The sequence below is a fragment of the Bidens hawaiensis genome, unplaced genomic scaffold (genome assembly GCF_021521415.1).
Source record: "Bidens hawaiensis isolate Kalapana, Puna unplaced genomic scaffold, B.hawaiensis_p1.1 tig00022910_1, whole genome shotgun sequence".
NCBI classification, from domain to species: Eukaryota; Viridiplantae; Streptophyta; class Magnoliopsida; order Asterales; family Asteraceae; genus Bidens; species Bidens hawaiensis.
Window position 1 is genome coordinate 112,801 of NW_027493586.1, and position 72,089 is coordinate 184,889.

Consider the following 72,089-nt stretch of genomic DNA (forward strand, 5'->3'; position numbering starts at 1 on the left):
GCCAATGCGATCGGGCTCCAGCCACTACGACGGTCGTATGATCATACTATAATGAGATTATGTTGGACCTCTCCGAAAGCGGTTCAAGTAAGCAAATAGCAAGTAACAGGCAGTCATTCAATTGATACATAACACAAAGATCACAGTTTGCGTTTGAGAAAGAATAAGATAAATAATTTGATAAATGGTACGCAAGTGTCCCAAAATATTTGAAAAAAAGTAAAATAGGGGAGTGATTACTCTCCTGATTAGTAGAACAAAACACAAGTGAGGATGTGAGAATGACGAACCCTTCGAAAATTGTAAGGCCCCGCTCCCGGTAGCCCTACTTTAGCGTCGGATTTACTCATAAACACAGTTCTACAAATCAGAGTTAATTAAAACTTTCGCGGAATATAAAACTTTAACCATTTATTACAAACATTTAATCTTTTCTTTAAAACCATAACATATATTTAACACATCGTTTCTTCCATCTTCAGATTCCAGCCGTTCAATCCATGCCATGTGCCATCCTCATGCCGGCTCTTTAGTTCGCTCACCTGCGTGCATACTAAAAGTCAGCTACGCTGAGTGAGTTCTAGTTAATCAAGCAACTTACCATACAACCACTTCATACAATATGTATGTATCCGAAGACACATAATCCACTGTCTAACCTGTCCACCTTACCACTTAACCACTTAACTGCCCCTAACCACTTAGCCACTTGTTTACGGAAACACATAGAGGCTTGCCCTCTCACGTGTTCACGTTATGCCACTTAATAACAGGGGCACGTATATGCTTTCCCTATCACGCACTCACGTTATGCCACTTAATAACGAAGGCACGTATAGGCTTTCCCTATCACGCACTCACGTTATGCCACTTAATAACGAAGGCACGTATAGGCTTTCCCTATCACGCACTCACGTTATGCCACTAACACCCTTACTAGACTCTTGCCACTTCTAACACACTCTACCTCTACCTGCCTATATCACACTTCATATCAGTTCATTATTTACGTAATAAGCAAGTCACATCATAGCATTCATACACACTAACAACCACTTGGAATTTACTATCCTTGGCGATACGTGCAATATCCGAAGATCGTTCACGTACCGACAAGCATTATAAAATAGCTACCTCGTATAACATCTATAGCATACACTTACCACTTAAGGTAAGTGTATTCACACTTCACATCGAGTATGCACACAGCCCCGAAAACATAACAAGGAAATGGGGCTATAAACTCACCTGAATGCGGTTCCTTTCTCCGTTTATCGTGGTTCCTCTCTTTAACTGTGCTCTGCTAACTGTATATAGGTTACACGTATCAATACCCGTCCTATCGTATCAGATTATTTCAACTTAGTGCTAAGTTAAACTCAGGTGAATTTAAGCTTAGGTGAAGTTAACCTCAGGTGAAGTTAACCTCAGGCGAAGTTAACCTTAGGTGAAGTTATCAACAGGTGAAGTTAAACTTAGCGAAGTTAACCTTAGGCGAAGTTAACCTCAGGCGAAGTTAACCTTAGGTGAAGTTATCAACAGGTGAAGTTAACCTTAGGTGAAGTTATCAACAGGTGGCGGCGGTTTTGATTTTAACTTCATTAATACCCATGTTCAACCCGTAACCCTTAATGATGATGTTAATCAGTCTCGTGAACATCCCCATGGCCATTTTTAAACAAGGTTCGGCCCAAAAACGCGTAAAGGTTGGACCTTTAAGTTAAAACGTTCAATACTAGTTTAAGGTCCTCTTTTAATCGAGCCGTACATGATTATGGTTTCATTAGTTTCGTTTTGGTATCAAGTTTACAGCTTTTCGTTCTATTTACACCCTATCTAATCTTGTTCTAAGTTTCATGATTAAACGTTATTAAAAACATAAACTTTAAAGGCGAACGCTTACCTCGATGCGTTCGTCGGTCTCGGTTAGCTTGCTTAAGGGTTCTAGATCTTGTGTCTATCTTGAATCGCGTGTGCTTGCTCGGATCACACCTCTCTTTCTCTCGGCCGAAGGTTTATGGTGTAGGTGTGTGTGTTTTTTGAGTGTGTAGAGATTTGGGTGAAAGAAAATGAGGATTTAGGGTTTTAGGGTGGGTATTTATATTACTAAGGCCCATGGATTCTAAGCCCATCCCACTATCTTGATCCATTTTAATTACCCAAGTCCGTAATTCTTTTCTTTATTTAGTATTATTATTATTCCACTAACTCATTTAATTCACCTAACGAAAATATTATATTAAATATTAATCTAGAAATTTCGGGATGTTACAAAAATTACCGTCAATTATTCCTAATAATATAATATTATGAATTAATTAACAATGAGATAACGTGTATAATGGATTTAGGATTTCGATGTGATTTAAGTTATGTTTGTGGTTTATAATACGGACTGAACGATTGCTTACTATTGTTTTTATTATTGCAAACCAATATTATTGTTATCCTTTGTTTAGAAGAATTATTACAAAATGCCATCGATCTTATACTTGATAAAATAACTAATTAAGCAATTTAAATAAATAAATAATTTTTTAAATATATAAACATGTTTTAAGATATAGTAATAAAAGTAAATAAATAATTTATAATAATAATGTCTAAATAAAAATACACTTTGAACCATCAATGAAACTTTAAAGATAAGGTTTTATTTAACGTTTTTAATATGTTTATCATATTATCGTTTAAAAATTAATTTAATATATATATATAAATGTGTGTATATATATATACGGAAACTTGAAATGAGATTAATATGCAAGAACCAAAAACTTAAAGGTGTCGGTTTAATAAAATACTTTTTTTAATAATTAATATTGATTTTAAAGTCCTTAAACAAATTACAACAATAAAATAATAAAAATCTAAAAAATCGGGATGGTCAGGTTCGAACCAGCGACCATCCGATCTCAACCCACGCACCAAACCAACTGAGCTACCAAGCTAATTGAGTTTTAAACAGAAACTAATTATTATATGCAAGTGCAACCAAAAACCCCTAAATTGATATAAACCCTAGAATCTTCAACTGGTTAAATCCGTTTATCAGTTGTTAAATTAATGTTAGGGTTTTTGATCCTTAATAGACGACGACTATAAAACACTAAACAATTACCTTAATCATCGAAGTATGGATGATGAACGGCGAACATGAAGTGACGGCCAAAGACGAACAGATTACGATACAACGGACTGATTAGAATGTAATTGAGGTTAGGGTTAAGGATCGCTGGCTTGATTCGCAGCTGTGAATATGCTTAATTGTATTTTAACAACTGTTAATCATATATTCCTATTATGATACATGACAGGCTGTTTAATAGCAAAATCATATTAACCAGATCGAGTTTTCCAAATTAAGAACGTCGGTGGAGTTGTTATAACGCGTAGGAACGATCCCCAATAATCAATTCCAAGTTTAGGACGTTAATTGTGGTATAAGCTTGATAAACGGGTTGCGAGTTAGGGTTAGGATACGGATACGGGTATTGGGTTAATGGGTTATGGGTATGGGTTATAATACAAGTTTAGTTATATTTGCAGGTTAGTCCCTGAAATTATTGGATGGATACATAAGCGGATTAAACTAGAGTTTAGGGTTAGTTTTGAATATATTTCAAAGATATAACGGATTAATCTAATAAATGTAATAACATTAAAATAATAACTCGATAAACGCGATTTTTAATTGATTAAATTATCCGAGAAATCAAAATGGGTCGGGTTACAGATGCAGTCTTATTTGGAATTTCCGAGTTGTTACATTTGGCTTGTTACGACGTTCCAGCACCAACAAGCTCGGGTTTTCACTTTCGGATCTTGGCTCGGGGTATATGATGATGTTTGTGTTTGCTTTTCAAGGTGTAGTATATGATGTAGAGATAAAAATGGAAATGATTAGGGTTTAAGGGGGTATTTATACTCCCTTAAGCCCATGGACCTAAGGCTCATCTTTTCCTTTTTGGTCCATACTTATTCTCCTTTAATTATCCTACTTAACCTTTCATATTTACTATTTTATCAATTCCCTACTGATTCAGGTAAACTTTTCCTACATAAATAAATAATATATAAAATATTATTCTTGGAAATTTCGGGATGTTACAAGTCTACCCCCTTATAAAAGGTTTCGTCCCCGAAACCTACTTTGCTATCCTAGCAGGGTTACTCCCTACTCTTACCCCTTCATAGAACGCCATACTTCCTCACTTACCACTTTACCTCTTGTCTTAATAATCAAGGAGTTGATCATGGGTCTTAGCTTTCTTTGGCAGCTTCCCATGAAGTTCCCAATGATGGTTTCATTACACAAGAAATGGCACATTACTTTAATCATTATCATCTACCTTTGGCTCGATAGGTCGATACCATTAATAAATCAAAAGTCATTCATACGAAATCACAGGAAAACTCAAGTCATTCATAAAAACATAAAAAGAAATCATTCAAGCTTACCAAGCAAACATAGGTTCAAACTGTAACATAAAACACCCCTTAACAACACTAACATAAAACACTAACATAAAACAACTTTGACAAGCCACGTATTCTCTTGCAACCTTCTTAGTGCCTGATAAACCATCCTTTTACGTGTCTCCTTTTCTTTCCTCCACCGCTACGGCTTCTCCACAATCTCTAACTATGTGACCTGATTTACCACACTTGTAACATTTCTGGTCCTCGGTGCATCCATAAGAGATGTGTCCTTTCTTCCCGCATCGGTAGCACTGGTTTGGACCAGCCTTGCATTCTCCCAGGTGCATCTTCCCGCACACTTTGCATGTTTCATTGCCTGCAATCTTTTGTGTCTTCTTCCCCGCACACTCTACGACATATGCAGATCGTTTGGTTCCTTTCCCTTCTTCCTTATCTTCCACTTCCACATCATCCGCCGCTAGATCATCATAAACCATCTCTGCTAACTCGACTGCAGACTCAAAGGTAGCAGGTTTGTTAGCCTTGACTAACGTGCGGACCTTCTGGGAAGCCCCTTGACATAGCACTTGACCAGCTTCGCTTCAGTGTTCACCATATCCAGCACCAACCTAGACATTCGGTTGATTTCAGTGGTGTACTCGCGGTGTGTCATCTTGTCCGCCTTCAGATTCAGAAACTTCATATCGGCCCTCTCAACCTCAGCATCAACACATAACTTTTTCATCACTAACTCCTTCAAATCATCCCACCTCATCGCCTTAATCTCATCCCGGGTCTTCCTCTGCTCCACACTTTCCCACCAGTACATTGCCTCATCGCCGAATGATTGGGTAGCATAACCCACAGCTTGGTCGGTACGATACTCAGTAATCCGGATAATTTTATCCACTGCGGTTATCCATTGGAGAGTAGCGATTGTGTCTTCTAAACCAGTTAGATTCGGCAGGTCGCAACCTTTAAATGACTTGTAGTTGCACCCACCTCGGCCCCTCCTCCTATCATCAACCTTCACTGACTTAACCACACTCGAGGCCTCCCTCTCTCCTTCATCATCTTTCTTACCATCTCCTCCCGCCATTTTAGCAGTTCTTTCACAGCCTCCAGCAGACCTCTCCGGAGTCAAGTTCTTCATAGCAGTGGCTACCGCTTGAACAATAGCCGCTTGAATTGCAGGGTCAAGTTGAAACTCTTCGTTGTTGTTTGGGTTTCACCCAGCTGCGCTTCCTTCATCTCCGGTGTTAGAAGCTGTATTTATCGAAGGCCGTCGGACACGACGAGGCCTTCCACGACGTCCAGTGCGGCCTCCTGCTCCAACAACTGCCCTAGATCCATCCATTGTATTCTGGAACGGAAAACACAAAAGTCATCACTCAAGAAACTATTTAGTACAAGATTCGTAAGGTAAGTAGTTAATGGTAGTGGCCAAGTGTAATTAACTATTTGCATTACTCCTCAGGTTCTACATACTTCCCTTTATGATTTCACTTGTGCTACTTTCTACTTTTAAACAGTTAATCAATCAAACAATCAATTAATCATATCCCTAACATGCACATATCCTAGCTTTAGCAATTAAACTAACGTCTTTACACGTTATTTAACTATATACTTTACCTTTACTGAGCTTGCTTGAGTGACACATGGCTATTTTGAACTGACATCTTCTTTCTTTTCTTACTTAAATCCCATTCTCTGTTCGAGTCTAAGCATGTAGGATGCTTAAATCTCTCGAACTTTGCTCTAATACCAACTTGTAAGGCTCCGTTACCGGTGCCTCACTTTGGATGTTGGATTTACTAAAAACATAGTTCTTACAAATCAGAGTTAATTAAAAATTTTTGCGGAAACGTTAACCTCAATTATTCGTTACAAAACATTCAATCTTTTCATTAAAACTATAACATAAAACATCACATTTAAAACATCATTTCTTCCATCTTCAGATGCCATCCGTTCAATCCATGCCATGTGCCATCCTCGTGCTAACTCTTTAGCTTGCTCACCTGCGTGTATACTAAAAGTAAACTATGCTGAGTGAGTTCTATTTAATCAAGAAACTTACCATACAACCATTACATGCAAATATATACGTGTCCGAAGACACATAGCCCACTGTCTGACCTGTTCACCTTACCGCTTAACCACTTAACTGTCCCATATGTCTTAGCCACTTGTTTTACGGAAACACATGGAGGCTTGCCCTCCCACGCACTCACGTTATGCCACTTAATAACGAAGACACGTATAGGCTTACCCTACCACACACTCACGTTATGCCACTTTAATAATGAAGGCATGCATAAGCTTACCCTACCATGTACTATCGTCATTCCATTAACACCATTACCGGAACTCTTACTACTTCTATCACACTTTACTCTACTTGTCTACAACACACTTCCTATTAGTTCATCATTTATATAATAAGCAAGTTACATCATAACATTCACACAAACTAATAACCACTTGGAGATCATTCCCATTGGTGATACGTGCAATATGCGAAGATCGTTCACGCACCAACAAACATTCATTCATAACATCTACATGATAACTAACTCATACATCATTTATAGCATACACTTACCACTTAAGGTAAGTGTATTCACACTTCACATCGAGTATGCACATAGCCCCAGAAACATAACAGGAAATGGGGCTAGAAACTCACCTGAACTCGGTTACATTTACTGTTTGTGGTTATTCCCTTCTTGAGTTGTGCACGGCTAACTGTATAATAATTACATGTATCAATTAACTATCACTACTCATCGTATTTCTTGTTTAATTATAACCCTCAACGAATGGAGGTCTGGGGGTAGCGCCCTTGGTAGCGTGGTTCTAGGGGCGGCAGCCCCTAGCAGGGTCCAAGTGGTAGAGCCCCTGGCTGGGGTCGAGCTGCCAGGTCAGCTTAGAAAAATTTTATTTCCATTAACACATTTTCAATTAGAATTGTTAATTATTATTTAATTCGCCATCTCATTCGCTATAACGAATTAAGCCTAATTCGTTATAAGATCACAGCCTAATTCGTTACGTTATCTTAGCGAATTGGTGAGTAGCGAATCACCTGATTCGTTATCTGATTCGTCATCTTACATGATCTGATTTGTTAGACTAGTTCATTATCTTAGATCGTTAGCCTAATTCATTATCTTGACGTGACCTAATTCGTTATCTTAACGTAACGAATGGATAAATAACGAATTAAAGGCTCATTCGTTATCAAATCACACGAATGGGTCCCATTCGTTATGACCATGTAACGAATTGATCAGTCATAACGAATCACCACAGTTCTTATCCAGACTTTGACTCAAGGTCAAAGTCAAAATCGTCAAGAACATAAACTGTCAACAGACCCCCAAATCTGCAATAAGATCTCAAATCTTGATCAAATAACACGAACTTGGTATCGTTGAGCTCGGATTCACCTCGCCTAAAAACCCCAATCCATAAATCATCCCAATATCACGTTTAAATGGTGTATCTGATTCGTACATATAACGGCTCCTTCGTACTAACAATTAACCCCTTATATGCTAAAGAATTTCAATAGGAATCATTACGTTTGGTTAGTTTTTACCCAACTCAAACGGATCCAAGATTTCTCAAACGAATCCGAACCTAAACGAACAAGTTTCCATTATAAATGTACCTTAAACGAGTCGGTTTACGAACTCGAGCTGGTCTTGATGTAGGTTTGGCTTGTTACGACGTTCCAGCACCAACAAGCTCGGGTTTTCACCTTCGGATCTTGGCTCGGGGTATAGGATGGTGTTTGTGTGTGTTTTTCAAGGTGTAGGCTATGGTGTAGAGATAAAAATGGAAAGAATTAGGGTTTAAGGGGTATTTATACTCTCTTAAGCCCATGGACCTAAGGCCCATCTTTCCTTTTTGGTCCATACTTATTCTCATTTAATTAGCCTACTTAACCTTTCATCTTTACTATTTTATCAATTCCCTACTGATTCAAGTAAACTTTTTCTTCATAAATAAATAATATATAAAGTCTTATTCTTGGAAATTTCGGGTTGTTACAACACCAAAACACCATAATTAACTCTTAAATGGCATTATGTATCAAATTATTGTGGTTTTTCCTTCGACCAAGCTCTTTAGAAAAGGATGTTGGGGCACCCCCGGGTACCCCATTCGGGTGCACTAGATATCGATCTCCAAAAGCCCCTATCAAGTTGGGTTGGTCATTCTCCAAACCAATTAGGTTTAAAATTAACCCGAAGGGAGAGTGAGAGAAAGTAAGGATCATATGTGTTTTGATCGGTTGGAGATACATGTTTTACATTAAAAGAAAAAAAATAATATTTCACTCACCATTATCTCTATACACTCATATTATATCTTCATAAACTCGTTAACAATCACATGAGTCATGAGAATTGGGGCCCAGTGCCCTACATTATCGTTGGATTTACTTATTAACACAATTATAAATATCATAGTGAATTAAAACTTTAGCGGAAATATTAATATTTCAACCATAAGTTACAAAAGATAACATTCTTTTTTAAAACATTCAAATTGTCTTACTTAAATCAACATAAATAAAATATCATGTCTTCCTTCTCTAGATGTCAGCCACACAGTTCCTACCATGTTCCTTTCTTAAGCCAGCTCATTTAGCCTATTTACCAGAATGTACGTATACTAAAAGTCAGCTACGCTGAGTGAGTTTTAGTTAATCAGACAACATACATTACGTCCACATACTTACATATACGTATCCGAAGACACATACTACACACTTAATTCATACATACATAAGTACATACCTTCATTTTTAGCTTTATACTTTCAAATTTAACTTTATTTTACATACATACTTATACGTTTTAAAGATCCTTTCACCCTATAATCTCCCAGATATTATTAGGGTCTGCCACCATCTTTTCACATATATTATTAGGGTCTGCCACCCTCCTTTTATAGATATTATTAGCGTATGCCATCCTCATTTCACAGATATTATTAAGACCTGTCACCCTCCTTTCACATATATTATTTGGGTCTGGCATCCTTCTTTCACAGATATTATTAGGTCTGTTACCCTCCTTTCCATATAACCATACATACATTTCTTTATACATACACGCACACAAATACACACACACACACACTTCCATACATACTTTTAACCTTTTATATATCTTTCATACATCATTCTAAACATTCACATATCATAAACTTACCACTCAAGGTAAGTGTATTAACTAATCACATCAAGTATGCATACAGCCCCGAATTCATAACAAAGAAATAGGGCTAGAAACTCACTCGAGTCATGTTTCTTTCTGAGTTAACTGTAGTATCCCTCCTTAATTGTGCACGCCTAATTGTGTAACTATTATAGTAGCAATTAACTACTTCTAACTAGATCATACTACTGGGTTAGTGAAGCCCCTAACGAACGGGGGTCCGGGGGAAGCAACCTTGGTGCGCGGGGCGGCCTTAGAGGGCGGCAACCCCTAGCCCTGCTGGGGTTAAGCTGAAACGAATCGAATCGAATAAGGCTTCATTAAAAATTCATCAGATAAATGCATCATGAAACGAATCAAAATGAATTCGGAAACGAATCGAATCGAGTTTTCTTTAAACAAATCGAATTAAGAAACGAATCGAATTGAATTATGAAACGAATCGAATTATGAAACGAATCGAATCGAATTCTGAAACAAATCGAATCTACATCTGAAATGAATCGAGTTTTCTTCAAACGAATTGAATCGAGTTTTCTTCAAACAAATCGAATTCTAAAAAATTCGATTCAAAAGCTTGTTTTTCATATCTTTCCATTTTAATCGTTTTCTTCCATTCCCTTATGCCTGATTTGCAGATACAACGAGTTATGGGCCATAACAACTTCATCTACTCATTTTACACGATCTGAACATCACATGTACGTCCCGATTCATTCCAAACAACTTGTTTAAAATCAAGTTTATGTTTTTCTTACACCTTACAGTCCGATTTCTCATCCTACCAAAGCGTTTTGCCAAACGATATAAAATACACAACCTTTAAGCTAAAACCAATTACCTCTTGGTTTCGGGTTCGAGCCTAGATGCAGGTTTGAATGTGTTTCTTGCTTCGGATCTGGTTCAGCACTCGAATCTGACAATGATTCTTGTTGCTCGACGATGCAAGACTCGAAACCTACTCTCATTTAGCTCGGATTTGAATCCAGAAATGGAAAGGAGTGTTTGTGTGTGTTTTGAGTGTGTGTATGGAGGTTGGTGATGGAATCAGAGTTTTAGGGAGGCTTAAGGGTGTTTAAATACCCATAAGCCAATGTAACTAAGGTCTATTACCATCCCTTATTCCATTTTTTTATTTTCAAGCCCACACTCTATTATTATTATTAATTAACATAATTAAATAGTAACACATTAAGTAAACAAAATGCTTTTATATATTATTATTGAAAGTAGAATGTTAATCCATCTTATTCTCCATTTCTTAATTATTCTTCATTCACCCAACCACCTTAAGCGTCATTTTCTATCACATTATTTCCTACCTTGGATGTGATATTAACTTTGATCTACTTAGCATTTGTCAAAATACAGTCACTTGTATAATTGTATAAACCCATTATTACGAACAATATTTATTAACACCTGTATTTTAATAACTGAAGCTGTATAAAAAATATTAAACTTTTCTTTAGTTCATACTTATTAAATGAAGCATTCAACATTAAAGTGTAACGAGGCTGCAATTGAAAACCTATGTTAACATATATTTCTACTCAAATCAGATAGCATTTTCGTTTCAGAACTGAGTACTATAAAAACCACACAAGTATATATAAGTACGCTTTTATAAAAATACTAAAACTATAGAAAAAAAAATGATTTTCTCTCTCGCCACTCTTTCTTTGGTTTTATCTCTTGTTTTTTTATCTGAAACATTTGAAAAGAAAAAAAAGCATAATAGTGTGTGCATATTATGTAGTCTGTGTATTTAGAGAGAATGTTATCATTCTAGTATTTATTTTTTTTTTAAAATAAATCTCAAACAGATTAAAATCACAACAAATATATATAGTCAACTTATATAATTAATAATACAATGATTAAAAAGGTTTCAAACAATTCTCAACGTATTGTTAGTTCAAACTTCAAAGTTTTAAGTTATTATAAGTTCATAAATGTAGCCTGCAGGAAGAATAAACATATGCAAGTTGTGAATATGATTCCATGTGAATGAGCGCATATGCAACCAATTGAAGTAATTTACTAGCAAAGCTAGCTAATTACAAAGTCAACTCAACCTTCAATAAGTAGATCATAACCAAGAAAAAAAACACTTGCAAAAAACCAAAAAGAACAAAATAGAAAGATGGGGTGGACATTGAAGGAAGAACACTTGGATTTAATCCTGGTACCATCAGGATTGTCCATCATGTGTACTTATCATCTCTTCCTTCTCTATAGATACCTTAGACACCCCCAACTCACCACAATCGGCTACGAGAATAATAACAAGAACGGTTGGGTCCGAAAAATGCTTCTGGTATATCCTCAACCACTTATCTTGTCTTCTTCTACCTTAGATTTTGTTTGTGATTTTTTTTCTTTTATTATTAGCAAAGTTTTAATTATTTAAAGGGCAACAAGCAACTGCGCCTATAGCCCTTTATGAATAGCAAACTAAGTCGTTTAAAAATAACATTCATAGATCTTGTTAATATTTATTTGGTTTTCTTGTATTGATGCAGATTGAAACCAAAGATAGAGGGTTAGCTCTATCTGTTCTTGGTGGTCAATTATCAGCCTCAACTTCCTTGAGTTCAATATCTTTAGTTCTATGTTCTCTAATTGGAGCTGTCCTCAGTAATTCATCTGGTAACTTTTTTACAGACAGATTTATATTAGGGGACACAAGTCAATCCACCAGTTCCATCAAATACATCATGATCATATCCTGCTTTCTGCTAGCCTTTGCTTGTTTTGTACAAACTACAAGACACTTTGTGCATGCTGGTTTCCTAATAAGCATGCCAGCCGGTGATGTTCCGGTTGAGTGCATCCAAAAGGCGGTGATCCGAGGAAGCAATTTCTGGGTGGTTGGATTGCGCGCACTCTATTTCGCAACCACTTTGCTATTATGGATTTTCGGCCCGATTCCTATGTTTATTGGCGCGGTGGCTCTGGTGATGATCTTACATTTTCTGGATATTAATAAGGAACCTATGATTGGGTATGGAAGTAAGAGTGGTAATGGGGTTCTGAAGAAGATTCAGCAGGATGTAAATTCTGTAGTTGGAGGTTTTGAACACAATGGAAGGAAATAGAGATATGGAACTTTTATCTTTTGTTATTTCTAACCCATCTTTATCTTCTATGTTTCTTATGTCAATGCTTATGTTTCCCTTGCATTTCCTAACAATTTTAGTGGATAATGTTCATATATATTATTGTAAACCATGTATTTATGTAACTTGATTGAATTGTACGAAAGAGCTTATTTTCCGTTTTCGGTTTATGACAAATAATTTATAAAGAAAAGATATTTTGGGTTTATTAAAAAGGTTAGTGGTTATTTGATTTGTTAAATTGATTTATTTTAGTCTTAGAAAATAAATGGGTTATAATAAATATTAATTAATTTAGATGAGTCCGGTTTGTTCCAACCGAACAATTAATTAAGAAAACTAGTTTAACGAGTGGTTCGTTTTTTGGTCGGACACGAACCCGGTTATTGAGTCGGGTTTGTGAATAACATAATTTGGAAAAGATGAAGTTGTAAGTTAAAAAATGTTTGTTATTCATTTTTAGTTTGTAAAAATAAAAGTTGACTTTTAAACATAAATTTCATAAACCGAACATAAGCGAACCGATTACGAAGGATGATATGTCTCCATGAATGTCGTTTGGGTTGTCATCATGGAAACAATCGTTATGCGTAATGTTAAGAAATAAACATTACCCGGGGATTGGATCAAAAAGAAAAAGAAAATAATAATTCTTGAGCAATTGTCTTTTGAAAGTTAAACTTGAGACTAGGGAGAAATTGACAATCTTGAATGATTTTGAGTGTAAATTAGTTGTGCAAGGAATGTAGAGAATGAGTGAGCTTTATATAGGCTCAAAATCGTTAATAACAAGGCCAAGTGAGTTAATTTGATGGCTAGTCAAGAGGCTTGTCATAAGGCTTGAATTCATGGATTTTAACTAATTGAATGTTTAAACCCACTAAATGTCTTTGACTCAATTTTTTAAAAAAAGATAATATAATACTTAGAATTAAATTTGTAAAATCAAAAATAGTAAAACAACATTATAAACATAAAAAACATCATGAACATAAATACAAAAACAATTCACCATTTTATTAATAAATGAAGATCCGAAATATGTCAAAATTTTAAAATGGGTCGGGTTTTTGGCTTTCAAAAATGACGAATGTCACAGGGTTCACAACTTTTAGAAATTTCGTCCCAGAATTAAATTAAAAATAAAAAAAGAAAACAACTACTACATGGAATTTAAAAGTTTTAACCAACTATATATATGTATATATATATATGAAAAAATAAAATCATTAAATAAATAAATTAATAACACTGATCTTTGAATGACTTAAAAAAACGCCACAAATGGAATGTATGGCAAGAGCACTTATATATAGGATGTACCAGCGGCGTATCCAACTATGCACTTATCATACTGCATTTGTCTCGTTTCCCAAAATCATTCCAAGTTCCAAGTTACTCCACACAACCGAACTTATTATGTTTTCCATGCGAGGACTTTGATAATTACGTGTCAACCCATAATTACCTTTATCATCAGATGGTCTACATAATCCGTCCCAATGTGTGGGTTTTAAGATAAATAAATTCTTATATGAAAACTTGGAAATCAAGAACAATGAACTATAAGGATCAAAACTAATAAAAGATATATATAACCAAACCCTTGGGGTTAAGGATTATGCGAAAATATTAGGTAAAAATTAATAAACTAAACTATTGAAGTTTAACATAATAAAAAATGCTATTGGGGTTTAAAACGAACTAAATAATGTTATTAAGGTTAAAACGATATAACTGATGTTATTGAGGTTTAAAACAAAAACGAAACTATTGAAGTTAAAATGAAATAAGCGAATCTCTAGAGTAACACAAAATGATAAACATAATGAATGAAACATTAAAGCCATGAACATCGCAATAAATAAATAGAATATTGTGGGTCGAGAATAGCTGGGTGACTAACAACATATAACAAAATAAGTCTATACAACGTTGATTTCAAGAATAAACGACACTTTTGTTGTCAAAATATCAAAATAGATTAAGTTTTTTTTTTGGTCAATAATGACACGCTAAACAAGTGAAAATTTCATATAAAATAAAGTGTCAACATGAATAAATGCAACATTGAGATTATGAATAACAAAGTGAGCAGTTGAAACTTCGAGATTGAGAATAACAAAGTAAAACATTGAACTCAAATTAATGAAACATTAAGATCAAGAATAACAAGATGGTTCGATAAAACATTGAGCGAGAAAACAACCAAACAAATAATCAAAACAATTCATGTAAAGTAAATATAAAATGAACATGTGACTTCTACTAGATAGCTATAATCATAGTCCTGGTTATAAAAAACGATTCCGTTTAGAGGTAACCGGTAATGGATAGCCAAAGGTAGAAATACGGTTTCTATTAGATAAATATGTACACAACCATGTTCATAGTCCCAACTTCCACTAAACGATTACGTTCATGGGAAATCTATCGTAGACTGAGAGATTGAGGTAAAAAAAGTATACCAATTCGACAAAGCGACTATATGTATTATAAATGATGCATGTACTTGTGTGTTTCGTGCTTGAGAGTAAAAATGAACGACAATATGTCAACAATCAATAAATAACCAAACTCAAATACAAATTTCATAAAAACCTTCGATGAAATTAGATACATAATATTATGTCGATTATATCCAGATAGAATTATATATAAAAAAGAATGCATGAAGAGGAAGTTAAAGAAAAACAAAACGAAGCTTGCGATCTTTTCTTCTTGAAGGTAGTGGGTTTGAGGTATGAAGGCTAGGGTGAGGGCGGTGCCATGATTTTTAACTGAAACTCGTGGTCGTTGAGGAAGAGGGGAAGAAAAATGATTTTTAACATTCATTTTAATTCGTGAAAATTGGTCGCAAAACGTGATGCTTTATAATTCAAAGTTATAATTTCTTTATGATAATGAAAATCCTTAATTTAAGGCTTGCGAACTTTATGAAAATTTTTTTTATGTAAAATAAAGGATTCCCTTTTGGTGGTGTCCTTTGAAACTTTAGAGATAATCGTTAAATAAAATGTCCCATTTTGATAGAAATGTTAGTGATAATATAATAGTCTCATGAGCTTAGGACTTGTTTGAAACAAAAGATTTTATTTAAATATTTCATTTAACTTTGGAAAAATATTATATATAAAAAAATAATAATGGTAATAGTAATAATAATAGTGATGATAATAATAAGGAAAATTGGTTTTAAATAATCCAAACTATGCCCTATTGGTAAATATCAGTCCCAACTTTACACTTGCCTGCTGGCAGTACCAACTATTTGTGTATTTGTTTTTAACGGGCCGCGAGTAACGGATGTTAACTCCGTTAGTCTTTGTCTGACGTGGCCATCCTAGTTGGCAAAAACTTGATTACGTGGAATGTTACGTGGCTGCTGACTGTGTCCATCCCACCACTAAACCCATCATCTTCAACCTAATACTCTTTACAACCCCCAGCCACCATAACACCACCAGTCCACCACCCCTGCAACCATCTCCGGAACCCCGACCACCACCATGCCCATCCACATCAGCCACCACTGGAACTACCACATGCAACTGGCCAATTTTTCGGCCATCTTCTCCGACCCCCAACAAGCCAGAGTTCTACCCTAATCTTGTCGAAATTCACAAACCCAGATCCACCACTGGAACCCACCACCTGTAACTAGCCATCTCAATTCACCCCCACCAATTCTAACAACGCAACCGCCGGAGACGACCTTTCTCCGGCGATTGCGAACAAGATCTCGCCGTCTCATCCTTCACTGCCTCCACACACAGTCCACATATCCACCTGTCATGGATATTTCCCCTCACCGTCGTGATGTACGCCACCGTACACTCTTCCGTAACCACTATCTCCGCCGCAAAATAATCAAGCCAGATCCCCAATCTCGAGCCATATAAACCCTAACCCTAGAAAAAGAAGCAGATGATGAAGATTAATAGGATTAGGGTTTGATGGTAGGTGCTGGCAGGTAGTGGTGCTGGTGGTGGCAGGTGATAAGTGGTGTTGGAGGGCCGGTGGTGGTGGAGTTACTGGAGTAGAGAGGGAGAAGAGAAGAGAGAGATAGAGAGAGTGATTAGAGCGTGGTGGTGGTAATGGTAATGGTAATGGTGATTGTGTAATCAGCCACGTAAGCTTGATCTTGCCACGTATTTTCCATATAAACACGTTTTTGACACGTATGCATGCCACATCATCATCAGACTAACGGGGTTAATCCTCCGTTAGTCGCGGACCGTTAGAAACAAATACATATTTAGTTCGGACTGCCACCACACAAGTGTGAAGTTGTGACTGTTATTTACCAATAGAGCATACATAGTTGCTATTATTTAAAACCAATTTTCCTAATAATAACAATAATAATAGTATTGATATAATAATAATAATAAACCATTTGATTTGACTTAAAGTATTTTTGAAGAAAACCAACTTGGTTAAATACTTGTGAATCAGCTATTTTAAAATAGTCGAGGATTTTAAATTATAAGTGTAATGTGTTCATAATATAAATGAATGCTGAGAAACATGTGTGGTCTAAAAAAAATAATAAGTATGTTTGATGAGTAGGAAATGACTAAGTGTTGGCACAAGGCTAAGAGTGAGCTTCAAGTGGCTAGGGAATACGGTTTAGAGTGTTGCATGGCAAAACACAAGTTAGGCGTTCCGGAGCATTGTTGGTGTTCTCGGGTCAATATAATGTAGTAGGCTCGCAACATGAGCATATGGTAAAACATAATGTGTGGTAATTGGTTGAGTAATGAGTCGTGGAAATCATTTCGATATTGTGAGGCGATCAAGTGGTGACGTATAAGTGAGTTATACAAAGGTTGTGTGTTCCGTGTAGGGCTTTTTTTTTGTTGGGTTGGCTTTGGGTATATTGGGTTTGTGTTGGGTTTTAGATTGGTTAGGGCACAGATTTGGTGTTTTTGCTTGTTGTTGTGGTTGGTGTTGATAAGTTTTGATGCATTTAGGTTATCATGGTAGGAATAACGACTGCCTATTGCTTGAAAAGCTGTCACTTTACGGGTTGAGTTTCGAGGGCGAAGTCGAGGAAAATGAGAAGACATGTTGCGAAGCGGAAATGATTACTGTGATATGGGACGCAAATATGAAATTCGAATTACCAACCAAAATAAACACTACATGAAACATTCCTGAAATCTTAAATAAATATAATAAAATCACTTGAAGCAAAATTTGAATTCGAGATTGAAATGTCCGTGACCCAACATGGGTTTTCGCATTTCAATAAGAATTTCATAAATAATCAAATTAAAACTATATCATATTTGAAATTAGAATATCCATGAACCACGATGGATTTTCGTATCCCAATACAAACTTAATATAAACAGTAAAATCAAATTAAAAATCGAGTGTTCATGTATCACAATGACATTTCGAAATTTATGTTAAACCAAGATAATAACTAAATAAAGAAAACAAATTGAAACTCGACTATTCATGTAACACCATGACTTTTTGAATTTCAATTAAAACCATAATAATAAATGAATATATAAATAAAGAAAACGAATTGAAACTCGACTACTCATGTATCATCATGACTTTTCAAATTTTCACTTAAAACAATAATAATAAATAAATAAATAACTAAGGAAAACGAACTAAAAACTCGACTATTCATGTATCACCATGACTTTTCGAATTTTCAATTAAAACCATGAATATATAACTAAAGAAAACGAAATGAAAACTCGGCTATTCATGTATCACCATGACTTTTCGAATTTTCACTTAAAACAATAATAATAAATAAATAACTAAGGAAAACGAATTAAAAACTCGACTATTCATGTATCACCATGACTTTTCAAATTTTCAATTAAAACCATGAATATATAACTAAAGAAAACGAAATGAAAACTCGACTATTCATGTATCACCGTGACTTTCGAATTTCCAATTAAAACCATAATATAAACAATTGTGTATTTGGAATCATACATTGCATGTACCACCATGACTTGTATGCAATTTTTAAGAGTAAGAGTGAAACCACTTTTTATTCACAAAGGAAAATAATCACGTTTGATAACTTAAAGTAGTAGTTCGTATGACGTTTGGTATGGTATATTTTGGTCTAATAAGTTTCAGCACCCATTCCGAACCCTCCAAGTAAGCAACCATGTCTCGAGGTTGATTGTGATTTATAGGCATTGCTTATCCTTAAGTTTAATACTACGGTGTCAAGGGTTCGAAAAACAAGTGTATCCTTCTTCCAGTTACTACATACCCGTCGAGTAAAACCATCATTAATGAAAACGAAAAATCGAAATATCGAAACACGAATTATTACATTAAACATCACAAATTCTTTGAAAAATATAAAAGATTACAAAATTGCTTAGGCATAAGCCATAGAGTTTGTTTGTGAGTATATGCAAATGCGGCGTTATAAAATATTATAAATATAGTTGAAGCATATGAACAATCTTAAAAGATGCGTGCACATAGCACATATGGTATACATGCAATTGGGGCCCTAAAGATAAACTGTAACTATTCTAAGTCGTTAGGTCTAACCACATATCTTATATTCACGGCTCTAATACCAATTTGTAACACCCCGGCTTTAAGCAGAATACGCCCGGGTGCAACGTACAGATCACTCATAAGCTCGTAACACTATTAATAGTGACAATTTATTTATTTTATTTCATAATTTCACAAGTACACAATAAATAGTTTGATAATGAGACAAAAATAACATCACATCTAAATGAAGCAAATATTATTCATTGAAATAATCCTAAGGTATAACTAATTTTCTTGTCATGTCACTTCATAGTATCAACCTACAGCACGTTTAAAATAATATATTTTTTCAACAACACATGTTGGTGAGTTTTCATAAGTTTTTGCGTATATAAATATATATATAAAATGTGTGATTCAAGGATCGTCATGCAATAAACATTCAAATATAATGTAAATGAAATCAAATAGTGTCGTCCTCCCGTTCATTTAGCCGAAGCCGCAGAAATCAAGGAAATGAGAACCACCTTACGTAAACAACCGAAGTCGTAACGTTAGACGGCGCAGGTACGTCTCGTAGGACCCTCCCACTATGTGTATGCGTTTGCGTAACTTCCACCATAAAAACAGTAAATACGTTGCAAGCAAGTTCACGTATAATCATAAACAATATGCAAGAATAATATTAACATGTACGATAAATGTGAATCGTTTTATAAATAAGTGCATGACTAACGAAATAAAAACTTTTGACATGCTACACCCCAAAAATATTAAAAGAGTTAAAAAGGGGTTATGAGAAACTCACAAGTAAAGTAAGCGGGTCAAGAGCGAAAAATGCCTTTAAGCAAGTGAACCGACAAAGTTCGGTTCAACGAACGACCGTAGATAAATAAATAGCTGGGTTTAAAAAGAATTTGCGAAAAGAAAATAATTTGGCGAGGACGTTCGGTTTATGACAAAATAATTTATAAAGAAAAAATATTTTGGGTTTATTAAAAAGGTTAGTGGTTATTTGATTTGTTAAGTTGATTTATTTTAGTCTTAGAAAATAAATGGGTTATAATAAATATTAATTAATTTAGATGAGTCCGGTTTGTTCCAACCGAACAATTAATTAAGAACACTAGTTTAACGAGTGGTTCATTTTTTGATTAGACACAAACCCGGTTATTGAGTCGGGTTTGTGAGTAACATAATTTGAAAAAGATGAAGTTGTATGTTAAAAATGTTTGTTCTTGATTATTAGTTTGTAAAAATAGAAGTTGACTTTTAAACATAAAATTCATAAACCGAACATAAGCGAGCCGATACCGAAGGATGATATGTCTCCATGAATCGTTTGGGTTGTCATCATGGAAACAATCGTTATGCGTAATGTTAAGTAATAAACATTACCCGGGGATTGGATCAAAAAGAAAAAGAAAATAATAATTCTTGAGCAATTGTCTTTTGAAAGTTAAACTTGAGATTAGGGAGAAATTGACAAGCTTGAATGATTTTGAGTGTAAATTAGTTGTGCAAGGAATGTAGAGAATGAGTGAGCTTTATATAGGCTTAAAATCGTTAATAACAAGGCCAAGTGAGTTAATTTGATGGCTAGTCAAGAGGCTAGTCATGAGGCTTGAAATTATGGATTTTAACTAATTGAATATTTAAACCCATTAAATGTCTTTGACTCAATTTATTAAAAAAAGATAATATAATACTTAGAATTAAATTTGTAACATTAAAAATAATAAAACAACATTATAAACATAAACAACATCATGAACATAAATACAAAAACAATTCACCATTTTATTAATAAATGAAGATACAAAAGATGTCAAAATTTTAAAATGGGTCGGGTTTTTGGCTTTCAAAAATGACGAATGTCACATCGATCCTCATGTTCTTTCATGACCCTAGGCTTGTGAGAGATTAACGCAAAGAGACTAGCCATTAGAGATGAGAACGGTACAATACTTGTATCCGATTATACCACTTTGCTTCCCCCCCCCCCCTCCCCCTCACCCACCCACAAAAAAATCTCCAACGATCTTGGTATCGGTACAAGTAACAAATAAGCTGAAATCGGTTCGTGTAGCGATCCAGGTACCAAATAGGCTAAACTGGTACATGTAGCGGCATTACTAATACCACAACCAAAACATAAAGTGAAAACCAATAAACCATAATACTTCAAAAATCGTAATACGTTCAATGTTAAATGATATATAGGTTTTAAATAAAAGAAAAGATGACTAAAATGAGGGAGACTCGCCATTCAGGTTTATAAAGTATTATGTAGAGTATGGTCAAAATAAAAAGTTCATTTTAAAAAGTGTAAAATGCAGAGTTTAAAACATACGGCATCTTATAACACACCATTTTCTTCTTTTATGACAAAAAAAAATGTTACAATTTATAACACCATGCTTTTTCAACTAGATTTGATCTCAATCCTTATAACAAACTAGATCTAGTCATCCAACAATCTACGTCTCTTCTTACTTCTTATAAAGCACTCCCTTCCTATAACTCCAGCAATATAATATGGATTTTAGAAGGTAGAATGGTATTTCGACATTTCGTTAATTTTGTTGTGACATGGCTCATGTTGCAAGTGTATTTTAATTCTCCCACCATTCGGTATATATGTTTGATATCATTTAAAACTATATTTATAAAGAAACTTAAAACGTATAATTTTACAACAATGAGAAAAAAACAACCGTAGTTCAAACATACTAATTACATTAATATTCTTCAAACTAATTAAAAGTTTAAATCCGAAAATTCATGACAAAAAGATTTAGGTTAGTGTCATATTTAATTTATGCATTAACCAGATCATACGAACTAGCAACTTATGGTTATTAACATGTTGCCTGCTCATGATTGTGCACATATTTATAACACGATTAAACCATGTAAATGAAAAACATACACTGTGCTTTATTTTAAATAATTAAAATTAGTATGCTAGACTTCATCATTTCTCTTTATTGATACACGAATCTTTAAACTATATTATATTATAAACATGAGATATAAAGTAGTTATACATACAAGTCGTATTCATGTTTGATACTTGTGCTAAGCGTGTCGACTCTAACCTGTTTAACACGATAAGACTTGCTTTGACGGCCCTAATGTTGGTTTATTATTTGTCTTTTGATTTTTAATTAACACTCTTGATGAAGATTGAAAGCCACTGTTCTAGCCCAGAACTTGATTTGTGCCTTCATGTCTTCTGATGAACCCTTATCAGCCCATCCTCCTGAAATTGTTGGTGAGCCATCATTAATGTTCTTTCCTATCTTAATGGAGCTTTTGTTTCTGTTCCTCTTGCTCATGCTTTCCACTTTCCTCATGTTCATAACCTTTTCTTGATTTGTTTCAGCTTCTTCTGTCAAGTATCGCGGTAAACAGGAGCTTCCTCTCATAATCTGCATAAGAAATATTTTTAATCAAAATCATATATTATAGAGTTTATTGAAACAAGAGTTTATCATATAAAGATTATAACATCTATGGAGTACATGTTTGTTAGCATTTATCTTCTTGTATTAATTATCTTTCCATATATTATAATTAACACAACATCTAATTATCCTTCTGGTAAGAAAAAAAAATATATATTACGCATCGACCGTAAAGTTTTAAAAACAAAGAAACAAATTGCTTTAAATTTTAACTTTAGCTTGAGTGATCGTATTAGCGATATATCTCTAGATATAAATTGATCAGTTTATCTAACATTAGAGACTTAGAGTTGATCATATATTATTGAGTTATGATATAAGTTTTTATTTATCGTTGGGAATTTGGTAACATTATCTTCTTGTATTATCTCTATTTTATTATGTTTCTTAGAAAGAATTATTTTGAACAATATTCCAACATTACATCCTACTTTTGTGGAGTATACATATGCACACCAATCTAATACTTATCAGACTGACTTGAATAACATTACAAGAAAGAAACTATTTCAAGATGATATGTACATATATATACCTTAGTGGTTTGTTGAGGAGTAGACATATGTGAAGAGTTGAGAGATGCTTGCCTAATCAACCTTCCCATCTTGAACTCATTCTCATCATCTTCAATGTCATCAACTTCATCTTTTCCCATCTTCTGGATGAAATCAGTACTCGAGCTTGGTGTTTGTGACGGAAAGCTCGAGTATTCTTTTTGACCATTCGATGTTTCATCGATCAAAGTTTCTTGATTTTGAACATCAGGAGAATGAGACATGTTTTGTTTTATTTGGATAGAGCAAAGTGTGTTGTAGGAGAAGGTGTTGTATTATATAAAGGGTTGTGATCACCAAGTACCTTGCATTTGCCAATGAACGTATAAGCCAACATATAGTATGAGGTCTTGAAAACTTGTGGTGAAAGTTAGCTGCAAACGAGATGATTGTGATTGGAGGTAGCAAGTGGGCCATGTAGGTTTGATATTGTTGCGAAATTAAATGAACAAGTAATATGTGGTGTCTAACGTTTTAGTGAATTTACAATAATATTTATCATAAATATTTGGTATTTTGGTTCACAATTTTAGCTATGGAATTACACATATATTCTTTGAGATATAACTCACATTTAAAAGAAAACCGATGTAAACAATTTATTTGGTTTCAATGAACATGATATAGCATTGGATTTTTAGTAAGAAACCAAGTTTTATTGCATTAAAGAGTGTAATATAAGTGATCGTTTTTTTTTTCAAGCAGACGAGTTATTTTAATTTCCCATGTTGCAAAATTAAGTACAACTTTGCAACTATCGACCGAATTATAGAGATATTTTGTTGAACTTCTAGCCGATTAGAGAATTTATTAATTAATAATGATAGATTAATTAAGAACAGAATTAGTGGTGTAAAGTGTAAACATAAGCTGTTAAAAAACATATGTAGGTTATATATATGGATCCATCAAAATCCAACTTTTTTTTCTCACCTTTTTACTTAAGAACTTTAGAATTATTTACTTTACAAGTTGGATGACAAAGTTGGTAAATTCATAAACTCCATAAAGTTCGATAGTTGTAAACATTTTATGATGTATATATATGATTTCAGGTCCGATAATTCAAACCAGTTAGTCTCCTCAATAGTCAATATTATGTTCACTTTAATTATAACATCTTTTAAAAAGTGTTTAAACTAAATTGAAAATGTTGATTGTGTGAAGGGCCCGATTATCCACAAATTACATCAAATATATGGTGCCATTTGTTCACATCAGCGGAAAAACACTCATAATCGTCCAGAATATTACAATGGGGAGGTGTTCTTAATTATGTTAGTTTTCATACATAACTTTAGTGGAAGAGTTTCTTATACAAATCACATGGACACCCTTAACTCCTAACTTAGTGCATGTGTATGTCGTACTTTCAAAGTATGATATCCATACATAGACGTGCTTATAAATTTTAACACTCTAAAAGTACCACGTGTTGATAATTAGGCTTGCCGGACCATTCTATTAATTATTTTTAAAATTTGGTTAACCTAACAAAGAAAAATCAAGCTTTTAGTGTAGGTACTAGCTTCATGGTTAATAAAAAAGCCAAAATTACAAAATATATTATTTCTCAAACCAAATATTCATATTTAAACTTTATATAATATATAAAAAGAATGTCATTTTACAATTGATTTGAATAAAAAAAAAATAATACTAGCAAAATTTCTCAGTAAATTCTTTTAAACTTTATATATATATATATATATATATAGTTGCTTGAAATGGTATGAGAAACATTTATAACTAAGAACTTTAAAAACTATTTTAGACCATAAAAAATCTCTTTTATGAAAAAATATAAAGCAAAAAAATGCAAAAATAAAAAAAGTAAATAAACCAAAACGTTTATCTAGCATTTCGGTTTTAATAAAATAATAATAAAATAAATTTTTTTTTGGTTTAGCTAATTTATACATATACGTGTAATACTATAATAAAAATAAAAATAAAATTATAAAGCCAAAAAAATGCATAAATAAAAAAGTAAAAAAAAATAAAACGTTCATCTAGCATCCCGATTTAAAAAAAAAATGAAAATTTTATGGGTTTGCTAATTTATACATATATGTATAATACTTATTTTTTTAATTTTATACATATATGTACATACATGTTATTTTTTATACACATATATGCAATTAAGATAAATAATAATGTACATATGTATATATTTTGTAACTGGATATTAATGATAATATATATATATATATATATATACATATATATATATATATACAATTAGCTTATTTTTTTAAACCGGGATGCTAGATAAACATTTTGATATTTTTCCTTTTTAATTTTTTCGATTTTTTTATTTTATAATTTTTTTTAAATAAGTTTTGGAGGAGTTTATATATAAATTTGAAAAATCATTTGAATTAGAGAAACTCTTTGAAATCCAGTGTATCAATCATTTTTTTATTTTCTTTATTTGTTAACACAATATAATATATGTTTTCATCATGTAACAAATAAAAATAAAAATAAAAATAAAAAATAATTTACCTACAAGTTATGCTATGTGCAACATTTTTATTTTTACATATGTAAGAATCAAAATTTTGCGTATAGTATAACTCGTTGGTAAAATAATTTTTTTATTTTATTTTTGTTTTACTTGATAATAAAATAAATTACATGATGTTACAAAATAAAAAATTGTTACATTGAATTTTCAAGAGTTTTCTTAAGTTAAGAGGGTTTTCAAATTACACATCATATATATATTTATAGTTTTTTCAAATTACATGTTAATGAATTATGGGAAAAAAACATAAATTTTAATACTAAGGGCAAGAAACATTCAAATCACATTTATACATATACTTTTGAAATATATAATATGTTACCGTACATGACTTACGCGAGTTTACACCATCGATTTCAAAAAACATGTGGTGGCAATATTGTAAATTTCATCAATTCTGAATTTGTCCTAATCAGTCGTCTGTGTGCATCAGTTCGTTTACTTCATGATTTATGTTGATCTTAAACCTGCAGCTTTGGATTCGAAGATTTCAAATTAGGAAAATTTTGAACTTAACGTGAATAGAGGATTCATAGGTTTAATTAGATGAAGAGTGATCTAAAATTTAGCAAGGAAATCATTCTTAATCATGTAGAAATCGTAAATCGATCCTCATATCAACTATAATTTTCTGAACTAAACATGAATTTGAAAGTTACAAAGTGTTTAAATGTGCAGTGTGTATTTTAGTCTGAACGTTTCAATGTACAGTGAGTAATTCATTTTTGGTCAGAAATTTGTTCTGAATGTCTTAGTTTTTTGCTTGAACGTTTTAAGTGTGTAATTAGTTTTGGTTAGAAGTTTGTTTTGAATGTCATAGATTTTTGCTTGAACGTTTTAAATGTACAGCGTGTAATTTGTTTTGGTCAAAAATTTGTTCTGAATGTCTTAGATTTTGCTGGAACGTTTAAAGTTTGTAATTAGTATGGTCAAAATATTGTTCTGGATGTTTTAGATTTTTGTCTGAACGTTTTAAATGTACTATGTGTAATTTGTTTTAAGTGTGTAATTAGTTTTGGTCAGAAATTTGTTCTGAATAGATTAAATTTGTGCAAAAATGTTTTAAGTGTGTAATTAGTGTAACATTCGTCAATTTTCGGACCCGAAAACCCGACTCGTTAAAATTTTTATTATTATTTATTTATTTATTTTTCTTTTTCTCTTTTTCTCTCCTTCCCTCCCACCATCGGCCAACACTTTTCTTTTGCATCATTACCCACGATTTGAGGCCTGGAATCACGGAATTGACTTTGTATAAACGTTAAGTGATAAAAAGCGCGTCCAAATCATACCTTAATTGTGTTAATCAACAACCAATTGACAGCTCAATGCCAAAAACGAACCACGAACCATTCGATTCCTAAAACCCTATATAAACTCGTTTATATTTCAACTAAACTCGTCCACACCTCACTCAAGCTATCACGACCTAAACCCCTATACTTAATTAGATCAGTTCACTCGTTATAACTCGTTCATTCATCCCTAAACCGCCGGCCCTGCTTGATCTCGTTCAGCCACCTCTGATCGTTGTTAGAAGTAATTGTATACATGGTTAGAATCGCGATCCAGTGTTGACTAAAAGCCCTAAGGTTTATTGGATAAACATTAACAGATTTGGATCAATTGAATTCATTAGGGTTCTTAGCCAAATCTGTTGATGTTTGCTTATGTTTATATTATTTGGGTTCTGGGTATTGTTGCAAGATGTTGGATGGCTCAACTGGTTAAGACACTTGAATCCCGGTGTGGAGGTCCCGGGTTTGACTCCCTGCCACCCCGTTTTACCTTCATTTTTTTAGTATTTTGTTAAAATAATCAATTCCAATGATTTTAAAACCTTAATAAATGATAAATAATTTATATCTTATTAAAACCAACATATTAACTCGTTGTTTTTCGAATCTCGTTTAAAACTAGATATATATACATATATCTATGTATATATAAACATATGTATAATGGTTATTAAAAGTTCATAAGAGTTTTTGTAATGAATATTTAAAAAGATTTTGGTTATTTAGAATACGTAAATTAAGGTATATAATTATTATTTTACATAATAATTTGGCTAAGTAATTTATAAACAAATGGAATTTTTATAAATATTTATTGTTACCGCTTTAATAATATAAGTATGAATATTTTATAAACAATTATATGTTATGCAATATTAATTTATAAGTAATCTTTTTTTTATCATAAACTTTAAATAAAATATGCTATACGATCAATACCCGTTCATATCTCGTTTCTCTCTTAGTCCATCTGTTAATTTGTAGTCTTTCCCGTTATTACACTTGTTAGGATTTGACTTTGCTACCTCTCGAGCGCGGCGCTTATTCTCCTACCAATCTTAACGTATTAATTTATTTGCTTATTCTCTAAAGGTGAGTTTACATATCCTCCTTTTTCATCTTTTAAATTTTGGGGGTGACATGTATACCCTATTTACATTACACTTTTTTATTCTACATCTATTCAAATCACAATTCAATATATGTTTATGTGTGATTATTGATGCTCTATGAAAATGCTCTATGTGCTTAATTGTTTATTTTACGTTTGGTAGTTGGTATCTCATTCTCATCTATCCTCATCTAGTATGATCACGCATTTACCCAAGTACTATTGATTTCGTATCAATAAGAACGGGTCCACATCTATTTAGTTGTTTACATTTTCATAAGAATTGTAATACTCATAATTTACATATGAATTGTGGTTTCTCTCTCTCTCTCTCTATATATATATATATATACATAAAACTAAAACTTATGTATTCTCACCAACATTCGTGTTGACAAACTCTATTTTCATACATGTTACAGGTACGAGTATGGTATTATTCAAGATTAAAGACAATAGTTTGACCTTAGGATATTATTCAACATATAATGTAATTGTTATATTTATTGAACTTGTGTACGTGTTTAATGTTAATGAAATTAAATATTTATTGTCACTTAAATTAGTGTCTTTTCAGCTACTGTCCAATCAATACGTTACGCTCTGGCATGTTCCGCCGCCTTTGGTCTGGGTGTGACAATTAGTTTTTGTCAGAAGTTTGTTCTTAATGTCTTGTAATTTTTCTTTAACATTTTAAGTGTGAATTAATTTTGTCAGAATTTTGTTCAGAATATCTTAGATTTAAGTGTTCGATGTGTAATTCATTTTTCACACCCTGTTTTTAAAGCCTGCACATATTATCTCTATATTGCAATATTATTATCCACTTTTCCCAACCCCAATTATAGCTCATGTCACACCTGACCTTAGGGCCTAGACATATGACCAACAGTTGGTACATGTTATAACATCACATAAATTTCGGGTCAAAAATGTCAAGTTTACAAAATAAAAGGACCAATTCTGCCAATTTCCAATCTCCAGGGGCTAAAATGTAAAATCTAATTTATTAACCCATCGCGCTATGCGACAGGGTCAAGAAAGACACCCATCGCGTACCGCGATGGGGTGTCTGACACACACTGACACGTGTGCCACGTGGCACACGGTGGCAACGCCTGCTGCCACGTGTCACCACGTGGCAACACGTCCGCCACGTGTCTCCACGTGTGGCGGCGCCTGCCACGTGTCGACACGTGGCAGGTCTACCCGCTGACTCACCAACCCTATATCGTGATACGCGATGGGGGAGCCAGGGATCCCATCGCGTACCGCGATGGGATCCGGTTGTGGCTATAAATAGGGCAGCTACGGGATTTCATTCTCACACCTCAATTACACACACTTACTCTCTCTAGCTTTCTCTCACTACCTTGAAGTTCGTGCCAACAATCCGTCTCGATAAACGTGCCCCGATACCTCGTTTTTCATGCCCGTTACCTCGATTTCCCTGCCACTCCCCGACATTCCGAACAAGAAAGAAGTGCTGCCCGACGACCCGGTAATTTCCTTGAAGTACCTGCCATCGGTGTCTCGAAAAGTGTGCCAAGTTGAGGGAAGGAGTTTTGCAAGGAAAGAGTATTGATTGAGCGGCGTCGAAGTGCTGCCCAAGTGTCTAGGGTGTTGCCAAGCCAAGCAAGGTAGGCATAATGTCCGACCAAAATAATAATAAAATATAATAAAGACTTAATGCCTAAGTCGGAATTATACTCGATGAATATAAAAAGAGAAAATAAATAACAAAGAAAAGAAAGAAAAGAAATAAAATATATATATATATATATGAGTATATATATGTATAAATATTCTTTGTTATAAAATATATTATGTAAGTGTAATGAGTATACTTAAATAATAAAGAAAGAAATATGTTTCTTAATGAAGAAGAAACGTCTGGTTTTTATAAATAAACTAAAGGTTTATTAATATTACTTTTCAACTAAAGGTTTTAAAGTAAAAAGGGATTATGAACTAAAGGTTCATCGAGATAATTAAGACTAGAGGTCTTAAAGCCGGATCGTGTATCCGACTAATGAATGTTATACTCCTACTATAGGTGTGAGATAGCGAAGGAAAGACATACGGACGGTGTTGGAAGCCGATCCCATTGAAAGGTGAATACGCCCCACTTTTACAAACTTGTTTTCAAACAAACAAACGTGTTATGTGTAGAACTTTACATGAGGCTACGTGTCTCTAAAAACATTATAAATAAGAGTATAAGCCAGCCCTCAGGCTATTTTGTCTGGATCCTTACATATGTGGAACGCGGTGGGCACATCGCACCACGCTTGGTCACGACCTCCAGCCACGATGGGCCGGACCTAAGTTACGTCCGAGTGGGGAATGGCCATGTGTATATTTATGGTACCTAAGTTATGTCATAAACGCTGCGGTGTTTCGCTGAGGTGACCTGGTGCAGAGACTCGAGTTTATGATGATTGTTTTAACTTGATTATTCCTAAGCAAAGATGGGCCGAGACTTACGTGGTCTCGAGGGGTAATTAAGTAAAGAAAATATTTTAGCGTCAGCATATTCACCAGCATTCATTGCTGACGTATTTTAATAACATTTTGCATGTAATCAAGATTAGAGCTTCAAGGACGAAGAAGCTCTAGAATCCGATAGCTCGGATAATTTTGTACAAATATTAAAACATGGTGGTTTTGTAAACTATAAACAAGTAAATACTAAACGAGACTTTTGTTTCGTCTTTTGTAATGTAAATATTTTATATTATCGATCCTTATGTTTTTATAAATACTTCCGCTATAACCCGTTACTCTGATTTATTTACAAATATGGTACCAACTATGGATCATACCCCTAGGCCTAGAATGGGGGTGTGACAGGTTGGTATCAGAGCCATCAATTTTAGCGAATTGGGTATCATAAAACAATACCAAGCTTCGATTCAAGCATAGGAAATATTTACTTGTTTATTTGAATAGGGATAAGATTGGTTGGTAACCTTTTCTTTCCCTCTCCTCAATCTAAACCACCAATCAAAGATGTCTTATTAGAAGTTAATGGAATATTATGATAAGGAAGCAAGAAGAGCAAGGAAGTATTACAAATTTCCACAAGGCATCATGAGTAAAAACTACTTCGAGTCATTTTTCAACGAGGAACACAATCAAAATCCCAATCCAAGTCCAATCTACCACCTTGACAACACTCCACACGAAATATATAAACCACCAAGGCATTCAAGCTATCATTTGTCAAGTCTACCTATGTACCAACCATCGGAAGTTCCGATATATTACCCATCGGAGACTCCAACTTATCAACCTTCGGAAATACCACAACAATTCCCGACCGGATATGTACCACCAAATCCACATCCTTCGTATGCTTTCCTCTCAAATTTACCAATAAAGGAGGAACCAAAATATTCTTCATCCGACTGGATGCAATGCCACTCCGATCAACGAAGGTGGTATACCGGCACTTCAACTATGGATACTGCGAATTCTCACATCAACAAGGAAGGATCATCTAGCAAACCCAAGATGAGGGTGACTATGCCATACGAGAAGATTCACATGCCGGAAATGACCAAGGAAAGAATTAGAAGAGGAACCGGAAGAGGAAACCGACCCCGAAGAATATCCGGACAATCCAAATGAAGTAACCACACCGGAAGAAGAACAACACTCCACCCCAAGCTATGATTCTGTTGATCCATACATGAAATTTCTCCAGGAACTCAAGGGTAAGGCGTCATCAAGCTTCCCACCATACCAAGGTGAGATTCCATCCCTTGAAGAGCAAGCAAAAGAAATTCAAGAACAAAATGAGGCTGCCAATGCTTTCTTCAATTACCAATCTGATGAGACGACAACTCCATACCCTGATCCAAGAACCACTACGATATTGTGATGATGGGTTACCGCGACCCACCTCCAAGATATGGGTATCCGACTGACATGCCTCAGGAGGAGCATTTGGATCGAGCCTTGCACGAAACTGATGACCTTAAGAAGAAGATTGCTATGGATGAGAAGAAAAAGAAGAAGATAGGAGAAAAGCTTTTTCGCAAATGCAACAAGTTGACAAGGGTAGTGAAGAAATTTATGAAGGACTAAGTGGATAGTAATGATGGTATGTTCGAAGAATGAAGTTTATACGTGTAATATAGTTTGTATGTTATGTGTGAAGTATGTATAATATGTAATAAGGATAGGACTTTATATATCGCTTAAACGATATATAAATATGTTGTAAAAATAATATACATATCGTTTATGATATGTATATGAATGTAAAATAAATAAATTTGTATATTAAGAAAAGAAATGTGTTAAAATTTCAGATAAAAAGAATAAAAGATAAAATATGTCTCGACATAGTGATAATCGAGAGCTTTCCCGAAAGGAAGCCGAGAGACGCGAAGTGAAAGGAAAAGGTCCCGAGAAAGAGGAACCAATTCCCGATAAATATATGAAACAAATCCAACAAATGGTTAAAAATGCGGTTAGAGAAGAATCAATGTCTAGATCTCAAACAAGACATTTTCAAACAAAACACTCACAATCTGAAAATCCTTCCCGTAAATCTGTTTCTAAACCCCGTACTCGACCTTCACGTGAGGAAGAGAGTGTGCATGAATCAAATGTTGATATTGGGGTTCGTAAAGAATTTAAGAAACTCAAGATAGGAGGATGTTCCTTTAAAGACTTTAAGTATTACGGACCGAAAGAATTTCACGGTGACAAGGGAGTCATCAATACCGTAAGGTGGCTTGAAGAGATGGAGACGATTGTTATTATGAGCAAATGTACGGAAGAGGAGAAGATACAATATTCGGCCTTGATGTTCAAAGGCGAAGCGTTAGAGTGGTGGAACACGTTGATGATGAGTCGAGGAAAGGAGGTAATGTATGGTTTGACGTGGAATGAGTTCAAGGAGTTATTGATGTCCAAGTTCTGTCTGATGCACGAGACAGATCAAATTCAAACTAAGTTCTTAGCTCATAAGGTTGTCAGAACAAACCTTCGTGAGTATAACACAAAATTTCACTAGTATTGCCGATTAGTTCCCCATCTGGTTACCCCCGAGTCCAGCAAAGTTACACGTTATGGGGACTACCTCGTGAAATTCGTGATATGGTGAGATCGCACTTGCCACAAACCACTGACTCTGCGATGGAGTTGGCTGGGTACTTGATGGGCGGAATGATCCACAACAAGGAGGAAGATAGAAAGGATGTACCGACACATGACTAAAGAAAGAGTGGAGATACCCGTTTCAGGGGTAAAGACCAACGAAGGTCTAGCTCCAACCTCGGCATCCCTCAATGCAAAATTTGCAAGAAATATCATAGAGGTAGATGCAACCTTGCTTCACGAGTCTGTGAATCATGTAACCGACCCGGCCACACTCCGGCCGACTGTTGGAAGAAGAAAATGACCTGCTATAATTGTAAGGAGATGGGACATCTTAGCTTCGAGTGTCCCAAGAATAAGCCCGCAACTGGTGGTGCGGGTGGTAGCGGTCAAAAGAATGAGCCCAAGAAGGGCAATGCATGGGTTTTCGTCCTAGACACAAAGAAAGCGTCCGACATGCCGGAAACTATCACCGGTACGTTCCTTGTTAACAACGCATATGCTAGAGTCTTGTTTGATTCAGGTGCCAACCTAAGTTTTATAGATTATAAGTTTTGTAGTCTATTAAACGAACCTTTAATCAAACTCAATAAAACTCTAAGCGTCGAGACCGCTAGTGGCGAAACTGTTAAAATCACCGAAGCTTTAGAAAATGGAAAAATCTTATTAGCCGGTTATGTTTTACCTATTTCATTGCTACCCATGACTCTTGCTGGTTTTGATGTTGTATTGGGTATGGATTGGTTATCCGATAACCATGCTCATATCCTTTTCAATAACAAGACCGTCGAACTTCAAGCCCCTGATAAACGAACTATACGAATTGAATGGGATAAAGACGCGGGCCGAGTTACCCTAATCTCCATGATAAGGGCTAACAAATGTTTAAATCAAGGATTCTTAGCATTCATGGCCTACGTTACCGAAGAATCAAAGCCCAAAGAACTTAAAGACGTTCCCATTGTTTCCGAATATGCCGACGAACTCCCCGCATTCCTCCCGATCGAGAAGTAGAATTTATGATCGATCTTATTCCTGGTACTGCTCTGATCGCAAAAGCTCCATATCGACTTGCGCCAGCCAAGATGAAGGAATTGAAGAAACAATTGGACGAACTTCTGGAGAAAGGATTTATACGACCAAGTTTATCACCGTGGGGAACGCCGATACTATTCGTCAAGAAGAAAGATGGATCCATGCGTATGTGCATCGACTACCGAGCTCTCAACAAAGTTACAATCAAGAATCGATATCCACTTCCCCGAATTGATGACCTTTTTGATCAACTCCAAGGTGTTAGTTTCTTTTCAAAAATCGATCTTCGTTCCGGCTATCACCAACTTAAAGTTCAATCCGAAGATATTCCGAAAACAGCCTTTCGAACAAGGTATGGCCATTATGAGTTCACCGTTATGCCATTCGGACTTACTAATGCGCCAACTGCGTTTATGGACATGATGAACCGAATCTGTAAGCCTTAATTAGATAAATTTGTGATCGTTTTCATCGACGACATACTCATTTATTTCAAGTCCAAGGCCGATCACGAAGTCCATTTACGAACTTTACTTGAAATTCTTTGAACCGAGAAGTTGTACGTCAAGTTCTCGAAATGTGAGTTCTGGTTGCACGAGGTGCAATTTCTTGGTCATGTTATCAATGTCAATGGAATTCAAGTGGACCCCGCTAAGATTGATGTCATCTCTAAGTGGGAGATCCCAAAGTCGCCAACCGAGATTCGAAGTTTCTTGGGATTTGCCTGCTATTATCGAAGGTTTATTGAAAACTTCTCTCGAATCGCTGTTCCTTAACTTCTTTAACTCGCAAAAACGTCAAGTATGAATGGGGAGCAAAGCAACAAGAGGCGTTCGATATATTTAAACAAAAGCTTACCCAAGCACCTATACTGGCCTTGCCAGAAGGTACCGAAGATTTCGTTGTCTTTAGTGATGCATCTCATTCCGGCTTGGGATGTGTGCTAATGCAACAAAAGAAAGTTATCGCTTACGCCTCTCGTCAACTCAAGGTGCACGAGAAGAACTATACAACTCACGATCTAGAGTTAGGTGCCATAATCTTTGCACTAAAAATATGGAGGCACTATCTCTATGGAGTAAGATTCATCGTGTACACCGATCACAAGAGCTTGAACACATCTTTGAGCAAAAAGAGCTAAATATGCGCCAACGACGCTGGATGGAAACATTAAACGACTATGACTGCGAAATTGTCTATCACGAAGGTAAGGCCGACGTTGTGGCTGATGCCTTAAGTTGTAAAGAGCACGAAAAGCCAAAAAGAGTCCGAGCATTAAGGCTAGAACTTCAAATCGATCTTAATGACCAAATCAAATCCGCTCAAATTCAAGCCATTAATAAAAACCAAACTCTGACGAAAAACGTAACGGCACCATTGACTCGCTGGTCAAAGGTGACGACGGCATCCTTAGACTTGGAAATAGGATTTGGGTGCCAATCGTTGGGGATTTGCATGAGAAGATAATGAACGAAGCCCATAAGTCCAAATATACGATGCACCCCGGTAGTGACAAAATGTATCAAAATCTTAAGTCAAACTACTGGTGGAACGGAATGAAGAAGGACATCGCTTCGCATGTTGCGAAATGTTTAACCTGTCTGAAAGTCAAGGCTGAGCACCAAAAGCCTTCGGGATTGCTTCAGCAACCCGAACTTCCCATGTGGAAATGGGAGTTAATAACCATGGATTTCGTAACCAAACTCCCAAAAACGACTCGTCAACATAACGCTATTTGGGTAATTGTGGATCGTTTAACAAAGTCCGCACACTTCATTCCAATCAATGAGTCGTACTCAACGGATAGATTAGCGCGTATCTATGTAAACAACATAGTTGCTTTGCATGGAGTACCACTATCAATAATTTCCGATCGAGACAGTCGTTTCACGTCTCACTTCTGCAAAAAGCTTCCAACAAGCACTCGGTACAAAGTTAAACCTTAGCACCGCCTATCATCCACAAACCGATGGGCAAAGCGAAAGGACAATTCAAACGTTGGAAGACATGCTCCGAGCTTGTGTGATTGACTTAGGTGAAAGTTGGGACGACCACTTACCCCTAATGAAATTCTCATATAATAATAGTTATCACTCGAGCATTCAAGCCGCACCATTTGAGGCGTTATATGGTCGAAATGTAGAACGCCTGTGTGCTGGTCTGAAACTGGAGACAATCAATTGTCTGGACCCGAAATAGTCCAAGAAACTACCGACAAAGTTCTTCAAATCCGCGAACGACTTAAGACGGCACATGATCGCCAAAAGAGTTACGCCGATATCCGTCGTAAGCCGTTAGAATTTAATGTCGGCAATAAAGTTCTTTTGAAAGTCTCGCCATAGAAAGGCGTAGTCCGATTAGGCAAGAAAGGCAAACTAAGTCCTCAATTCGTTGGACCCTTCGAGGTACTCGAACGAATTGGTACCGTCGCATACCGTTTGCGACTACCCGAGGAAATGCAAATGATACACGATGTATTCCATGTCTCAAATCTACGAAAATGTCTAACGGACGAATCTCTTTCGATGCCCCTAAAAGATGTTGAAATTAACGAGAACTTAAAATTTATCGAAAGACCAATCCAGATTAAAGATTCGAAAACTAAGAAACTTAAAAGACGAACCTTGAATATCGTGAAAGTGAAATGGGATTCTCGACGAGGACCCGAGTATACATGGGAACTTGAGTCCGAAATGAGAAAGAAATACCCCCACTTATTCTCGTAAGCAATCTCGAGGACAAGATTTATTTTAAGGTGGAGAGGATGTAACATCACGTAAATTTCGGGCCAAAAATGTCAAGTTTCCAAAATAAAAGGACCAATTCTGCCAATTTCCAAACTCCAGGGGCTAAAATGTAAAATCTGTTTTATTAACCCATCGCGCTACGCGACAGGGTCAAGAAAGACACCCATCGCGTACCGCGATGGGGTGTCTGACACACACTAACACGTGTGCCACGTCCGCCACGTGTGGCGGCGCCTTCCACGTGTTGACACGTGGCGGGTCTACCCGCTGAATCACCAACCTTATATCGCGATACGCGATGGGGGAGCCTGGGAGCCCATCGCGTACCGCGATGGGATCCGGTTGTGGCTATAAATAGGGCAGCTACGGGATTTCATTCTCACACCTCAATTACACACACTTACTCTCTCTCTAGCTTTCTCTCACTACCTTGAAGTTCGTGCCAACAATCCGTCTCGATAAACGTGCCCTGAAACTTCGTTTTTCATGCCCGTTACCTCGATTTCCGTGCCACTCCCCGACATTCCGAACAAGAAAGAAGTGCTGCCCGACGACCCGGTAATTTCCTTGAAGTACCTGTCATCGGTGTCTCGAAAATCGTGCCAAGTGGAGGGAAGGAGTTTCGCAAGGAAAGAGTATTGATTGAGCGGCGTCGAAGTGCTGCCCAAGTGTCTAGGGTGTTGCCATGCCAAGCAAGGTAGGCATAATGCCCGACCAAAATAATAATAAAATATTATAAAGGCTTAATGCCTAAGTCGGAATTATACTCGATGAATATAAAAAGAGAAAATAAATAACAAAGAAAAGAAAGAAAAGAAATAATATATATATATATGAGTATATATATGTATAAATATTCTTTGTTATAAAATATATTATGTAAGTGAAATGAGTATACTTAAATAATAAAGAAAGAAATATGTTTCTTAATGAAGAAGAAACGCCGGGTTTTTATAAATAAACTAAAGGTTTATTAATATTACTTTTCAAGTAAAGGTTTTAAAGTAAAAAGGGATTTTGAACTAAAGGTTCATCGAGATAATTAAGACTAGAGGTCTTAAAGCCGGATCATGTATCCGAATAATGAATGTTATACTCGTACTATAGGTGCGAGATAGCGAAGTAAAGACATACGGACGGTGTTGGAAGCCGATCCCATTGAAATGTGAATACGCCCCACTTTTACAAACTTGTTTTCAAACAAACAAACGTGTTATGTGTAAAACTTTACATGAGGCTACGTGTCTCTAAAAACATTGTAAATAAGAGTATAAGCCAGCCCTCAGGCTATGGTATACGTTTGTCTGGATCCTTACATATGTGGAACGCGGTGGGCACATCGCACCACGCTTGGTCACGACCTCCAGCCACGATGGGCCGGACCTAAGTTACGTCCGAGTGAGGAATGGTCATGTGTATATTTATGGTACCTAAGTTATGTCATAAACGCTGCGGTGTTTCGCTGAGGTGACCTGGTGCAGAGACTCGAGTTTATGATGATTGTTTTAACTTGATTATTCCTAACCCAAGATGGGCCGAGACTTACGTGGTCCCGAGGGGTAATTAAGTAAAGATAATATTTTAGCGTCAGCATATTCACCAGCATTCATTGCTGACGTATTTTAATAACATTTTGCATGTAATCAAGATTAGAGCTTCAAGGACGAAGAAGCTCTAGAATCCGATGGCTCGGATAATTTTGTACAAATATTAAAACATGGTGGTTTTGTAAACTATAAACAAGTAAATACTAAACGAGACTTTTGTTTTGTCTTTTGTAATGTAAATATTTTATATTATCGATCCTTATGTTTTTATAAAGACTTCCGATATAACCAATTACTCTGATTTATGTACAAATATGGTACCAACTATGGATCATACCCCTAGGCCTAGAATGGGGGTGTGACACATGTTTTGTAAATGGATCATAGTTGCGTTCTTTTAGCATAAGTCTTTTGAATAAAATATTCATTTTTCAGGTTTAAAATACTCGTTTAATAATACAAATCCTATTTGAGAAAAATATAATTTACATTATTCATGATTTCAAATATCTGAGCCATCAGATAGCATCTAATACCTACATCACCAATCTTTCATCCGGTCTTGCTTGCTTAGTCGAACCTTACTGGTTTCCTGTAAAATGGGTTGGAAAATACGTCAGCCAACAGTTGGTGATTGACGCTGACTCTGTTATAAAATCTTTCTAAAACCATTGTGAAATCAACAATAATACATTTGTGACTACTCATTAGGCACCCAACTTAGTTGGGACTAATTACCTTAAGTACATTTACAATTAACACATATACACAAAACCATTTCTTTGAACACCTAGAATGCTTAGTCACCATATATGAATGGATCCAGACACATGTATATTGTATACTTTAACTTGAGTGTTTGTGTCTTCTTATTATAAAACAAGCTTTTAAGGATTCATAGATCCTATGCAAACATTCTGACTCTTAAAGAGTTTGTAAAAATTTAGGGCGTTTTCACCTTCCTGCCAGATGTGTAAATCTGTTTTAATAACTTTTATGTTTTCTGATACTTAACCCATCATAAATATGTTTACATAGAGACCCGGATTTTATGCTTTGATCCACTACATCCATAGTAGTTTGGTTTTAGCATTTCAAACCTCGTTTATAAATACTGGTTTGGTTTATAGGTTTAAAACTTAATTTTATTTAAAATACTAAATTTTAGTATGAGACGGACCGTATCAAGATGAGACGGTATGTATCATCTTAGTTTGACCCGTTGACCGAACCTTTATTATGACGGGTGTCAAATAGTGTTAGACGGTCCATTTAAATGAGACATGACGTATCATGTTGAGAAGATTCATGTAAACTTGTGACATGCGTCTATCCTTTTGAGTTGACCCGTATTAAAAATCGGTTGAGACGGGCCGTCACATGATTAGACGGTCCTTCTAACCCTATGTTTTGACCCGTTAAAGCTGAAAACATTTTGACATCATTCTGACGTCTGTTAATATGTTCTAAGACTTTATACATGCTTGACACATTTTGTGACACTCGTCAATTTCAGGTTAACTCCGTTAACTCAAACTCCGTCAATTCAAACTTAAGATCACTGGATCTATAACGCACATCTCATTACATTTAAACTAAGGGTTTAAATGACGCTTGACAATTACTACATGTGTAGTCTTTCGGGAATTGCACCGAAACACAAACGAGTTGACGCAAACCATTGGTGAATAAACGAAAAACATCAAAACAATAATTATGTGATAATTATGTGTTAGACTTATGTGTTATGTGATAACATGGTATTAAAAGCTAACTCAAGATGCAAACGAGTTAATTTAAGCTAGAAAAGTAATTATTAGAAGTTGAGGGACCTAGATGTAACATGTTATTATTAATAATATTAATAAAACCCTAACCCCTCCCCTCTCTCTCTCTACCCGACGGCAGCCCCCCCCCCCCTCTCTTGCGATCGGCAGCCAACACACACACACATATCACCTAGTTTTGATCTTGTTCTTCATAATCGGAGCATCCTACACTCGTTTCTAAGCACCTCTCACGTTTCCCTTGGTTATTTCTGCGTTTTTAAGGTATAAACATGAAACCCTAACTATTGAATATCATGTATTAAGTGTTTTATGATTGATTATTGCTAGAGGATGATTGATTATGTGTTAGTGATTGATATTGATGATCATATGTGGTTTTGAACGGTGAAAGATCATTGAATCATTGATTGTTTGTAAACCCTAGAGGGTTGCTACTGATTTCTAAGATTAATTATGTGTATTACATGTTTTGAGTTATGTCGTATGCTTAGGATGCATGTTAGATGATTGTTTATGCTTGCTGAGTTTTGACAGCAGTGATTGTTAAACTTGAACGATGTGTAACTTGTTGAATATAAAAGCAAACTAAGATAATTATGAGTCTACAAGGTATTACTCTGAGTCTAGTTTTCAGAAAGTCCAACCACGTCTAATTTGGAGGTGTTTTGGTTGGTCAAATGATTTAAATGTGATTAAAGGTCAAAACTGGTACTGGACAGATTGTAAGTTATGTTTAGACAACTGTAACTAATTGTTAATGTGGAAATTGGTTGAGTTTGTTAACACTACAGGGTACTATGTTGAGTCTAGTTTCTATAAAGTCCAAGTTTGTAATTTTTGGACGAGTAAAAGTTAATCTTTATGATTTTACAAAACTGAAGTGCAAATCTGAGTTGTGAGACCTGCTGTTAAGTTGTTTTGTAATTAGCATATCTCATGAACTACAAGACCAAATGGGTTGGTTCCACTTCTGGAAGTTAACTTGTTGAGTTAAGAACCTAACCCAATTGGTCTTGCATTAGTTGGATTTTTCATTTAACGGGAATAACAAATAAAATTCTGTTGCGCATGATTTTGATTGCTGTGAGTTTTCTGTAATGTTTTGATCATTGTGAGAAATATATGTAGAATAAAAATATAATAAAATATGTTCTGGAAACCTAATTCATGTATGCTTTTGTGACGATTTTTGGTGAATTAATTGAGATGCTATGATCTGTTGAATAGAGTAATCTCTCAAGTAGAATTCTGTCTTGATAAAACTAGTTGCTGAACTTTGTGAAAATACATGAAACGTGCTAATTGCTAGGTAATTGTTATGTTTTGACCAATTTGCCCTTGCGGGGAGTAACTGCTAGTAATGTACACCATTAACACTTGACACGTAGATAGTTGTTCACAACATGTAACGTATCACAAATGTGCTTGTTAAGTCACACACGAGTCACAAATGAAACACGAAAAGTATTTTGTGCATAGGAATTATGTGCCGGGTCTAGAGACTCGATAATAGTTCCGACTCTTAGAAAATCTCTTTATTGTTATAGAACGCTAGTGAGAGTTTTCTGTGACGCGCATCACTTGGGTGACTTGTTTTTGGGAATTCTTCGCAAACAGTGAGTTTCACTTTCCCCTTTTAAACTTTTAAAACGCTTTTCACTTGGGGGAGATAACATACTCCGAAACGCTTTTAGATTTTGTTATGAAATTATATATCACTTGTAAAGGCTAAGTGGCAAACGAAACAACTGAAGTCCTACACATCGAACCGTTTAATATTGGATAATAGCGAGTCACTGTTGAGTAGTACTACTGGGTTTGACAAACCCTGCCCAACGCTAAGCTCGACTGGAGGTCGAGTGGGTGTAATTTTGGCTAACACATTACCATGGTCGGGATAGACCTGGTGGCAAGGCACATGATAAACAGTCAGTTTCGGTGTCGAACACTTAGTAATACTTGTTTTATAGGCTAGCTACCTATAGATATATAATTGATTTAACACTATCTGGTAACGCAAAACGCTAAACGCTTTATTTTATATAAACTTGTGAACTCACCAACCTCGTGTTGACACTTTTAGTATGTTATTCTCAGGTAGCCGAGGCGGGCGCGCGGTATAGGATCATGCATTAATTTGAACGTTACTGTTTATGCAAACTTGTTTTAAACTATTGTTATTGGGTTTTAAGTTGTCCTGCGTGACGCAACTTTTGTCTTATGGTTTTTAACGCTTCCGCACTTATTTACACTTAAACGTTTTCGTGGTTTGAAAACTTTATTTATGGTTTGATTATAACTAATGATTCCGATCCTGTTGGTTCACACCTTCTGACGGTAAAACTCCGTTAGTGGATTTTGAGGGTGTGACACATTTATTATATCTCCTGTATCTAATCATGATCGAGGTTTGAATGATAATAGCTTGGATATTCACTTAATGTTTAAAAAACTAACTTAAATGACTGTTAGAACTACAATACCTTACTTCCAAACTATAAGACCACTTGTAATGGGGCTCCATCCCCAACCAAGGCGCCCCATAGCATCGAAAACACCCCCGGTGGCGCTATGGGCGCCATGGAGAGGGGGGGGGATTCCCACACAGCGTTAGAAGGAGGGGAGATGGGGAGAATGGATTGAAGATTATTAGTGGGTTTTTTGTTTGTTTTTTTATAAATCATAAAAATAAAATAATAATGAGGTAATCCTTGGTTGGGGCCCATCCATTACACCTTTTTTTTTGTCAAAACGCCCCTATGGTGATGTGGCGCCACATTGCGCAAAACGCCCCCATATGAGCTCCATCCACTGCACGCGGTCTAATATAACTTAATAATGATTTGTAAGACCCTTGACAATACTAGAAACAACTGGTCAGTACCCCAACTTGCTTAGAACCTCCTTGCTTGACTTGTTCTTTCATAAAAACTCTAAAAAAAACTCGCTTATTCTCTATTAAAAAGTTTTGGTATTGATTTGTGATGAAGTGTGAGTGTTAAGGATGAACTAAGGGTTGTATTTATAGGTCAAGTTCATGTGATGAGACAAAAAACACAAGCTGGCACGTTAGGGTCGGTGTTGACACATTTTTGCTGACTCAGCTGGTGAGACATACCGTCTAATAATGACACGGTCGATATAATAGGGGCGTCACAAAATTGTTGGCGGACACCCCGTCTCAAAAAAAACTTAATATCTAAGTTATGGATGAGACGGACCGTAAAATAATGAGAGGGTCCGTCTCATATGAAGTTTGGAAAATTACAAATGAGACCCTGACTTAAGTTTGGCAGAATGACAGTTTGGTCCCTCTACTTATAAAACATCAAAATAAAGGTCCGAATGTTATCTTTACGCATTTTATGCCTTTTCTTAGTTCGGTATTTTTTAGTTAACTCCTTTAACTTTTCAAGGTTGTCAAATTTGGCACAAATTTTTTGGATTGTTACAGCTCACTTGAACATAATATTCTGAACCCTAATCAGAGCTTAATTGAGTATTGTTATGCAATTTCATAATCAATTGATGATTCTACGATCTCCTACACATATTTGACTGATTAAATCACAAATTTTTGATCGATTTGAAGATTTCTAATGTTTCAATGATGTTCTATTTTGATTTTGGTTTTGACTTTTGAGATATTGTAGTTTAAGCTCTTATTAGGGTTCAAAAATTGGATGCAATAGAATGCGAAGTTCAGATTTTGGGTTATACTCGATGAGGTTGATGTGAAATTAGTTTTGGGTTGTTGTTTTAATATTTATCGTTATGCCGCCGCGTTCAATTGTAATCGACGTTTAAAAAACTCGTGTATGTAATGTACGATAACTGATCATTGTGCAATAACCCACCCATCTTAAATATATATGAACGAAACCTCTAAAATCTCTCTGATTGCTCATGACTAGGGGTGTTCAAAACTATCCGAATCCATATCCGAATTATCCGACTATCCGTATCCGAACTACCCGAAAATTCGGATAGCAGTTTTCAGATTTTTCGGATATCCGAATTATCCGGTTTTTTAATTTTAATATAATTTAATTTTATTTTATATTTATATATAAGGAATCCCTAGATTTACACAAGTCATAACACATCTGCAATCTTTCTCACAGTCATAGCGGCACCTCCTTCACCTGCGATCTTTCTCCGCCTCCTTCACCTTCATAGAATCTGCACAGGTCCACACTCCACCACGTCACATAACTAACCCTCGCCGGTGAAGTCACAGCCTCACAGGTTCATCGTCGCCATCCATCACTAGTCCACTGTCGCCATCCATCAGACCATCATAGGTCCACCCGCTGCCATCCGTCACAAGTCTCCGTCGCCATCCATTTATTATTAGATTGTTAATTAATTGTTACTTTGTTAAATTATTAATTGTTACTTTGTTAGTTGTAGTTAGGGCAAAACTATCGATTAAATTTGTTATAGATTGGTAAAACAAGGTTTTTTTTAATTTTATTTTCGGATATTCGGATATCCGAGGTTCGGATATCCGAAATTTTGGATATCCGAACTTCGGATATCCGAAGTTTCGGATTTGGATATCCGGTTTTGAACAGCCCTACTCATCACCCCTTTCAAGCCATCAGATTACTTCATTTGTAAATGGAGGTTTCTCATGAATTTGACCCGAATTCACAGGAATGGGTTTAACTAAACCCAGATAGCCCCTTAAATGGGTTATAACATCTCATTAAATTAAAAATTAATCTCACCAAAGGTTTGATATGCAAATCCTATAAAATAGGGATATACTAAAAAATAATATTTGATTTTTAAAAAATTAGATATTATTTATAAATAAGAAACAATTTTATAGTAAAAAAATAAGCAGGTCATGGGTCTCACCAAACTCATATAGCTTTTAAACGGGTTATAATATCTCATTTATTTGTGAAACTTTTTCATCATCAAACCCTAAATATATTATTAACTTCCTTACCATAATAAAATTAAAATCGAATAAAATATATTTACAATATTAGAAATAAAAATTTTAAAACAAACTCGTGAGGATAAAAGCTAATATATATATATATATATATATATGGAGAGGTTATGGTAAAACAAAGAGTTTTCTAGAATAGTAGGAATAATTATAGACCATTAAATCAAGACATCCAGGGGTTAAGATTAGAAGTTAATAAAAAAAAACAAGGAGTCTTAAATTTGGCCTTCCGTCATAGTTTATTAGGGGTAATATTGTCCACCCTGTCTTATAATTTACAAGCAATTCTTAAGTTCAATTCAAACCAACCACGGTCCCGAATTTTAAGGCTATAATCAAGTTATTTTCAAAATTAGATAACCACAGTGATATATCCTTATCAACTTTTTGTCAAGATTTAATTTAATTATTTTTACCAGACTCCTTTTGTACAATCTCATGTATATTTTATTTTAATTTGTTTTTTATTATTATTAGTATTTTGATATTGTTTCTGGCGTTTCTTATAACACCACCTTTTTATGAACTAGAACCATGATTTATATGAACTAAAACACTCTAAGGTGAGATTATAATCCAAATTTAAAACAAAAACGTCACATAAACAAAATGGGGCAATGTTAATGTAAAAAACAATAGTTTTGTGAGAAGAATAAGAATAAATCTAAACCTTTAGATCTAGGATCTAGTGGTTGAGATTAGTAGTTTCTAAAAACCATATAGTTTCCTATTTACATGGTATAGTGTCCCATTTAGTTGGTTTGGTTTATTTTAAAACCTTCTCACACTTCTCATAAAACAATTGTTTTTTATTTGAACTCTTAAAAAGAAGTTAAGACATGCATTAAGACTTGTAAACTTAGCAATATGTTTTGGACCTCTGAACTTTTAAAAGGTTCTTCACTCACTATTTATATATATATATATAATAGAGAGAGACAAATATCTATTAAATCATTTACCCCCTGTTTTATATGTTGGTTTCTCACAACTAAAATTGTTACAGTACTTGAGATGGTGAAAATTAAAAGTCAACTTTTTTCCATGAATGTCGGATACAATTAAACTTCCGTATAACCACTCAAAATTCTATAAAACGCTAAAGACCATACTACCCTTTTTGTTTAAATAATTAAATGCCACATGTAAAATTTCCATTGCTTCTTACATTTCCTATTACTTTTTATTTAAACTCTTTTCTATATATATATATATATATAAAGGATAGAATACAAAAATTCTTTATCGTACATTACGTACGCGAGGCTATGAAACGTCGATCTTCAATAACCCTAAAATCATAATTACGCGAGCCGGCCTCCGTCAACCTCTTCTCCCGTCGATTCCGTCCACCTTCACCATCGCCGTTCAACAATTCCGTCCACCATCCACCGGCGCGACCATAGTCTACCGTCGTGACCACCATCTTCTTCCGATACAACCATCAATCGTTGCTCACAGGTCAGCTGTCAAATTGAGCAACTGAAATTGAAATTGAAATTGTTGAACCTAATTGATCAATTAACCTTGAAATCGATCCAATTAATCATCAATTTGAAGTTTCAATCGATCAATTTTGATAAACTTCAAACCTGAATGTTTAAAGGTTGTGAATTTGTTGAACGTATTAGTGTTTTTAACCTTGAACGTTTAAAGTTTTGTGAATCTTGCTTGAACGTTTAAGTGGAACGTATTTCGCGTACGTAATGTACGTTAAGCGATTATTGTACGTTAACTCACCCCTATATATCTATAATATATATAAACGAAAACATAAAAATCCTATGTGTCGCGATGTGGTCGCTCCCCATTTTTTTGGAGTCATCAGATTTGCTTGATTTTTAAATGGAGGCTTCTTATGCATTTGATCCGAATTTATGGGTATGGGTCTTACCAAACCCAGATATTCCTTAAACGGGTTATAATATCTCATTAAATTAAGTATTATTCTAATCAAATTATTGATGAAAAAATCCTATAAAATAGGATATACTAAAAATTAATATCTTATTTATTTTAAAAAAGTTATATATATTATTTAAATTATAAAACCAATTTTATAGTAAAAAAAATAAACGGGTCTTGGGTCTCATCAAACCATAAGTATATTATTAACTTTCATAAATATTGTTTATAATTAAAAAACCAATTTTATAGTAAAAGAAATAAACGGGTCTTGGGTCTCATCAAAAGCATATAACTTTTAAACCGAATTATAGCATCTCATTTATTTGTGAAACAATTTATCATCAAACCATAAGTATATTATTAACTTTCATACAATAAAAAAATATAAATTTAAAAAATAAATAAATATTAGAACAAAATTTTAGAAATTATTAGATTAATAATAAATATTGCTATATGAAATCCCGTCGTAATGTGCGGTGTCTAAAGTTTAAAAAGTAGATAATGAAATATGTTGGCAATTGTCACATCTAGTTTACATAATTAAGTAACTATCAATTTCAGTCGAGTGTATATAATAACCTCTCACTTTAGCTCGAGCCATTTCATCTTCTCTCAATAACAAGAAAAATCGCTTTTTTCGTTTCGCTTCATCATAAGCTGTCGCTGAAGAGGCTGATGCCGCCAATCGGCTTTTCCTGAATGTTTACATTTTTTGGTTCACGAGTGATCAATAGTAGAGTAGTTGGCGAACGGTGTTTTAGTTTGAATGACTTCTGGGCACAAGTGCCATTCTCGCCTACTCTTCTATGGGAGGACTGAGAGGCTTTCCCTGAGCAAAGAAGGTGAAAGGGGCCAAAGGAAGCTAAATCATTACTGTTAGAATGAGTTTTCCAGTCGTCGGTGCAAAACGAAACTTAAGAGCTCTTCCGCTCAGGTATAGTGAAAGGTGTATCCCTTGTGTATGCGTATCATTTGTTAGTACTTGCCCTTTCTTTCACATAACACTTCTTTCTTTTATCTCATATATCCAGTTATTGTCTACCCCTCGATATGAAGATGGTTGGACTAACTAAAGCCAGACGCGTAGCGGTCAGGAAAAAGAAGCCTTGTTGAAGTTTTGAAGTCAACCAAGTAAGCCAGAAAGACCAGTTGTAGGAAGCTTTGACCGGCTGAAGCGAAGCAAAAAACTGAACCCGAACCAAACCCCTAAGCAAAGAAGGGATTGCCTTAGTTCAGTCTCGATGCCGGATGGTAGCAATACACTTCTGACCCAAGCCCTTGAGCAGGGAGCAATTGAAGTAAGTAGTCGGCTATTTCTGAGGTTAAGCGAACACAGTCAGTGACAAGGTGAGTCTCAACTAAGCAGTACAGGAAGCCCACTCACTCGGGCAAGTAAGCGAGCCAAGCTTGAAAAGAAAAAGTTCGGGAGTCAATACAGTAAAGTCAGGGAGGAAAAGTTGCAGTTATGAAATAACCTAGCCTGTTTAGGGCTAGATTTATATAGGAGACCCCTTGAAAGAAGAGAGAAGATACATTCGCCCACCCACCCGATAAATATAAGTGATGGCCATATATACGGCATATGCCGTCATAAGCGGGAATAGGAAGACCCTCCTTTCAATTCTCCTTTTGACCTAATTCCTAGCTTTATCCTGCATTGCTTTCAAAGGGGATAATAACTATAAATTCCTGCCTTACACGCTTAACAATAAGGACTTCCAACTCACTTCCTCACTACTAGAGAAAGGCTAAGTGAAGTACTTCTCGGGACTTACCTTTTATTCTTTCTCTTCTCTTCTTGCTTATCACTGACTTTCCTTCGCCCTTCGCGGCTGCTAGTGAAGTGGCAACTGGATTGCCTAGTGAAATGTGATCTCGATTGAAGCTAGATAGCCCCCTCCTCACTCGGAGCCGTAGCCGTAGTCTGGTCGGACCTCCGGACCCCTTCTTTATTCGATTTGGAAGAGCTTTTTTTCTCTTCGGCTCGCGCTTGCTCTATCATTGAATTTCCTCGTTTAAAGATCTCACGCAATCTAGGTTTGAGCTCTGATTTGATCTCGATGGCCGGTGGCAAAGGAAGCGAAGATCTACATCTTTCCCCATAGCCCTGGGGCTGTGTCTCGATCTCCTATGTGCGAAATCTAAGGGACTTGTTCCTATGGAGATTCCCTTGGTCTAATTCCACGCCTTATGACGAAAGGGGAGTCGGCGTGACGTAAAGTGAAGATTGGGGGAAGTAGAGAAAAATTACCTTCTGGGGTATTCCGAAGGTGTAACCTAGGCAACAAAAAAGGAGCCCGATACTTCAACTAGAGGAGCGACCTGTTGGTTCACTAAACCACGACTCAGCGTCACACGTTCTCCAGGTCCGAAGGGATCCAGTGCCCAACTACCGACTCCTCCCGAAATTGCGTTCGTAGGGGATGACCTGTAATGAATCTGGCTGTTCGGGTTAAAGGGAAGGGCCTCGTCGAAATCATCGGCTTTCTGCCCAACGCCACGGCCGTGGCCCTATTATTTAAGAATATTTACGGATGTATATGGCCAGCATAGGCTGAGTCTAATTCACCATCCCGGGATTGAGTTCTGACCATAAAATCTACTATCATGTGTTCATGATCTTGACCTATCATTTGTTCAATTTGGCCGATCTGATACTTAGTTAATTCTTTTATCTTTATGTTCCCACTGATACCTAATCGATAACGAACCAGAATGGCTTTTTTTGGCCCAATTCCATCTATTTTTGTTGAGGCAATTCTTACTTGTCTAAATCGAAGAATTTTAAATAATTAAAAAATACCACGTAACACAAAAACTATTAAATTATTTGGATTTATTTACATGATTGCAAATCAATGTCATATTATCTTTGTGTAGTTTTGGATAATTATGCAATTTGAGCATCGTGGGAATATTGTTGTCCAAAACGAAGACTCAAGCACATGCATGGCTGATTTGCTGGCAACACCCAATCCCTTCATTCCCTCCCTAATTTATGGTTTATCACTTTATTGGTTCATCTATACTATATAGTATATACTATACAAATTAGAAATATCACTTAAATTTTAAGACTTACTACTATTATTGCATATGTACCATCAATAGTACATAAAAGTTTGAAAATGGGGTAATGTGGTGTGTTGGTGACACATGTAGGGTTAAAGTATTAACTTATTCAAACTAAACTATGGACTATTGACAAAAAATAGTTTCAACTAACGAGTTAGTTGACGACGGTTTCATTTTTATGTCATATTTGTTCTCAATTGTCCACGGCTGACTTAAACTTAACTTCGTTAGTCTAATGATGATGTGACATACATACATACGTGTCAAAAACGTGCTTATGTGGCAAATATGTAGCAAAATCAAGCTTATGTGGCAGATTACACCATCATCGCAACCACCACCACAATCACCGCCTCCTCCTCCCCCCACCACCACCCCCGGTCATCTCCACCCGTATATATGAGATTAGAGCCTTGACGTACGCCACCTAAGAATCAAGGTTACTCGTCGAAGAAATGTTTACGGCTGGAACCCTTGTTAAGTCATCGCCGCCCTGCTTCTTTCTTTGAAATCGTCTTCTGAGCCGGGGAGCTTTGTGGAACCCTAGCAGCTGATGATGGTTCTATATGACTCTCTCTTTCTAAACGTTTATCTCTCTCTCTCTAGGTTCAAAATCAAGCTTATGTAGCAAAATCAAGTTAATGTGGCAGATTACACCATCATCACAACCACCGCCACAATCACCGCCTCCTCCCCCTACTCCCACCCCCAGTCATCTCCACTCGTCTATCTGAGATTAGAGCCTTGACGTACGCCACCTAAGAATTGAGGTTACTCGTCGAAGAAATGTTTACGGCTGGAAACCTTGTTAAGTCATCGATGCCCTGCTTCCTTCTTTGAAATCGTCTTCTGAGCCAGGGGAGCTTTGTGGAACCCTAGCAGCTGATGTTGTTTCTATATGACTCTTTCTCTTTCTAAACGTTGATCTCTCTCTCTCTAAGTTCAAAATCAAGCTTATGTAGCAAAATCAAGCTTATGTGGCAGATTACACCATCATCACAACCACCACCACAATCACCGCCTCCTCTCCCCACCCCCACCCCTGGTCATCTCCACTCGTCTATCAGAGATTAATGTAACATCGTGAAAATATCGTATCAAAAATACCAAGTTTCCAATTTCAAAGGACCAAAACTGTCAAAATCTAAACCTTAGGGTTAAAAATGAAAATTCTGGTTTTCCTAACCCATCGCAATACGGGATGGATCAGAAGGGAAACCCATCGCGTATCGCGATGGGTTGTCTGACAACGAGACGCGTGGCATGCCACGTGGCTACATGTGGCACATCGTTCGCCACGTGTCTCGCCACATGGCCACATGTGGCACACCATTCGCCACGTGTCGACACATGGCACACCGTCTGCCACGTGGCTCCATGTGGCAGACCTATATGGTGACTAGCCGAGGCTACGTCGCGATACGCGACGGGCTAGCTAAATGAGCCATCGCGTATCGCGATGGGCCCCTGAATTTTCCTATAAATAGCAAGGTACGGGTTCTTCATTCAACACACCTCAAATCAACTTTCCTCCCTCTCTCTAACATCTCTCTAATCCTAAGATACATACCCTCGATTACCCTAAATTTCATACCCTCGATCCCTTGATTTCCGTGCATGTTTCCTCGATAATCGTGCCACAATACCGACGACGTTCTAACAAAGAAGGTGTTGCCATCCCGACATTCCGACGAATCATCTCGTGAAGCGTACCAAATTTTAAGAAGTTTTGTACCTCGTGATTCGTGCAAAGGAAAAGGTGTCGAGAAGAAGAGTTTGATCAAGAAGATAAAGAAGGTGAAGCGGCATTGAAGTGCTGCTCGAGTGTGTAGGGTTCACAAGCCAACGAAGGTAGGCATAATGGCAAATGAAATAATATTAAAATATTATAAAAGGCTTAAAACCTTAAGTCAAAATTATACTCGATACCTCGATAAAATAAAAGAGCACATAACAAAGAAAAGAAAGGAAAGAAAAGAAAGAGATATAAATGTTTATATATATAAATATATGTGTGATTGTATATATATATAATAATTCTTTGTTATAAAATATTATTTAAGTAATAATAACTATTCTTAAATAATAAAGAAAAGAAAGTATACGTTTCTTAAAGAAAAAGAAACGTAGGGTTTAAATAAAATAAGATTAACTATAGGTTATCTTATAAAATAAAGAAAGAAAGATATTTTTAAACTAAATGTTTAAAAAGGAAAAGAATACTTTTTAACTAAAGGTTTTAAAGTAAAATAATCGAGGTAAAGATTATAAAAGACTAAAGGTCTTAAGTCGGATTGTATATCCAAATAACAAAAGGTTATACTCGTACTATAGGTGCGAGATAGCAACGGAAAAGACCCTCGGACGGTGTTTGAAGCCGATCCAAATCAAAAGGGTGAATACGCCCCAACTTTACAAACTTGTTTTCAAACAAGTCAAATGTGTTAAATGAAAATGTTTACATGAGACTACGTGTCTCTAAAACATTTAGTCTCTAAAACATTTATAAACTAGAGTATAAACCTAGCCCTCAGGCTGTAGTATATCTTTGTCTGGATCCTTACATATGTGGTAACATGCGGTGGGCACATCGCACTAAACTTGGTTATAGTCACGCTCGCCTGCGAGGAGTAATGACCATGTGTATACATATAGTACCTAAGTAATGTCGAACGTTGCGGTGTTTGCTGGGGTGCTTTGCGTAGAGACTTGAGTTTATAAATTGTATTGTTTTAAAGCTTGATTATTGTTAAGCCACGATGGGCCAGACCTAAGTTATGTCTCGAGGGGTGATCAGGTAAAAAAAAAGAAAAAGAAAATATTTTAGCGTCAACATATTCACCAGTATTCGTTGATGACTTATTTTTTAACATTTTGCAGGTGACCAAAGTTAGATCTTGGAAAGACGAAGTGCTTAAAGATATCCGATGGCTTTTTGCATAAACTTAAATACTAAAATGGTGGTTTGTAATTAAATAAGTAATACTTTTGTTATAACTTAAAACATGTATTTTATAATCCCGTCATTTGTAATGTAAATATTATATTTTGAAATCCACATGTTTCAAAAGACTCACGCTTTAATACGTAACTCTGATTTTTTTACAAATGTGGTACCAACTGTTGGTCGCACTCCTAGGCCTAAGATGGGGGTGTGAGAGGAGAGCCTTGACGTACGCCACCTAAGAATCGAGGTTACTCGTCGAAGAAATGTTTACGGCTGGAACCCTTGTTAAGTCATCGTCGCCCTGCTTCTTTCTTTGAAATCGTCTTCTGAGCCGGGGAGCTTTGTGGAACCCTAGCAGCTGATGTTGTTTCTATATGACTCTTTCTCTTTCTAAACGTTGATCTCTCTCTCCAAGTTCAAAATGTTTATGTATCCTGATTATGTGGCAAGTACAATGGAACAGTTGGATCTCTGTGTCGGTGAGGGGAAACTACAATGAGTGAGTGTGTAAATTTGAAAGCGGTGTTAAACTTCCAGATGGGGTTGTTGTTTAAAACATGCATCGAAGGAGATTCGAAGATAAAGTGGACGGTGATGGGTTGGTGGTGGTGTGTGGCATTAGAAAAGAGGAAGAAGATTGTGGTGGTGGTCATAAGTTGGTGGGGGTTGTAGGCTGGTGGTGATGTGGTGGATCGTGGGGGTAGGGGTAGGGGATGAAGAAGGTGGTTGTTGTTGTTGTTGCTGTTGCTACTACTGTTATTGTTGTTGTGAACTTATACCTTGGTATCACGTGTATGTCATGCAATGAAGTTTTTTACAAATCATGCCATGTCATCATAAGTCGTGAACTGTTGGACCAAATATGACATAAGATGGGACTATGATCAGCCAACCCGTGAGCCGAGACTATTATTTGCCAATAGTCCAAAATTAGAATTATTTGAATCCAAATTTTCAAATAGTTACAATATTGGTCCTTTAATTTCAATCAGTTTTTGTTAATTTGTTAAATAGTTAAACATTAACCCTTTTTTTCTAAACCAACTACCCCACGACCTTTTAATGGTATAACTTTTTTACATGTCAATACTTTTAAAAAAATGTACATGTACCATAAAAACGAACATTTTAGTTTATTTAATTTGAGTATGGTATTGCAATACTTTATAAATTTTAAAAAAATTAACATGTCATGTGATTACCGGTTAGGACGGGCAATGGGGGTGGGTCCAGTGGGATCGGGTAATGAATCAGACTGGATTAGGTTCAGAATAAGTCAATACAAAAAAGGGGTTAAGTTGGTTCGGGTAAGGTCAGTACGGGTTCGAGTGGATAGAGGTTATGAAGTTATGTGTGTGTGTGTGTAAACACTCAACAAGGAACGTGAAGCCCAGTGAAATCAATGTGTGTAGTTTTTGCTTTTTAACGCCACTTTTTATTATCACCCACTGAATTTAATCCCTCACAATTTGAAAAGGCAAAGCTTTAACGTAAACATTGATACCTCTAGATCAAAGACTCTTTGAAAAGTATGTAACAAAGATATTCATCTGGTGGTTAAGGATTCTAATATCGAGTGCTTGTAGTTTTCGGTATAAAGTTGCATGGTAAAACAAGTTCTTTATTCGTGATAAGTGGTTTATTGCTGTAAATTTTTGTGATATTAAAAACGATGAACCAATGGAATGATTTTTGTGACATAAAAAACGATGACTATGGGATACAGGTATATAACTTATGTATTTATCTCATATAGATCTACATGACCCTACACAAATGAAGGCTTCTCCATTTGGACCAAGGAGAGAGACCACTGGTCCCAGACTCAACGACATAGATTGTGAGTCACTAGTTACCATGTATCATGTGTTCTACTTCTTCGTGATTGTCTGGTTGATTGATATGATTCAGCATCTTGATATAAATGAAAAAAAAAGTATTAAATGATTTCAAAAACTTCAGATGGTTAGAAGCATTTAATATGGATATATAAACTTATAGAAATTTTGATAATAGTTTATAGTTCATTCTTTTCATCTACATGTTTAGGGGTATATTTTTTAAAAAGGTTAGTCTAAACGTACTCTCTCGTGTACCTGTCATACCCCCTTCATAATTTATTAGACTTTTAATTCTTTTAACAGTTTAGTTTGACATATTACCCTCTATTATTTTTTGTAAATTCTTTCTTTTTGTGTTTATTATTCGTTATCACCATAATAATATTTATTATCATTTTAAAATATATCTAAAGAAATAATGATATAATCTCTTTATGAAAACGATATAACGATTTGTATATTTTTATCTTACTATATATCTCCCGCCTGACAAAATAAATCCTTTGAATATATTTTGTTAGGTTCGGGCATATAAGATTATTGTCACATTAGAAAATAGCCAATTTATTGATCAAGACGATGTTGTTTAATCCTTTTTATTGATTAAAATTAATGCGGTTTATTAAAAATATGTAAGCTATCTCTAAAATTATTAAAAAAATATACTCTAAAGTATTAGAACACTTATAAAAAGGTTCTTTTTCTTTTTAGCTAAAAAAATATTTTTACATAAACATTGTTTTTTGTTATTACAACAAAAAAGTTTTATATGAGAAAAAAAGGAAAAGAAAAACTCTTTAAAGAATAAAAAAAACTTTTTAAAATAATAATGATAATAAAAGCTAACAAAATGCTAAAGGAAAAACAGAACGGTTTAAATTTTAAATCATATTAATGCAAAACTTGAAAGAGAGTGTGTGGTTGGTAAAATGAAGGGGATGGTGGTACGTTTAAGAGCACCCTTTTTAAAAACCAATAGTCAAGATGTCGTTGTAATAAATAAAACAAGTTATGTTGAAACTTGAAAGTAGACGATCAACGATACTCCCCATTGATAAGAGTCAAGGTAGAGAGTGAACATGACCGCTTTTGAGAATTGTTAACTAAGAAATTTTGGGTCGAATTCGAGAAAATATTTAGGTCTTAAATAAAAAGGTTTTTTTTATTGGATTTAAACAATTAAAGTTTTAAAAAGGCTTCTTAGGTTATATATAAAAGTTGATTTAAATGAATTAAGTAGTTGGGTTCACATAATACGTATTTTATTCATATAATATATATAATTCGGGTCTACCAGGGTAATCGGGTCGGAGACACCCCCCCAATCTCTCTCTCTCTCTCTCTCTCACTCTCAAAGGGGGCACTGAGAGTGAATAGAGAGAGTATGGAGATTATGCGTTTTTATAATAATCCATTGTGTTTTAGATTTTTTTATATTTAATTTTTTTAAAAAAATTAATAAAAACAAACTAAATGGGATAAAAGAACAAAGATACATCATGTGCATGCGCATTACACATGACTGGACTTAATAATTAATATAATGGATTAACATGTATAAATGGAAATAACGTAATTTGTACCGTTTGTAATTACGTTAGTTAAAGAACACAACTTGTAATTTGTAGTAAACCTAAAGGACACAACCTGTAATTTGGGGGTAAACCTAAAGACTAATTTACTCATCTTTTAATTAAGACTCGATAAAATTTTCTTTTTTCTAATACATAATGCTAAAAGGTGAAACCTCACGAAACAACAATATGTAGTACGTCTATTAATAACAAAAATTATAGCAAACCCCTCCGTCCATAACACTCTTGGAAGATAAACGAATAAGTCAACTGGAGCATCACTTAATGTAACAATAATCAATCTTATTCACATCATCACATGTCTCCTAACACGTCCAGTGGCTTTTTAATTGCCTAAAGTGACACTTATGATGCTATCTCCAATTAAGTGATTAAAACGTTTCAAACAGTCTCTTTCTTCAAATGGCTTTTTCTATATTGTATGGTTTTAAATTGCCAATACTTTCTTGAGGACTCGTGGAGGATAAGCGTAGACTGTGAAACTGCAATATGCCTACATCATTTCTATCAACTAATTAGAAGAAAACCCGACAGTTTTCATAAAGAAGCGGTCCAAAGAACCCCCTTGTTACGACTAACCAACTTCCTCTCTAGCGATGTGATGATTTTCAGGATGATATGTCTGTATATAATGACTAAACGCCGTATACACTAGAATCTTTATAATTTAATACATGATAAATTAATAATCTCGATAATTTTTAATTTGTCAGGTCCCAACTTGAGACAAGTACAAAATTAGACTCCAATTAATAAAATAATAAAATAATAATTTTTTAAACTCCCAATGAAAATATATTGGTCAGAGTGAAACTATAAATTAGTAATTACTAAAATATTTCAAAACTTTAGTATTGTCTAGTAAAAAACTAATAGTTCCATGCCTTAACTTGAATTTCTCGAGCTAGCTCTGTGAAAGTTTATGCTTAGAAGAATCTTGTGGATATAAAAGGTTCAATGCTTCAACCATCTTCTCTATGATTAACTAACATGTTATATTCACACATTCTTGATGTTGGAGAAACCATTCATAAACAACTTTCTCCCTGTCCGGATACTTGGCTACTTTGTGACGCTTGGAAGATCCATCTTTGTCAAAGTTAGCCGATAGGAACTCCGATTATCTCTTAAAAGTGTTTGATATTGTTCCTTGACTAACTTTCAAATCGAAAGTTTTGTCAACCCACCAAATCTTGTTGACTGCAATATCTCTTATACTCGCATAATAGTTTTCGTTGTGATTGGTCATCGTTGCACCTCTCAGTTTAAAGGTTATAGTTGATGTGATTTTAAAATTTATCATTAGACATACTATAGTGATTAATCTAGATCTATGTACACTGAACTGACAAGTTCATTAATGTGTTAATGTACATGAGAATTTTGAAGATTCTTGTTTATGTTTTATTCAAATAGGTAAAGTGAACGGATATGGAAATTTTGAAGAGGTCGATTCATTAATTTGAGAATTGCTCACGAATATAAGCCAACTCTTTAAAGTAATAATTTATTAATTTATTGATATAATAATCTCTCTCTAAATTAATAAAATAACTCAGTCCCAACACTATTAATTTATAGAGGTTTTACTGTTCATAAAATAACCAATAATCATGGGTTAAACGATCAAACAGGAGTTCCGATGAATTGATGCTCTGATATAAGTTGATATCAAAAGAAAAGAAATATTGTACAAATTGCATATCCTCTCATTTACCTTCGTCATTGGTTAAGTACAACAGCAAACGACTAACTTGTTTAGTCAGTTGATACTTTATTTATTCAATCCATAGCATATCACCATGAATTAAAAGCCCAAATACAGATCAAACGACTGATATGACATGAGAAGAGGCTTTAGCATGATCCATTTAAACATTAGCATATGTTTCTGTTTATAAGATTCACACTAAACTTTGAAGGAGAGTTGATAATAGGAACTTAATTAGCTGCGGATTTGGAATTTATAAAACCAGCCACACACTAATCAAATCGAAGCTATCATAACAAGAATCGAAACAAAAATTGTGTTTTTTACTTTGATCTCTTGAGGGGAAGTTTACATCCCAAATTAATCATCAAAATGGCCAGACTGAAGCCAACTATAAACCAGAAGTAGACTCCTTAGACATAACTACATAGTACATACTTAGAATCAAAATAAAACTCAAACAAGTGTAAACTCTTATGATTCACTTTGGTCAACAAGTCAACCCAATTACAAATGTTATTTGATGACACTAAAATCACCAACAAATCAACAATGCAAGACTACAAATTTACAAGCAAACCTATACAATATTGACACAAGGCGCTAAATGAGTAGAGCAAACCTCAGGACTCCACATGTCACGTTGTTGATCGCGACTGGTGAGTGCTGTTGGTGCACCCAGACTTCAGTTGTCATAAATGCAAGAATCATAATTGTTTATGATAAGAAGTTGAAGATTTAGAGAAACATGTAGATAGACCATGGACTGTAGTATAAATATAGATTAGCAACTTAACTATAATGTAAAGAGAGATTAACAACTTAACTATAACACGGTACAAAACTGTTAACAGTTCTAAATTACATTTACCCTACAATCAATGGCCACTTGAATAACATGACCTCTAGAGGACAACTACTTGATACGATTTTCAAACATGAATTCAACCTTGTCCGGAACCAAATGGTTTCTCCTTGCAGTAATCTTCAAAACAGCACCATCCACGAGCATACGCTGTAACACTCGTGCTATGTTCTTCGTGTCATCAATTCCAAGATGATGACTTCCTAACAACGGTATCTTCAACTCATTCATCATTGTACGCATTCCAGCAGCCTAATATTGTCATATATGCACCAAAATCAAATCAAGTCAATTTTCTACTTATTACTTATTACACATCTAACATTTGAGGCTTACACAGTTGCGTATAGAGGTGGCAAATTGGTTGGGTTGGGTCGAAACGGGTCATGGGTCGGAACGGGTTAGGGTTGAAAAGGGTTAGGGTTGAAACGGGTCACTGAAAAAGGGTTGTTTTGATTCGAGTCGGAACGGGTTAGGGTCAACAGGTTCGGGTTAAACGGGTCAAGGTTGGAACGGGTCAAAACGGGTTTGGGTCAAAACTCGTTTAAGTGATTTTTCATTTCGTTTCAGCGCGTAACAGCTTGTTTAAGCGATTTTTCAGTTTGTTTCAGCGCGTAACAGCTCACTTAAGCGATTTTTCAGTTCGTTTCAGCGCGTAACAGCTCGCTTAAGCGATTTTTCAGTTCGTTTCAGCGCACAACAGCTCGTTTAAGCGATTTTTCAGTTCGTTTCAGCGCGTAACAGCTTGTTTAAGCGATTTTTCAGTTCGTTTCATCACGTAACAGCTCGTTTAAGCGATTTTTCAGTTCGTTTCATCGCGTAACAGCTCGCTTAAGCGATTTTTCAGTTCGTTTCAGCGCACAACAGCTCGTTTAAGCGATTTTTCAGTTCGTTTCAGCGCGTAACAGCTTGTTTAAGCGATTTTTCAGTTCGTTTCATCACGTAACAGCTCGTTTAAGCGATTTTTCAGTTCGTTTCATCGCGTAACAGCTCGTTTAAGCGATTTTTCAGTTCGTTTTAGCATCTAATAGCTCGTTTAAGCGATTTTTCAGTTCGTTTCAGCACTTAACAACTTGCTTTTGCGATTATTCAGTTCTTTTCATCACTTAACACTTGTTTCAGCATGTTTTTGTTCCGTTGTTGTCGACTTTTCAGTTTCGGTTAATTTGTCGATTTTTTTTAACGAGGACAACGGACGAAACGTTTTAGTTTTTTTACATTTTTTGTTTTAGTTTTATTTTTTGAGTTATGATTTTTTTATTAATTTTTTTTAAATATTTTTTGATGGTTTCTATTAAGATCAAAATCCCTCAAAAAAAAATTAAAAAAAAAACAAATAAAAAATCATAACTCAAAATATAAACGAATAACGAAAAAAGTAAAAAAACTAAAATATTTTCGCCGTTATCCTCGTTCATAAAAAAAAAACGACAAATTAACCGAAACCGAAATGTCGACGAAAACGAATCAAAAACCTTAATCGACCCGTCTAGTGCGAAAACTCGAAAGAAACCGAAACCCAACCCGTCCAGTGCTAAAACTCGTGTCGGCACGAAAGCTGATCCGAGCCGAAACCTAAACCGATATCGTTTAAATCTAAAACCCGTTTCAACCCAAACATGTCACTTTTCCTTAAGACACTAACCCACATCGACCCATGTAGTTAAATTTGTCAACCCATTTTGACTCAAAAATAAGAATGTGGAATTTCAAGTGACCCATTTTGACCCATTTAATTAAAACCTATGACCCAAATCAACCCATTTGAATTTTAAAACAACCCAAATTGACCCATTTGGAATGGTTTGGGTCAAGGTTACCACCCCTAGTTGCGTACTCACCCGCCTCTTGTAGAAGTTGAGATATATATCCTTCAAGTTAATCCACTCCATAAAATATGAAGGTAGCTTCATTTTTGAAACTTTACATTGCTGGGGTATTTTCGTCTTTATATCCCAGTTCCCACTAGTGCACATAATTATAAATCCATAGTTTAAGTTAGCATATCAAAATCTTAAAAATAAAACTTTTAGAAGAATTATGAGATTACCAAGTTACAAATGCAGCTCGATTAAGTGAGCCATCAAGTTCCTTGCTGCACAAACTATGTTTTAACATCCATTCTTCAAATTGTATTATAACTTCATCGAATGGAATAGCCGTATCATGCCAAACACTGTAAAGCGGTTAGACATATTATTTCCTTCAAACTTATATAATATATAGTCGCACTTTTATTATGAACATTATAACATATAACTAACTATATAAGTCATTCATAATCAAATGAATGTGAGCATACCGGTCCACTCCTAGTTTTCCATATTTCCCTTCAATATATTGGTTAATTCTTTCTTCACTCATTTCTGTAGGCCTAACAAACCTGAAACAGAAATATTAGTGTAAATTTTCTTTAATATTAATCTACATAATGCTAAAGAAAACGGTGCGAAACCTGTGAAAGAAAGCTACAACATCCATGGTTCTTGCATCAATCATCAAAACAGGAAACTCAAGAATCTCAACCTTCCCCTCCAAATCAAGCACAAGAAAGAAATCTAAATGCTCAGAATGCTTGTTTACATACTCATCAACATTTAGTGAATGCTCCAATGCGAAACTATGATTGAATATCTGCAGGTGACTTGTATCCTGCATCTGTTTGATACAAATCATTAGCTTTCATGCACAATTATAACAAAAATTCATCGAAGGATCTCTGTTCTTGCAAAACGTTAAATACATACACCAATTTTTAGGGCTGCAAACAAAACGAATGAACACGTACAAGGCATTTTTCGTGTTGGTAATTTAAGAAAACGAGCCGGTTCATGAGCTGTTCACAAACACTCACCAAACGAGATTTCTTGTTTGTGTTCGAGACTTCGTTCGTTAAGGAAATGAATGTGTCTGTGAACTATTCACGAACATTTAATGAATACAAAGGATCTTATATTCATTTTAGAACAAATTATCCAAACATACTTGACATAGTTATTATCATAATTAGCGTTACAATTTTTTTAAAAATTAAAACAAGTAAAATAAAAATATATATAAAATAAAAACCTTCAAATGAACGAACACAAACCAACATAAATGAGCTATGGCGGCCTCAGCTCATGTTAATTCGTTTAACTTAAACGTTTATTAAACGAACGAACATAAACAAACGGTTGACCAACTTTTTGCAACCCTAAATTTCATCATACAGATAAAGATATATGAATCGAGTATCAAAATAGAGTGAATTTACCATAGTGCATTTGTCCTGAGTGTAATACAAACACATTGGCTTCCAACGAGTGCTCTTATTACGGTTTTCAGACTCATTAGATGTAATTACAGCTTCACTTGCAGACATTGAAGCAACCAAGGGTTCGTTTGAAGAGGATGTAATGAATCTACGGGTAGGTAAGAGTGACCGAGAAGAGATAGAGGTTATTGAAGAAGAAGAAGAAGTTAAAGGTGTGGCGAAGGAGACAAATTCTATAATTCGCCATCTTCAAAACCTCGCAAATGATATGATATTGATTCAATGAGACGATGATGATTTAGAAGATTGGTTTCAGATGTTTATCGACTGTTGCTTGTGTATATTGTGTGAAATTTGTAGAGCAAATTAGCCCCTATAGCTCGGTGGTAGAGCGCCAGTCCTGTAAACTGGAGGTCTGTAGTTCGATCCTGCATGTGAGCAAAATTTAATGTTTTTTTTACGTAAGTAGTTTCTAATAAGACTGTAAGCTCCCCTATTGGCAAATGCACCAAAGCTCCATTTGCAACCATATTGGTCAATTGTTTCATGTGTGGCTTTTATAGTGTCTTGATCCACCGGTGTCAAATGTAGCAACTATATTCTACAATCGTCGCAGGTTAGGTCGTTGTTTTATCAAGATTGGGAGTGACGAGACAAAACTAATCGGTTATAGATTAATTGGTTCGGTTTCTAACCGATTTCAAATTTTCAATGTATAGTGCAGTTGGATCGGTTTTGAACTTGGTTCTTGTAAAACTGGTTTCACTAGTGGTTCTGGTACCCGAATTTGTTTTTGGTGCACCTCTAGTGGGTGATTAGTTTTACTACACGACACAAATGCACTGAGGTCGGCCCGACATGTTGGGCTTAATGTGGTTGAATTATTTGCCAGTGATTATTGTGTAGGCGTTTTTTTAAGTTGCATGAGTTTTCAATATAACTATCTATATAATTGCCTACCATAAAATCCTAGGTGTCGTTCTCAGGTTGTTTCCCCATTCTCAAGAGCCACCAGATTGCTTGAATTATAAATGGAGGCTTCTCATGCATTTGACCCGAATTCGCGGGTATGAGTCTTACCAAACCCGAATAGTCTTTAAATGGGTTATAACATCTCAGTTAATTATAAAGCTATTTCATAAACAAACAATAATTTTCACAGGTCATGGGTCTTACCAAACCCGGATAACCCTTAAACGAGTTATAACATCTCATTTATTTGTGAAATAACCCCTTAATTATCAAAGAATAATTTTCACGGGTTATGTGTCTTACCAAACTCTAATAGCCCTCAAATGGGTTATAAGATTTCATTCATTGATAAACACTTACACTATCAAACCCTAATTTAATTTTTTTGCTTTACATGTTCTTCGTTGCTGGTTTATCATCTCCATCGTTGGTTAACTTCCAATACTACCCACCGTCGTCAACTAAATCAGCGCCTCTTTTTTCATTAGACAAATATTTATGTTCATGTTTGTACATTAAAAAAATCAACATGACCGCGTTCGTTTATGTTTGTTCGTTAAAAATCTAAAAAAACCTAAACATCTCAACTGATAAAACCCAAACGTTAAAAAATATAATAACAAACTAATATATATGTATTAAATTAAAACAAAACTACGTTAAAAAATAAAGTAATCATTATAAAATAACAAAACGATTAAAAACAAAACTTTAAATAAACTCCCGTAACACGGGAGGATTAAACTAGTTATCCAATATATGACATCAATTGTTCAACCTTTGACTACGATACATATCAATGTTGCAAATAGTTATCATAACTTTTGGGCTTGGCCCAGCGTCTCCTTTATTTATAAGGCGATAATTAATTTATTATGATAACTTTTGTGATATTGTAGTCTGTAGACATCTCACATGTTGGGTCCGGACAGGTTAGCCCATTGGCATGACCCAAGATCTACTTTATATTAATATAATAAATAAAATAAAAAAGCATAGCAGGAGGAAGGAGAGGGAGTTAGACCTCGTGTTTGATATGGTTGGCTTTATATTTCGCATCTCTACTCAGATAATGTGTTTCTCGTGGTACAAAAACCAAATTAGTAGTTTTACTGCCATAGATGAATTGGCTAGCATGAAATCATACCTAGAGGGCGTATATTACTAAGGTAGATAACTTCATAACTTAGTTTTATAGTCATGTGAAACAAAAAAACCAACAAACTAATTAAATAATATTGTAACTAAATAAAAATTTTGAATTACATCAAGCGTTTTTAATATGCAATTTAAATGGTTTAATAGGTGGTTATAAACTGATTAAATTGAGTTTTCTCATGTATAGCAACTTAACTTGATATTCACAAGGACTAACTAAACAAATTGTTTTTGTAACCAAATGCATTATTTGCCAAAACCAAAACATACACTTTAAACAGGAAATTTAATGAATTGATATAAAAGTTAAGTATCTCACTTTAGAATTTGTAAAGAACTAATTACAATTTGTAAAGACTTATGTGACTAAGGAAAGTCCATTTGGTATGGGTCATTATTAAAAAGTGAAAGGTCCTAGACTCTAGAGTAACTTTTGGGCATATATCATCATGGAACTTAATCCACAAAAGCTATTGTTATTATCTTTTATACATCCTTTAAAAATCGATTGAGCACATAGTACACTTTCGGCTGTTAAAAAATAAATCTATCTATATAATTGGCTATCATAAAATCTTATGTGTCGCTCTCAGGTTGTTCCCCCCCATTCTTTAGAGCTACCAGTTTGCTTGATTTCTAAATGGAGGCTTCTCATGCATTTGACCCGAATTCACGGGTATGGGTCTTATCAAACCCGGATAGTTTTTAAATGGGTTATAACATCTCATATATTTATGAAACTTTCATAATCAAACAATAATTTTTGCGGGTCATGGTTCTCACCAAATCCGGATAACTTAAACGGGTTATAACATCTCATTTATTTGTGAAATAACCTCTTAATCATCAAATCCCAAGAATAATTTACAAGGGTTATGGGTCTTACAAAACCCTAATAGCCCTCAAATGAGTTATAAGATCTCATTTATTGGTAAACACTATCATTAAACCCTAATTTAGTTTATCTCCTTTACATGTTCTCTGTTGCTGGTCTTTCATCTTAATCGCCGGTTAACTTCCGATACTACCCACCATTGTCTACTACATTAACATCCCCTTTGTCATTAGACAAGTATTTGTGTTCATGATTGTTCATCTAAAAAAATCAACATGCTCGTGTCTGTTTATGTTTGTTCGTTAAAAATCTAAAAAACATACATATCTCAATTGAAAAAACTCAAACGCTAAAAAATATAATAACAAACTAATATATATGTATAAAATTAAAACTAAACTACGTTAAAAAAAATAAAATCATCATAAAATAACAAAACGATTAAAATAAAAACTTGAATAAACTCCCGTAACACGGGAGGATTAAACTAGTAAACAATATAGTACGCTCTCATATTCCGCGTAACTCCGTAAGGTTGTGGGAGTGGCAACGTGGCGGGGATGGATGTCCGATGTCTCGCTCGCGTACAAAACGGTGTAAAGTGGAGCATTCGGATATAACATGTCCAAAATTCTTTTGTAATTTTTTTTCTCTTGTTTCTTTAATAAAATTTTATTACAATTTAACTTAATTATTCTCCAATTGCTCGTTAGTTGTAGAAAAACATTGAATAAATAATTATGTTTCTTTTCTTTTAATAAAAACCGAGTTGTACCTTCATACTCAAGTATTTGTTGGTCAAGCAACTGAGTCATTTGGCATGGATTATGGATCGCTATTAGACTGTTTACAGTGGAGGGGCTTCGTCGCCCCTTCACGTCATTGCCACATAGAAAATGAGGCTTCGAAGCCCATCTCCATAATACTCCGCTATGGTTTAAAGCGTTTTACCATGTTATATATATATATATATATATATAAACGAAAACCCAAAAATTCTATATGTCGCGATGTGGTCGCTCCCCCCTTTTTTGGAGCCACTAGATTTGCTTGATTTTAAAATGGTGGTTTCTTATTAATTAACCCGGTTTTGACCCGTTTAAGGTTTAAATTGCACGAGTCATGTTCTTACCAAAGCCAAATACACTTAAAATGGGTCAGAACACCTCCTCAATTCTGGCCAAAACTACTACTCTCTATCAATTTGGTGATAACAGAGAAATAGCTCTTTAAACGGGTCATAACTTCTCAAAAAATCTCACAGGTCTCTTTCTATCTCTATCAATCTCAATTCTGAAAAGCTTAAACACAACAATTAACTTCCAACCGAGTCGTCTGCTTTACAAATTAGAATTGGTGGTCATTCAATAGGTTGATTCCTCAATTGATTCGAACAATTCATGTCTCTATTTGATTCCTCATCAAGCGACATCAATATCCAGTAAACGATTCATAAGGTATGTTCGATTTGTATTTCATAAATACTATTAAGCCTAAATATTTGATTTCATGTTGCATCTAAACACTAAAATGATTCGTGCTCATCAACAGTACGAACCCTAAAACATTGACTTCGATTTTCATCTAAACTATAATCGCTAATGTTATTCGTATTTAAGTGTGTTCATATAGTTTTCAGAATGAAGGGTTATACGGCTTCAATCAATTATGCCATTAAGTTCTACTCAAGAGAATGATTCTTTTTAGTTTGAGCAGTCTTCTGATTGAGTTTATATTAATTTGAAAATTGTAACCATTTTCAATAGTTTTGTAAATTAGTGAAGTTTAATGTGTTTGAATAAGTGTGTTTGATTTTAGCGATTAGGTTTTTAGGTCGTAGTATAGCAATTTGACAATTTGTGTTTTTTGTACAGAGAATTTGTTCATTACAATTATTTGGATGATTGGATCTTATATGATTTCTGTGAGTGGTGTGTACAGTTAGGTTCGGTTATTAGTGAAACCGAAGCCATCAGTTAATTGACTTTATTAACCAATCGATTTTCGATTAGTTTGTTGGTTTCTGGTTCGGTTCGGTTCGGTTAATAACCAAAACCAAACTTAACCCTTTACCTTAATTTTAGTCATATTGAAAGAAAATTAAAGTCTGATTGTGATTTTTGGTAAGCATTTGGGATTGAGTTGGACATTTGTTGATCCAAATACAAAAATGACACAATCTCTTTAGAGATCATATTTATATTTTTGTTTTATATTACATGCTATATGAAATAGCTGCATAAACTAGCTTCTTTTTGTTTGATGTTATTTGGTTGCAGTTTATTCAAACAAAACTAGCTGAAAAAGTGGATTATTGATTCATTGAACGCATAACAGGTTATGCTTCCATGGAAGCTTTGATTCAAGGTATGTTACTTTACTTTGCAAAATATGTATTTCTAAACGCAAATTAGCACGTTTACAGTAAAGTAGTTGGTTAAGGTGGTACATGACAGAATCGTTCGCACGCAGAGTCACAATTTACTGTATAGTGTGCGTGATTAAAATAACCAATTATACCAGATCATGTACTATTGAAAGTAATATATGGAGGTGTAAATGCAAGCGATGTAAAGTGTATGGGCTATAGATGGATTATGCGACGTTATTAATAAGTCTTGCAGTTTTAAAACTAATTAAAATGAGAAAAATAATAATAACTTTAAACTATAAAAAGGTGCAGGGACTTTATTGTTAAAGTTTTGAAAGTTAATGGAATCTTGATATGTTGTGTCTCGTCTTATTGGCCTTGGAGTTGTTTATTATATAATATTAATATATTATAGTTGTTTTTTGTTTATGAATTAGAAACTAAATTCCAGATTGACAACATTTACTTTTCACCACCGAGTTTATTATACCAGGCTGCTGGGTCTTAATTCCTCGTATAAGAAAATGGTAAATTGATAATGAATATTGAAAAGACCAAATTTGTTACTGATTGTGATTGTGATTGTGACTAATTGGTTATGTTTTAGTTCTTGCAAGTTATGAAATGTAACTTTAGGGCTTTGTTAGTCAACCTCAAAACCACTGTTTCTTTTTGTGAGTCAAATTTTGTCAAAAAAAAAGTATGTTTTTTTAATAGATTAATTGTGTACCATAAAGTTTGTTATATGGGTTGTGTTAGCAGGCACCTGAACATGGCACGAGTTTTTATAGGTTGACATGAACATGACACGAAAGTTGGTTTCATATGTGTTTTTTTAACATTATAGGCGGTAAAAATTAGATAGAGATGCGAGAAATTTGACCCAAAAAGTGGGAAAGGTTCAATCTTTTTTGTTGGAATGGCATTCAAAAGCCCAAAAAGAATCAGTGAAGCAAGTGGAAAGTGGACATCGGAGGGTACATTTGCAAACATTGAAGGATCATTTGCAACAATTGGAAACTTAATGTCTAGACATAGAGCTGCTGCAAATGCTGCTGACTTGCTGAGTCTAAAGAACATATTCGGGTCGACCCGCCTTATATTGAATAATTTTTTAATCAATTAAATCCTGTGTTAATATACCTATAGGTTACTTTTCACTCCACCCCTGATTGAATCTTTTGGATGGGAATATGTATTCTACATGTTTGGCATGTTTGGAATTATGCGGTAAGGTAACAAGATTTTGTCTTAAATTAAGTTTTTTTAGCGAATGTTGATTAATTTGTTTAGCTTTAAATTTTACGCTTTTTAGGGGTTTAGATTGTCGCAGAAGACCAACCTCGGACTCGACATTATCCGACCAACAATTTTTTTTGTTATTGTTGTTTTGACCCGTTATCCAACCTGTTTGACCCACCGATTCACATAATATTTGAAAAGGTGGAATCAAATATTGATTCATTGTACAGTCTTAAATTTTTCATGCAGTCGTAATAACTCAACACTTAAATATTAAAATTAACTTCTATTAACATTAGTGATTTATTCAAAGGTATTAAAATAATGGGGGTTTTTTTAAATATCCGAGTTGGCCGTGCGTGCGCTTAATTTTAAACGAACAAACCGAACATGCTTCGTTTATGTTCATTTGGTTTATTTACAGGCCTATTCCAAAGCATATGTTTAAATTTAGTTGGATTAAAGAGATTTTATTCGTGTGATTTTGTTATCGATTAAAATAGTGTGTCACGAACTACAAAACCAACAAGCCATCCACCACCATGTATACATCCGTCAAACAATAAATTTTATAGTTTATATAAATAAATTTTACTTAACAAAATGAAATTTCACAATACCAAAAGTTAATTGGAGGAAATTGGGACTATATACCATTAGCGGCTATTCGACTAGGAATCAATCCAACCCAACTATAAACCTACATATCTCAATTGAAATAGCTCAAACGTTAAAAAATATAATCAAGTAACAAACTAATATATACGTAATAAATCAAAACAAAACTCTGTTAAAAAATAAAACAAACCATTACAAAAAATAAAATAGAAATACAATTAAAAACAAAACCTAAGTAAACCCCCGTACCACGGGGGCTAAAAGCTAGTATATATATATATAGGGGTGAGATCAAATGAATACTCTTTTTAAAGAGAAAACTTAAAAACTCTAAAATAATTATTTGTAACTTTTAAAAAAAAATAGTATTTTTTTTCTCATTATTCTTATATGTTGATATTGTTCAAAAAAACCAAAAATAAAAATAACAAACTCGTCGGTTATCTCGTCGGTGTAGTACACATGTGTAATAGTGTGCATTGCAGATATGCAAGAGTGTTGTATTGTATAAAATACAACACTATTGCACATATTTAATACACAATTGTATATATATGCAATATAAGACTAATACACACATCGAATACACATTTGTAAGGCCCCCATCCCGGTGCCCTACTTTAGCGTCAGATTTACTCATAAACATAGTTCTTACAAATCAGAGTTAATTTAAACTTTTCGCGGAAACGTTAATTTCAACTATTCGTTAAAAAACATTCAATATTTTCTTTAAAACCATAACATAAAACATCATATTTAAAATATCATTTCTTCCATATTCAGATGACAGCCGTTCAATCCATGCCATGTGCAATCATCATGCTAGCTCTTTAGCTTGTTCACCTGCGTGCATACTAAAAGTCAGCTACGCTGAGTGAGTTCTAGTTAATCAAGCAACCTACCATACAACCATTACATGCAATTATATACGTGTCCGAAGACACATAGTCCGCTGTTTGACCCGTTCACCTTACCGCTTAACCACTTGTCTGTCCCCTACGTCTTAGCCACTTGTTTTACGGGAGCACATAGAGGCTTGCCCTCCCACGCACTCACGTTATGCCACTTAATAACGAAGGCACGTATAGGCTTACCCTACCACGCACTCACGTTATGCCACTTTAATAATAAAGTCACGTATAGGCTTACCCTACCACGTACTAACGTCATGCCACTAACACCCTTACTAGACCCTTGCCACTTCTATCACACTCTACCTCTACTTGTCTACAACACACTTTCTATCATTATTACATAATAACCAAGTTACATCATAACATTTACACACACTAGTAACCACTTGGAGATCATTCCCACTGGCGGTACGCGCAATATCCGAAGATCGTTCACGCACCGACAAACATTCATTCATAACATTCATACTTATTATCACATCAATCCTTATATCATACACTTACCACTTAAGGTAAGTGTATTCACACTTTACATCGAGTATGCACACAACCCCGAAAACATAACAAGGAAATGAGGCTAAAAACTCACCTGAAATCGGTTACGTTCACTGTTAACGGTTATTCCTTTCTTTAGCTGTGCGCGACTAACTGTATAACAATTACATGTATCAATTAACTATCACTACCCATATCGTGTTTCTAGTTTAATTATAACCCTCAATGAACAGGGGTCCGGGGGCAGCGCCCCTGGCAGCGAGGTTCTAGGGGCGGCAGCCCCAGCAGGGTCCAAGGTGGTATCAGAGCCACTCTTGTGCTGTTCGGGATGGTGGTGCAAACCTCATCAGCGACGGTGAGTCCCTGGGGGTGTCGTGAGGTACACCTTAGGCAAATCCCACATCCTGAATGGGATGGTGGGGCAAACCTCATCGAGGATGATGAGTCCAAAGGGGGGGGGGGGTTTGTAACATCCTAGGCAAATCCCACATCGGTCGTGGACAAGAGAGATTCTTGGTTCATAAGTAAATTCCCCGCCTCTTAAATCACCAACGCGTTTTGGGCTTAATGGTAGTGGACGAGAGGAGCTCCACAGTTAAGCGTGCTCAGCTGGAAGTAGTATCAGGATGGGTGACCTCCTGGGAAATCTCCATCTGGGCAACCAAAAACAAATCCGTGAGCTCTTCGTGGGCAGAGCGGACAATATTGGTGGTGCGAGGGGCCGGATGTTACAACATTAGTACGCATGTGTAACACAACATTAATGCACATGTGCACTATATCAACTTTTATTTATTTTTTTTATATTTTTTTGCATATAACAACTCTGCTACAC

At 35.1% G+C, this 72,089-nt stretch overlaps 1 protein-coding gene and 1 pseudogene across 2 annotated transcripts; both read right to left on the reverse strand.

Moving 5' to 3' along the window:
• Nucleotides 1-22,432: 22,432 nt before the first annotated feature.
• On the reverse strand, nucleotides 22,433-23,920 carry LOC143566554 (uncharacterized). Its single transcript, XM_077053224.1, has 2 exons — nucleotides 23,291-23,920; nucleotides 22,433-22,719 (listed from the first exon to the last, which is right to left on the reverse strand). The coding sequence occupies exons 1-2, from the start codon at nucleotides 23,531-23,533 to the stop codon at nucleotides 22,456-22,458; spliced, it is 507 nt and encodes a 168-aa protein (XP_076909339.1). The 5' UTR covers nucleotides 23,534-23,920; the 3' UTR covers nucleotides 22,433-22,455.
• Nucleotides 23,921-59,277: 35,357 nt separating this feature from the next.
• On the reverse strand, nucleotides 59,278-62,899 carry LOC143566555 (putative exonuclease domain-containing protein At3g15140; annotated as a pseudogene). Its single transcript, XR_013141253.1, has 6 exons — nucleotides 62,650-62,899; nucleotides 61,849-62,051; nucleotides 61,696-61,776; nucleotides 61,444-61,569; nucleotides 61,235-61,358; nucleotides 59,278-59,645 (listed from the first exon to the last, which is right to left on the reverse strand). The product of XR_013141253.1 is annotated as a putative exonuclease domain-containing protein At3g15140 (transcript).
• Between the last annotated feature and the right edge of the window lie 9,190 nt (nucleotides 62,900-72,089).

What these genes read in the sequence shown, in the direction of transcription:
- LOC143566554 (XM_077053224.1), bottom strand. Translation starts at nt 23,533, where the DNA reads ATGTCTCATTCTCCTGATGTTCAAAATCAAGAAACTTTGATCGATGAA. An exon ending in CTCCTCAACAAACCACTAAG is followed by an intron (nt 22,720 to 23,290) that starts GTATATATATGT and finishes TTTCTTATGCAG; the next exon opens with ATTATGAGAGGAAGCTCCTG.